The sequence below is a fragment of the Protomyctophum parallelum genome (assembly GCF_964188405.1).
Source record: "Protomyctophum parallelum genome assembly, chromosome: 21".
Classification (NCBI taxonomy): domain Eukaryota; kingdom Metazoa; phylum Chordata; class Actinopteri; order Myctophiformes; family Myctophidae; genus Protomyctophum; species Protomyctophum parallelum.
This window is the reverse complement of record NC_139713.1, coordinates 1,979,669-2,051,393: the sequence shown is the minus strand read 5'-3', so window position 1 is coordinate 2,051,393 and position 71,725 is coordinate 1,979,669. Positions and strand designations below refer to the sequence as shown.

Sequence of the window (71,725 nt, the reverse complement as noted above, 5' to 3'; positions counted from 1 at the left end):
TGAATCTATCATGTGTAAATGTACAGTTATATATTACAGTGTATTATATGTACAGTTATATATTAATGTAAATGTACAGTTATATATGAATCTATCATGTGTAAATGTACAGTTATATATGAATCTATCATGTGTAAATGTACAGTTATATATGAATCTATCATGTGTAAATGTACAGTTATATATAACTGTGTATTATATGTACAGTTATATATTAATGTAAATGTACAGATATATTACAGTGTATTATATGTACAGTTATATATTAATGTAAATGTACAGTTATATATTAATGTAAATGTACAGATATATTACAGTGTATTATATGTACAGTTATATATTAATGTAAATGTACAGTTATATATATTAATCTATGGTGTGTAAATGTACAGTTATATATGAATCTATCATGTGTAAATGTACAGTTATATATTACAGTGTATTATATGTACAGTTATATATTACAGTGTATTATATGTACAGTTATATATTAATGTAAATGTACAGTTATATATGAATCTATCATGTGTAAATGTACAGTTATATATAACTGTACATTTACACATGATAGATTAATATATATATATATATATATATATATATATATATATATATATATATATATATATATATATGAATCTATCATGTGTAAATGTACAGTTATATATTACAGTGTATTATATGTACAGTTATATATTAATGTAAATGTACAGTTATATATTACAGTGTATTATATGTACAGTGGCCATACAATGTTTGGAGACGACGTTCAAGATCAGTTCCAGTGACTGTCATCTGGCCGTGCCTCAGCCGCTCACTGAGATATTCCACAATAACCTATTACAAGTAAGTACTGCTTTATTACAAGTAAGTACTGCTTTATTACAAGTAAGTACTGCTTTGTTACAAGTAAGTACTGCTTTATTACAAGTAAGTACTGCTTTATTACAAGTAAGTACTGCTTTATTACAAGTAAGTACTGCTTTACTACAAGTAAGTACTGCATAATGTGTCCTCAAATGTTTTATTAAGTACAAAAACGACACCATAATGCATTACACTTGTTTACAATAGGGCCCACCATTTTCAATTAATCAAAAACTATGTATATGTACATGTATATTTAATGTATATTTAATGTAAACTCCACAGAATGACATCCTAACCGTCCCAGAGAGCTCCCCGTCGCCAGAAGACATCGAACGAGCAGAGCAACTGAAGAACGAAGGTACGAATAATTAATGTTCACAAAGGAAACATTGACAGTATTTGTTTGTTGGTCATAGTCTTAGTCATCATAATAGCTTAGTCTTCATTTAGTCTTAGTCATCATAATAGCTTAGTCTTCATTTAGTCTTAGTCATCATAATAGCTTAGTCTTAATTTAGTCTTAGTCATCATAATAGCTTAGTCTTAATTTAGTCTTAGTCATCATAATAGCTTAGTCTTCATTTAGTCTTAGTCATCATAATAGCTTAGTCTTCATTTAGTCTTAGTCATCATAATAGCTTAGTCTTCATTTAGTCTTAGTCATCATAATAGCTTAGTCTTCATTTAGTCTTAGTCATCATAATAGCTTAGTCTTCATTTAGTCTTAGTCATCATAATAACTTAGTCTTCATTTAGTCTTAGTCATCATAATAGCTTAGTCTTCATTTAGTCTTAGTCATCATAATAACTTAGTCTTCATTTAGTCTTAGTCATCATAATAGCTTAGTCTTCATTTAGTCTCCATTGGACTGAAGCTAATAGAAGTCTATGTAGGAGAGCCTCCATTGGACTTAAGCCAATAGAAGTCTATGTAGGAGAGCCTCCATTGGACTGAAGCCAATAGAAGTCTATGTAGGAGAGCCTCCATTGGACTGAAGCCAATAGAAGTCTATGTAGGAGAGCCTCCATTGGACTGAAGCCAATAGAAGTCTATGTAGGAGAGCCTCCATTGGACTGAAGCCAATAGAAGTCTATGTAGGAGAGCCTCCATTGGACTGAAGCCAATATAAGTCTATGTAGGAGAGCCTCCATTGGACTGAAGCCAATAGAAGTCTATGTAGGAGAGCCTCCATTGGACTGAAGCCAATAGAAGTCTATGTAGGAGAGCCTCCATTGGACTGAAGCCAATAGAAGTCTATGTAGGAGAGCCTCCATTGGACTGAAGCCAATATAAGTCTATGTAGGAGAGCCTCCATTGGACTTAAGCCAATAGAAGTCTATGTAGGAGAGCCTCCATTGGACTGAAGCCAATAGAAGTCTATGTAGGAGAGCCTCCATTGGACTGAAGCCAATAGAAGTCTATGTAGGAGAGCCTCCATTGGACTGAAGCCAATAGAAGTCTATGTAGGAGAGCCTCCATTGGACTGAAGCCAATAGAAGTCTATGTAGGAGAGCCTCCATTGGACTGAAGCCAATAGAAGTCTATGTAGGAGAGCCTCCATTGGACTGAAGCCAATAGAAGTCTATGTAGGAGAGCCTCCATTGGACTGAAGCCAATAGAAGTCTATGTAGGAGAGCCTCCATTGGACTGAAGCCAATAGAAGTCTATGTAGGAGAGCCTCCATTGGACTGAAGCCAATAGAAGTCTATGTAGGAGAGCCTCCATTGGACTTAAGCCAATAGAAGTCTATGTAGGAGAGCCTCCATTGGACTGAAGCCAATAGAAGTCTATGTAGGAGAGCCTCCATTGGACTGAAGCCAATAGAAGTCTATGTAGGAGAGCCTCCATTGGACTGAAGCCAATAGAAGTCTATGTAGGAGAGCCTCCATTGGACTTAAGCCAATAGAAGTCTATGTAGGAGAGCCTCCATTGGACTGAAGCCAATAGAAGTCTATGTAGGAGAGCCTCCATTGGACTGAAGCCAATAGAAGTCTATGTAGGAGAGCCTCCATTGGACTTAAGCCAATAGAAGTCTATGTAGGAGAGCCTCCATTGGACTGAAGCCAATAGAAGTCTATGTAGGAGAGCCTCCATTGGACTGAAGCCAATAGAAGTCTATGTAGGAGAGCCTCCATTGGACTGAAGCCAATAGAAGTCTATGTAGGAGAGCCTCCATTGGACTGAAGCCAATAGAAGTCTATGTAGGAGAGCCTCCATTGGACTGAAGCCAATAGAAGTCTATGTAGGAGAGCCTCCATTGGACTTAAGCCAATAGAAGTCTATGTAGGAGAGCCTCCATTGGACTGAAGCCAATAGAAGTCTATGTAGGAGAGCCTCCATTGGACTGAAGCCAATAGAAGTCTATGTAGGAGAGCCTCCATTGGACTGAAGCCAATAGAAGTCTATGTAGGAGAGCCTCCATTGGACTGAAGCCAATAGAAGTCTATGTAGGAGAGCCTCCATTGGACTGAAGCCAATAGAAGTCTATGTAGGAGAGCCTCCATTGGACTGAAGCCAATAGAAGTCTATGTAGGAGAGCCTCCATTGGACTGAAGCCAATAGAAGTCTATGTAGGAGAGCCTCCATTGGACTGAAGCCAATAGAAGTCTATGTAGGAGAGCCTCCATTGGACTGAAGCCAATAGAAGTATATGTAGGAGAGCCTCCATTGGACTTAAGCCAATAGAAGTCTATGTAGGAGAGCCTCCATTGGACTGAAGCCAATAGAAGTCTATGTAGGAGAGCCTCCATTGGACTGAAGCCAATAGAAGTCTATGTAGGAGAGCCTCCATTGGACTGAAGCCAATAGAAGTCTATGTAGGAGAGCCTCCATTGGACTGAAGCCAATAGAAGTCTATGTAGGAGAGCCTCCATTGGACTGAAGCCAATAGAAGTCTATGTAGGAGAGCCTCCATTGGACTGAAGCCAATAGAAGTCTATGTAGGAGAGCCTCCATTGGACTGAAGCCAATAGAAGTCTATGTAGGAGAGCCTCCATTGGACTGAAGCCAATAGAAGTCTATGTAGGAGAGCCTCCATTGGACTGAAGCCAATAGAAGTCTATGTAGGAGAGCCTCCATTGGACTTAAGCCAATAGAAGTCTATGTAGGAGAGCCTCCATTGGACTGAAGCCAATAGAAGTCTATGTAGGAGAGCCTCCATTGGACTGAAGCCAATAGAAGTCTATGTAGGAGAGCCTCCATTGGACTTAAGCCAATAGAAGTCTATGTAGGAGAGCCTCCATTGGACTGAAGCCAATAGAAGTCTATGTAGGAGAGCCTCCATTGGACTGAAGCCAATAGAAGTCTATGTAGGAGAGCCTCCATTGGACTGAAGCCAATAGAAGTCTATGTAGGAGAGCCTCCATTGGACTGAAGCCAATAGAAGTCTATGTAGGAGAGCCTCCATTGGACTGAAGCCTATAGAAGTCTATGTAGGAGAGCCTCCATTGGACTGAAGCCAATAGAAGTCTATGTAGGAGAGCCTCCATTGGACTGAAGCCAATATAAGTCTATGTAGGAGAGCCTCCATTGGACTGAAGCCCTGTGAAGTGACCAATAGAAGTCTATGTAGGAGAGCCTCCATTGGACTGAAGCCCCGTGAAGTGACCAATAGAAGTCTATGTAGGAGAGCCTCCATTGGACTGAAGCCCCGTGAAGTGACCAATAGAAGTCTATGTAGGAGAGCCTCCATTGGACTGAAGCCCCGTGAAGTGACCAATAGAAGTCTATGTAGGAGAGCCTCCATTGGACTGAAGCCCCGTGAAGTGACCAATAGAAGTCTATGTAGGAGAGCCTCCATTGGACTGAAGCCAATAGAAGTCTATGTAGGAGAGCCTCCATTGGACTGAAGCCCCGTGAAGTGACCAATAGAAGTCTATGTAGGAGAGCCTCCATTGGACTGAAGCCCCGTGAAGTGAACGCAGTTTGCGTAACTCTGTCTATATCTAAGGCTCTGGCCGTATCGCCAAAGGCTCTATAATGACACCATGTTTGTGATTGGTTGATTTAAAACAGGAAACAATCACATGAAGGAGGAGAACTACAGCTGCGCTGTGGATTGTTACACCAAAGCCATCGACCTGGACCTCCGAAACGCTGTCTACTACTGTAACAGGTACTGTATAAGAAACGCTACTGACTGAAATACATTTTAGTCGACTAAATCAACTGTAAGATTTAGTCGACTAACATCTTATGATATTTAGTCGACTAAAACTAGACCAACACTTCATGCTGTATTCCCCGAGCCAAGACACTCTGCAGCTCTGACTGCTCCCCAGGCGCCTATACGCCGCTACGACTGATAGTTTGGATTGTAAATGCAGGACAAGGTGCTAAATTTATGAGCATAACGTGTGCATTTTGGTTGTGTTGTGCAACGGCTCATCGATGCCACTGTTTGAAAGTTGACAATGAATTATCTTCACGTAATGTTCTTGCGTGTGTGTGTGTGTGTGTGTGTGTGTGTGTGTGTGTGTGTGTGTGTGTGTGTGTGTGTGTGTGTGTGTGTGTGTGTGTGCGTGCGTGGCCCACATGAACAGAGCTGCAGCACACAGTAAACTGGGAAACTACACAGAAGCGACGGGCGACTGTGAGAGAGCCATCGGCATGGACCCGTCCTACAGCAAGGCCTACGGCAGGATGGGGTGAGTCCTACAGCAAGGCCTACGGCAGGATGGGGTGAGTCCTACAGCAAGGCCTACGGCAGGATGGGGTGAGTCCTACAGCAGGATGGGGTGAGTCCTACAGCAGGATGGGGTGAGTCCTACAGCAGGATGGGGTGAGTCCTACAGCAAGGCCTACGGCAGGATGGGGTGAGTCCTACAGCAGGATGGGGTGAGTCCTACAGCAAGGCCTACGGCAGGATGGGGTGAGTCCTACAGCAAGGCCTACGGCAGGATGGGGTGAGTCCTACAGCAGGATGGGGTGAGTCCTACAGCAAGGCCTACAGCAGGATGGGGTGAGTCCTACAGCAGGATGGGGTGAGTCCTACAGCAAGGCCTACAGCAGGATGGGGTGAGTCCTACAGCAGGATGGGGTGAGTCCTACAGCAAGGCCTACAGCAGGATGGGGTGAGTCCTACAGCAGGATGGGGTGAGTCCTACGGCAGGATGGGGTGAGTCCTACAGCAGGATGGGGTGAGTCCTACAGCAGGATGGGGTGAGTCCTACAGCAGGATTGGGTGAGTCCTACAGCAGGATGGGGTGAGTCCTACAGCAGGATGGGGTGAGTCCTACAGCAGGATGGGGTGAGTCCTACAGCAGGATGGGGTGAGTCCTACAGCAGGGCCTACAGCAGGATGGGGTGAGTCCTACAGCAAGGCCTACGGCAGGATGGGGTGAGTCCTACAGCAGGATGGGGTGAGTCCTACGGCAGGATGGGGTGAGTCCTACAGCAGGATGGGGTGAGTCCTACGGCAGGATGGGGTGAGTCCTACAGCAGGATGGGGTGAGTCCTACAGCAGGATGGGGTGAGTCCTACAGCAGGATGGGGTGAGTCCTACAGCAGGATGGGGTGAGTCCTACAGCAAGGCCTACGGCAGGATGGGGTGAGTCCTACAGCAGGATGGGGTGAGTCCTACAGCAGGATGGGGTGAGTCCTACAGCAGGATGGGGTGAGTCCTACAGCAGGATGGGGTGAGTCCTACAGCAGGGCCTACGGCAGGATGGGGTGAGTCCTACGGCAGGATGGGGTGAGTCCTACAGCAAGGCCTACGGCAGGATGGGGTGAGTCCTACGGCAGGATGGGGTGAGTCCTACAGCAGGATGGGGTGAGTCCTACGGCAGGATGGGGTGAGTCCTACAGCAGGATGGGGTGAGTCCTACAGCAGGATGGGGTGAGTCCTACAGCAGGATGGGGTGAGTCCTACAGCAGGATGGGGTGAGTCCTACGGCAGGATGGGGTGAGTCCTACGGCAGGATGGGGTGAGTCCTACAGCAAGGCCTACGGCAGGATGGGGTGAGTCCTACAGCAGGATGGGGTGAGTCCTACAGCAGGATGGGGTGAGTCCTACGGCAGGATGGGGTGAGTCCTACAGCAGGATGGGGTGAGTCCTACAGCAGGATGGGGTGAGTCCTACAGCAAGGCCTACGGCAGGATGGGGTGAGTCCTACGGCAGGATGGGGTGAGTCCTACAGCAGGATGGGGTGAGTCCTACAGCAGGATGGGGTGAGTCCTACAGCAGGATGGGGTGAGTCCTACGGCAGGATGGGGTGAGTCCTACAGCAGGATGGGGTGAGTCCTACAGCAGGATGGGGTGAGTCCTACAGCAGGATGGGGTGAGTCCTACAGCAGGATTGGGTGAGTCCTACAGCAGGATGGGGTGAGTCCTACAGCAGGATGGGGTGAGTCCTACAGCAGGATGGGGTGAGTCCTACAGCAGGGCCTACAGCAGGATGGGGTGAGTCCTACAGCAGGATGGGGTGAGTCCTACAGCAAGGCCTACGGCAGGATGGGGTGAGTCCTACAGCAAGGCCTACGGCAGGATGGGGTGAGTCCTACAGCAGGATGGGGTGAGTCCTACAGCAGGATGGGGTGAGTCCTACAGCAGGATGGGGTGAGTCCTACAGCAGGATGGGGTGAGTAGCCTACGGGGCAGTGTATACGTTGTTTTCCCTTGACTAAAACTATGACGAGAAAATGTCCGTCGACTACCTTTTTCCACTGACGAAAACTAAATGAAAACTAAGCTATGATGACTAAAACCAAGACTAAATATGGAGCCACAATTTCATCAAACAAATAAAAACTAAAGACTAAAATGTCAGGAAGGGACTATCGTGGACAAGAAAGAGATCCAGTATAAGTCATTTTACACTTGCATGCTGAAAATAGCCGATCTACAAGCTCACAATGTAAGCTTCCTACATATTGACGTTTGTTTGTCCGTCAATGTCCAACATCGCATTGGATCACGCCGTCAGCTAGACTACTAACCCTATTTATTACTAACCATAACTCTAACCTCAGTCTAAGTAAACATAAAGAAAAGTTGTTGCATAGCACCAGGTTCACGTTGTTTTCGCTTCGGCAGCAGTCACTTCACTTGTACGTACAATGTACGTCTCTAAATGTTTTGATGAATTGAACATGGTGGACCCTGTTGTAAACAAGTGTAATGCTGTATTGGGTCGTCCACTCACAGTTGACAGTCTTTGTATTGAGTTTGTGCTTGAAATGTACTGTAAATTCTACAAACTGTTAATAAATATTTCAATCAATCAATGAAACTTCCGCGTTTACTAATGGCCTGTTCGCGGTAGGCAGTGGACATGTCCAAACTGGCTTCATTGCATGGAGCATATTGGTGAACCATTTTGTCTGTCTGTCTGTCTGTCTGTCTGTCTGTCTGTCTGTCTGTCTGCCTGCTCGCTCTACAGACTGGCTCTGACGGCCATGAATAAGTACCCAGAAGCCATCTCCTACTTCCAGAAGGCCCTGGTTCTGGACCCAGAGAACGACACCTATAAATCCAACCTGAAGATCGCAGAGCAGAAACACAGAGAAGCTACTAGTCCAGTGAGAATACTATTAATACTACTGCAGTATATACTACTAATACTATTAATACTACTGCAGTATACTACTGTTTAATACTACTGCTACTACTACTATTACTACTACTATATACTACTAACACTTATATATTCCGGCGAGCCGCCCCGCATCTGAAACGGTTGAGAAATGACAGTGTTACCATGTGGGGGTCCCTCTACTGTACTGTACTGTACTGTACTGTACTGTACTGTACTGTACTGTACTGTACTGTACTGTACTGTACTGTACTGTACTGTACTGTACTGTACTGTACTGTACTGTACTGTACTGTTACACCTGAACTCATCATATATACAGTTAATATGTATGTGTGTGTTAGGCTGCACAACAGTGACACTTGGTTTTGAAAACCAACCAAATGCTATTTCCGTGCTCAGACACAGGCAGCCAGCCAGCCAGCCAGCCAGCCAGGCACACACAAAGCTACTTAAGGAAGTGGTTGTGCACCACTTAAAAATAAATGGCGCATTTATATAGCGCCTTTATCCAAGGCTCTTTACATAGATTGTGCATTACATTCACCCATTCACACACACATTCACACACCGATGACAGAGGATTAGGAAACCATGCAAAGCACAGACCAGCACATCGGGAGCAATCAGGGGTTCAGAGTCTTGCTCAAGGACACTTTCGACACTATAACCCTGTGGGAGCCCACAGGGTTCGAACTGGCAACCTTGCGGTTCCCATCCGGCCACTCTATACCCTCTGAGTCACCGCCGCCATTGTTGTGATCTTATTTCAAGCACAATGTGATCCGTTACCCTGAACAGATTGTTGTGATCTTGTTTCAACATGTTGTTCCGTCTACAGATGGTGGCAGCGGGGCTGGGATTTGATATGGCCAGTTTGATCAACAACCCTGCTTTCATTAGCATGGTGAGTTCACATCCTCATGTACTCATAGAAGGACCCTTCATTAGCATGGTGAGTTCATATCGACACCCGTCTTGAATAGTTTTCATTTAGTTTTAGTCAAATTTCAGCCACCTGGAATGTTTTAGTGTTAGTCTAGTTTTTGGCTTTCTAGTCCTGAAAAGTTGCAATGCGAAAATGTTCTTTATCGTTCTCACGATAATGAAAATCTGAACATTCTTGTAAAAACATATGCCTAATGATGATGTCACTGGAAGACGGTTTCTGAACTGCCCACAGCCCTCCTATGAGACACAGACACAGAGTAGAAAGAATCGTGCCATTTTATCATGATTATTAGTGAGGACCTATTATATGAAGACAGGTTGAAAAGTGGTGAAGTGGTCCTTTAAGAAACCACTGGAGCGGGTCTGACTCTGACAGGGGCCATCGTTCGATTCCAAGCCAGGGAGCCATCCCATTGCTGGGAGCACCCCAGCAATGGGATGGCTTTATATAAAAATAGGTGCATGTGTTTATCTCTCCCCGACGTGTGCATGGCGTCCTCTAAGTGAGACCCAAGAGGGTTTACAGCAACAGGTGCAGACTCCCCTAACCCGTTCTGACCTGAGATCAGATTCATACGAGGTTTCCGCCGGACACACACTGGTCTGATGAACCCATTCTGACCTGAGATCAGATTCTAAAAATGTCAGTCGTTCTTCGATCTTTCAAAAAATAGCAGACCTACAAGCTCGTATCGCGCCACTCGGTGGCGCGATATGAGCTTGTAGATCTGCTATTTTTAAATAGCTAAAGCATAACATGATGCCGACACCAAAATGGGTGCCCGGGTCAGAATGGGATAAGTGAGACGTTGGGGAGGGCATGCCCGCCAGCTCCCCCCCTGGCAAAGAATTATACTTTGGTCAGTCACGACATGTATAGCCACTATTAAACCCATTCTGACCTCAGATCAGATTCATACGAGGTTTCTACTGGACAACACACACTGGTCTGATTAACCAATTCTGACCTGAGATCAGATTCTAAAAAAAGTCGTTCTTCGATTTTTTTCAAAAAATAGCAGACCTACAAGCTCGTAGCGCGCCACTCGGTGGCGCGCTTATGAGCTTGTAGATCTGCTATTTTTCAATAGCTAAAGCATAACGTGATGCTAACACCAAAATGGGTTCCACGTTCAGAATGGGTTAACACACCACGGTCATGTGACAGCTCGGAATTTATATATACGTGCCGAATAATACGATTACTTTAATAATAACACCATGTGCGGTGTGTATTCTCGGCGAATGTTTAATGACCGTGGGAATACATGTATCGTATCGGCGCGTTAACGAGGTGAATGACCTGAGCGCTGTACGACGCTGTCGGGTCTATTTAAAGGTTGCTTCTGTGAACTTATGCTGTTGTAGGCCTACACACTTTATATACTTTTACTATTTTACTTTTTACTTCTAATCCGGTGTAATAATCTCTCAAAGGCAAAACACTGTACCTTTTTACGCCACTGCAATGTTGTTGTTTGTTTGTTTGTTTGAGACGTAGATTTTGTCGTGATTGAACGCAAATGACAGATGACGCTGTGCCGTGTCGATTTAAATGTGTCTTCTGTGAGCGCTTATATACCGTTTACTTTTTACTATATACATTTCTATACTTTGTACTTCTACTTCTACGGTATATACATGTAAAGGCACCAATTAATTAAGTCGTATTTTATACTTAACCTATTTTTAGAATAAAAAATGACTTTCACTCTCGAGTAAAAGGTTTGAAAACACCTTTCAACGCTGAGGAGTCAATGTCGCGTCGGCACATTTACAAGACAAATGACTGAGCGGTGTGTGTGTGTGTGTGTGTGTGTGTGTGTGTGTGTGTGTGTGTGCGTGTGTGCGTGCGCTCTGTGTGTCTATTTCCAGGCAGCCAGTGTGATGCAGAACCAACAGGTCCAACAGCTGTGAGTGTCTCAGGTCACCATGACCTGTTTGATCTATTTTTAAAGTTGTCAAATTAATCTGACTTTGATGTGTGTCGATCCCTCGACTTAAAGGGACATTACACCCATTTAGATCCTTAAAGGGACATTACACCCATTTAGATCCTCCTGGTGCTGGACTTAAAGGGACATTACACCCATTTAGATCCTTAAAGTGACATTACACCCATTTAGATCCTCCTGGTGCTGTGGACTTAAAGGGACATTACACCCATTTAGATCCTCCTGGTGCTGGACTTAAAGGGACATTTCACCCCTGGAATTAACTGCAGTCACTGCAGTGTTAATAGTATTTGTAGTAGATAACTTTGCACCCTATGTCAGAGACATAATGACATCTGTGTGTTTGACTGGATGAATTCCTACAATGCCCATAATGCTTTAGTGCACTTCCCCTAGGAGAGGGTAGCCTCAGTCCCAGGCTGACTTATCTGCGAAAAGAAAAGCCTGGTCACAACGTGAGACAGAGAAGCATAAAGTAAAGCCTGGTCACAACGTGAGACAGAGAAGCATAAAGTAAAGCCTGGTCACAGCGTAAGACAGAGAAGCATAAAGTAAAGCCTGGTCACAACGTAAGACAGAGAAGCATAAAGTAAAGCCTGGTCACAACGTAAGGCAGAGAAGCATAAAGTAAAGCCTGGTCACAACGTAAGGCAGAGAAGCATAAAGTAAAGCCTGGTCACAACGTAAGGCAGAGAAGCATAAAGTAAAGCCTGGTCACAACGTAAGGCAGAGAAGCATAAAGTAAAGCCTGGTCACAACGTAAGGCAGAGAAGCATAAAGTAAAGCCTGGTCACAACGTAAGGCAGAGAAGCATAAAGTAAAGCCTGGTCACAACGTAAGGCAGAGAAGCATAAAGTAAAGCCTGGTCACAACGTAAGGCAGAGAAGCATAAAGTAAAGCCTGGTCACAACGTAAGACAGAGAAGCATAAAGTAAAGCCTGGTCACAACGTAAGACAGAGAAGCATAAAGTAAAGCCTGGTCACAACGTAAGACAGAGAAGCATAAAGTAAAGCCTGGTCACAACGTAAGACAGAGAAGCATAAAGTAAAGCCTGGTCACAACGTAAGGCAGAGAAGCATAAAGTAAAGCCTGGTCACAACGTAAGGCAGAGAAGCATAAAGTAAAGCCTGGTCACAACCTAAGACAGAGAAGCATAAAGTAAAGCCTGGTCACAACGTAAGACAGAGAAGCATAAAGTAAAGCCTGGTCACAACGTAAGACAGAGAAGCATAAAGTAAAGCCTGGTCACAACGTAAGGCAGAGAAGCATAAAGTAAAGCCTGGTCACAACGTAAGGCAGAGAAGCATAAAGTAAAGCCTGGTCACAACGTAAGGCAGAGAAGCATGAAGTAAAGCCTGGTCACAACGTAAGGCAGAGAAGCATAAAGTAAAGCCTGGTCACAACGTAAGGCAGAGAAGCATAAAGTAAAGCCTGGTCACAACGTAAGGCAGAGAAGCATGAAGTAAAGCCTGGTCACAACGTAAGGCAGAGAAGCATAAAGTAAAGCCTGGTCACAACGTAAGGCAGAGAAGCATAAAGTAAAGCCTGGTCACAACGTAAGGCAGAGAAGCATAAAGTAAAGCCTGGTCACAACGTAAGACAGAGAAGCATAAAGTAAAGCCTGGTCACAACGTAAGACAGAGAAGCATAAAGTAAAGCCTGGTCACAACGTAAGACAGAGAAGCATAAAGTAAAGCCTGGTCACAACGTAAGGCAGAGAAGCATAAAGTAAAGCCTGGTCACAACGTAAGACAGAGAAGCATAAAGTAAAGCCTGGTCACAACGTAAGACAGAGAAGCATAAAGTAAAGCCTAGTCACAACGTAAGGCAGAGAAGCATAAAGTAAAGCCTGGTCACAACGTAAGACAGAGAAGCATAAAGTAAAGCCTGGTCACAACGTAAGACAGAGAAGCATAAAGTAAAGCCTGGTCACAACGTAAGACAGAGAAGCATAAAGTAAAGCCTAGTCACAACGTAAGGCAGAGAAGCATAAAGTAAAGCCTGGTCAGCCCTTGAGCTTTGGAGCGTTTTATGTTGTGAAGCACTTTGGTCAACTTCGGTTGTGTTATAATGTGCTATATAAATAAAGGTTGATTTGATTTGATAATCAGAATGTAATCTAAGTACTCTCTCTCTCTCCCTGGTCAGAATGTAATCTAAGTACTCTCTCTGTCTCTCTCCCTGGTCAGAATGTAATCTAAGTACTCTCTCTCTCCCTGGTCAGAATGTAATCTAAGTACTCTCTCTCTCTCTCCCTGGTCAGAATGTAATCTAAGTACTCTCTCTGTCTCTCTCCCTGGTCAGAATGTAATCTAAGTACTCTCTCTCTCCCTGGTCAGAATGTAATCTAAGTACTCTCTCTCTCCCTGGTCAGAATGTAATCTAAGTACTCTCTCTCTCTCTCTCCCTGGTCAGAATGTCTGGCATGATGAGGAACGCGGTGGGGGGTCCGGCAGCGGGGGTGGGGGGCATGTCGGACATCTCCAGTTTGATCGAAGCGTAAGTACAGTCATATTATTACCATAAATAATATGGTATAATTTATATTATACAGAAACTACATGTCGTATTAATATTATACATGTCAGGCAGACCGTCTCATATCCATATTTTAACTGGTTTCTTCTTGTAAATTAAAGCCCTACCGTCACACTACAGCGTCACATAGACGCCACAGTTCAAAGCTTCTAGATCTGCTCATTTTGCAATTTTCTTTATTTGAATACTATATGAGGTTTTCCCCCCGACATGGACCATATTAACCCATTCTGACCTGAGATCAGATTCACACGAGGTTTCCGCTGGACACACACTGGTCTGATGAACCCATTCTGACCTGAGATCAGATTAAAAAAATGTCAGTCGTTCTTCGATTTTTCAAAAAAATAGCAGACCTACAAGCTCATATCGCGCCACTCGGTGGCGCGATATGAGCTTGTAGATCTGCTATTTTTCAATAGCTAAAGCATAACATGATGCTGACACCAAAATGGGTTCCCGTTCAGAATGGGTTAACACCCCCATCGCCCAGGACGAGGTTCACCGTCCCCTCAGTTATAGTAACAACCCAAGTTTTATCAAAAAGACGGAGGTTATTGATATCAAAGCCGATCGCGTCGCTCCACAGCCTGGGAGCGTCTGTCGCTCCACAGCCTGGGAGCGTCTGTCGCTCCACAGCCTGGGAGCGTCTGTCGCTCCACAGTCTGGGAGCGTCTGTCGCTCCACAGCCTGGGAGCGTCTGTCGCTCCACAGCCTGGGAGCGTCTGTCGCTCCACAGCCTGGGAGCGTCTGTCGCTCCACAGCCTGGGAGCGTCTGTCGCTCCACAGGCTGGGAGCGTCTGTCGCTCCACAGTCTGGGAGCGTCTGTCGCTCCACAGCCTGGGAGCGTCTGTCGCTCCACAGCCTGGGAGCGTCTGTCGCTCCACAGCCTGGGAGCGTCTGTCGCTCCACAGCCTGGGAGCGTCTGTCTGTCGCTCCACAGTCTGGGAGCGTCTGTCGCTCCACAGGCTGGGAGCGTCTGTCGCTCCACAGCCTGGGAGCGTCTGTCGCTCCACAGGCTGGGAGCGTCTGTCGCTCCACAGCCTGGGAGCGTCTGTCGCTCCACAGCCTGGGAGCGTCTGTCGCTCCACAGCCTGGGAGCGTCTGTCGCTCCACAGCCTGGGAGCGTCTGTCGCTCCACAGTCTGGGAGCGACAGACGCTCCACAGCCTGGGAGCGTCTGTCGCTCCACAGCCTGGGAGCGTCTGTCGCTCCACAGCCTGGGAGCGTCTGTCGCTCCACAGCCTGGGAGCGTCTGTCTGTCGCTCCACAGTCTGGGAGCGTCTGTCGCTCCACAGGCTGGGAGCGTCTGTCGCTCCACAGCCTGGGAGCGTCTGTCGCTCCACAGGCTGGGAGCGTCTGTCGCTCCACAGCCTGGGAGCGTCTGTCGCTCCACAGCCTGGGAGCGTCTGTCGCTCCACAGCCTGGGAGCGTCTGTCGCTCCACAGCCTGGGAGCGTCTGTCTGTCACTCCACAGCCTGGGAGCGTCTGTTGCTCCACAGCCTGGGAGCGTCTGTCGCTCCACAGCCTGGGAGCGTCTGTCGCTCCACAGCCTGGGAGCGTCTGTCGCTCCACAGCCTGGGAGCGTCTGTCGCTCCACAGCCTGGGAGCGTCTGTCGCTCCACAGCCTGGGAGCGTCTGTTGCTCCACAGGCTGGGAGCGTCTGTTGCGCAACACTCGATGTTGCGCAACAGTGGGACGTCATCGAAAATGCCCCCCCCCCCCCCCCCCCCCCCCCCCTGTTTAGCCGACGAGACCGAAAATCTTAAAATGTTATTAACTATTGATCTAAATCATTCCGTCCAATTCTAAGAAAATGAACGTCGCTGGTCGCGTTAGATTTAATCTTACCTCCCGTTGTTGTCGATGGGCTCTAGAGTGTTTTGGCTACATCTATGTCATGAACTGGCTCACATCATGACAAAAAGGGAGATGACACACAGGATTAAAACTCATTTTATTCATGACTAAATAAGGCTTAAAAGGTGCAAAAGGTATGAGGTGTGAGTGGTCAGTGACATCAGTAGTGTAAAGTGTGTATGGCTGTGTGAACATGGACTGTATGTGCGAGTGCAGAAAGCAACTGAACTGAAACTACTTCAAACAAACATAACCAAACAGGCAGTGTGACCTGTGCGAGGGAGAGAGGGAGAATGGCCTCAGCCAGCCTGCTTTTATACCCAAGGGGATAATTGGGACCAGGTGTGTCAATCCCCAAGACACACCTCAGCAGGCTGGCCCTCTCCTCCTACACAGGGACCGAGAACCACAATTAGTATCCAACCAAACCAACCCCACAGGATGGGTCATCACAACCTAGCTGCTACATCCACATCCGGGATAACATCCGGTCCGTCTGTAAAAGTCCTCCGCTGCTACAAATCGCTGGGCGCTCTGATTTAATTAATGGATTAAATAACCCCGGGCAATCGGAGTGTTTTAAGTGTAATCACCCAAACCCATGCCTCAACATTGTATGTGCAGTTTTCATGTCTTTTACTTTAACCCATTCTGAACGTGGAACCCATTTTGGTGTTATAGCATCATGTTATGCTTTAGCTATTGAAAAATAGCAGATCTACAAGCTCATAGCGCGCCACCGAGTGGCGCGCTACGAGCTTGTAGGTCTGCTATTTTTTGAAAAATCGAAGAACGACTGACATTTTTTTAGAATCTGATCTCAGGTCAGAATGGGTTATAATCAGACCAGTGTGTGTCCAGTGGAAACCTCGTATGAATCTGATCTCAGGTCAGAATGGGTTAAATCACATTTTTGAAAACTCTCTCTCTGTCTCTCTGTCCCCCCCTAGAGGACAGCAGTTTGACCTCTCCCTGTCTCTCTGTCCCCCCCTAGAGGACAGCAGTTTGACCTCTCCCTGTCTCTCTGTCCCCCCCTAGAGGTCAGCAGTTTGACCTCTCTCTGTCTCTCTGTCCCCCCCTAGTGGTCAGCAGTTTGACCTCTCTCTGTCTCTCTGTCCCCCCCTAGTGGACAGCAGTTTGACCTCTCTGTGTCTCTCTGTCTCCCCCTAGAGGACAGCAGTTTGATCTCTCCCTGTCTCTCTGTCTCCCCCTAGAGGACAGCAGTTTGATCTCTCTGTGTCTCTGTCTCCCCCTAGAGGACAGCAGTTTGATCTCTCTGTGTCTCTCTGTCTCCCCCTAGAGGACAGCAGTTTGATCTCTCTGTGTCTCTCTGTCTCCCCCTAGAGGACAGCAGTGTGATCTCTCTCTGTCTCTCTGTCTCCCCCTAGAGGACAGCAGTTTGATCTCTCTGTCTCTCTGTCTCCCCCTAGAGGACAGCAGTTTGATCTCTCCCTGTCTCTCTGTCTCCCCCTAGAGGACAGCAGTGTGATCTCTGTGTCTCTCTGTCTCCCCCTAGAGGACAGCAGTGTGATCTCTCTGTCTCTCTGTCTCCCCCTAGAGGACAGCAGTTTGATCTCTCTGTGTCTCTCTGTCTCCCCCTAGAGGACAGCAGTTTGATCTCTCTGTGTCTCTCTGTCTCCCCCTAGAGGACAGCAGTGTGATCTCTCTCTGTGTCTCTGTCTCCCCCTAGAGGACAGCAGTTTGATCTCTCTGTCTCTCTGTCTCCCCCTAGAGGACAGCAGTTTGATCTCTCTGTGTCTCTGTCTCCCCCTAGAGGACAGCAGTTTGATCTCTCTGTGTCTCTCTGTCTCCCCCTAGAGGACAGCAGTTTGATCTCTCTGTGTCTCTCTGTCTCCCCCTAGAGGACAGCAGTTTGATCTCTCTGTGTCTCTCTGTCTCCCCCTAGAGGACAGCAGTTTGATCTCTCTGTGTCTCTCTGTCTCCCCCTAGAGGACAGCAGTTTGATCTCTCTGTGTCTCTCTGTCTCCCCCTAGAGGACAGCAGTTTGATCTCTCTGTGTCTCTCTGTCTCCCCCTAGAGGACAGCAGTTTGATCTCTCTGTGTCTCTCTGTCTCCCCCTAGAGGACAGCAGTTTGATCTCTCTGTGTCTCTCTGTCTCCCCCTAGAGGACAGCAGTTTGATCTCTCTGTCTCTCTGTCTCCCCCTAGAGGACAGCAGTTTGATCTCTCTGTGTCTCTGTCTCCCCCTAGAGGACAGCAGTTTGATCTCTCTGTGTCTCTGTCTCCCCCTAGAGGACAGCAGTTTGATCTCCCTGTCTCTCTGTCTCCCCCTAGAGGACAGCAGTTTGATCTCTCTGTGTCTCTGTCTCCCCCTAGAGGACAGCAGTTTGATCTCTCTGTGTCTCTCTGTCTCCCCCTAGAGGACAGCAGTTTGATCTCTCTGTCTCTCTGTCTCCCCCTAGAGGACAGCAGTTTGATCTCTCTGTCTCTCTGTCTCCCCCTAGAGGACAGCAGTGTGATCTCTCTGTGTCTCTCTGTCTCCCCCTAGAGGACAGCAGTTTGATCTCTCTGTGTCTCTCTGTCTCCCCCTAGAGGACAGCAGTTTGATCTCCCTGTGTCTCTGTCTCCCCCTAGAGGACAGCAGTGTGATCTCTCTGTGTCTCTGTCTCCCCCTAGAGGACAGCAGTTTGATCTCTCTGTGTCTCTGTCTCCCCCTAGAGGACAGCAGTTTGATCTCTCTCTGTGTCTCTCTGTCTCCCCCTAGAGGACAGCAGTTTGATCTCTCTGTGTCTCTGTCTCCCCCTAGAGGACAGCAGTTTGATCTCTCTGTGTCTCTGTCTCCCCCTAGAGGACAGCAGTTTGATCTCTCCCTGTCTCTCTGTCTCCCCCTAGAGGACAGCAGTTTGATCTCTCTGTGTCTCTCTGTCTCCCCCTAGAGGACAGCAGTTTGATCTCTCTGTGTCTCTCTGTCTCCCCCTAGAGGACAGCAGTTTGATCTCTCTGTGTCTCTCTGTCTCCCCCTAGAGGACAGCAGTTTGATCTCTCCCTGTCTCTCTGTCTCCCCCTAGAGGACAGCAGTTTGATCTCCCTGTGTCTCTGTCTCCCCCTAGAGGACAGCAGTTTGATCTCTCCCTGTCTCTCTGTCTCCCCCTAGAGGACAGCAGTGTGATCTCCCTGTGTCTCTGTCTCCCCCTAGAGGACAGCAGTTTGATCTCTCTGTGTCTCTCTGTCTCCCCCTAGAGGACAGCAGTGTGATCTCTCTGTCTCTCTGTCTCCCCCTAGAGGACAGCAGTTTGATCTCTCTCTGTCTCTCTGTCTCCCCCTAGAGGACAGCAGTTTGATCTCCCTGTGTCTCTGTCTCCCCCTAGAGGACAGCAGTTTGATCTCTCCCTGTCTCTCTGTCTCCCCCTAGAGGACAGCAGTGTGATCTCCCTGTGTCTCTGTCTCCCCCTAGAGGACAGCAGTGTGATCTCTCTGTCTCTCTGTCTCCCCCTAGAGGACAGCAGTTTGATCTCTCTCTGTCTCTCTGTCTCCCCCTAGAGGACAGCAGTGTGATCTCTCTGTCTCTCTGTCTCCCCCTAGAGGACAGCAGTTTGATCTCTCTGTCTCTCTGTCTCCCCCTAGAGGACAGCAGTGTGATCTCCCTGTCTCTCTGTCTCCCCCTAGAGGACAGCAGTTTGATCTCTCCCTGTCTCTCTGTCTCCCCCTAGAGGACAGCAGTTTGATCTCTCTGTCTCTCTGTCTCCCCCTAGAGGACAGCAGTTTGATCTCTCTGTCTCTCTGTCTCCCCCTAGAGGACAGCAGTGTGATCTCTCTGTGTCTCTCTGTCTCCCCCTAGAGGACAGCAGTTTGATCTCTCTGTGTCTCTGTCTCCCCCTAGAGGACAGCAGTTTGATCTCTCTGTGTCTCTGTCTCCCCCTAGAGGACAGCAGTTTGATCTCTCTGTCTCTCTGTCTCCCCCTAGAGGACAGCAGTTTGATCTCTCTGTCTCTCTGTCTCCCCCTAGAGGACAGCAGTTTGATCTCTCTGTGTCTCTGTCTCCCCCTAGAGGACAGCAGTTTGATCTCTCTGTGTCTCTGTCTCCCCCTAGAGGACAGCAGTTTGATCTCTCTGTGTCTCTGTCTCCCCCTAGAGGACAGCAGTTTGATCTCTCTCTGTGTCTCTCTGTCTCCCCCTAGAGGACAGCAGTTTGATCTCTCTGTGTCTCTGTCTCCCCCTAGAGGACAGCAGTTTGATCTCTCTGTGTCTCTGTCTCCCCCTAGAGGACAGCAGTTTGATCTCTCCCTGTCTCTCTGTCTCCCCCTAGAGGACAGCAGTTTGATCTCTCTGTGTCTCTCTGTCTCCCCCTAGAGGACAGCAGTTTGATCTCTCTGTGTCTCTCTGTCTCCCCCTAGAGGACAGCAGTTTGATCTCTCTGTGTCTCTCTGTCTCCCCCTAGAGGACAGCAGTTTGATCTCTCCCTGTCTCTCTGTCTCCCCCTAGAGGACAGCAGTTTGATCTCCCTGTGTCTCTGTCTCCCCCTAGAGGACAGCAGTTTGATCTCTCCCTGTCTCTCTGTCTCCCCCTAGAGGACAGCAGTGTGATCTCCCTGTGTCTCTGTCTCCCCCTAGAGGACAGCAGTTTGATCTCTCTGTGTCTCTCTGTCTCCCCCTAGAGGACAGCAGTGTGATCTCTCTGTCTCTCTGTCTCCCCCTAGAGGACAGCAGTTTGATCTCTCTCTGTCTCTCTGTCTCCCCCTAGAGGACAGCAGTGTGATCTCTCTGTCTCTCTGTCTCCCCCTAGAGGACAGCAGTTTGATCTCTCCCTGTCTCTCTGTCTCCCCCTAGAGGACAGCAGTTTGATCTCCCTGTGTCTCTGTCTCCCCCTAGAGGACAGCAGTTTGATCTCTCCCTGTCTCTCTGTCTCCCCCTAGAGGACAGCAGTGTGATCTCCCTGTGTCTCTGTCTCCCCCTAGAGGACAGCAGTGTGATCTCTCTGTCTCTCTGTCTCCCCCTAGAGGACAGCAGTTTGATCTCTCTCTGTCTCTCTGTCTCCCCCTAGAGGACAGCAGTGTGATCTCTCTGTCTCTCTGTCTCCCCCTAGAGGACAGCAGTTTGATCTCTCTGTCTCTCTGTCTCCCCCTAGAGGACAGCAGTGTGATCTCCCTGTCTCTCTGTCTCCCCCTAGAGGACAGCAGTTTGATCTCTCCCTGTCTCTCTGTCTCCCCCTAGAGGACAGCAGTTTGATCTCTCTGTCTCTCTGTCTCCCCCTAGAGGACAGCAGTTTGATCTCTCTGTCTCTCTGTCTCCCCCTAGAGGACAGCAGTGTGATCTCTCTGTGTCTCTCTGTCTCCCCCTAGAGGACAGCAGTTTGATCTCTCTGTGTCTCTGTCTCCCCCTAGAGGACAGCAGTTTGATCTCTCTGTGTCTCTGTCTCCCCCTAGAGGACAGCAGTTTGATCTCTCTGTCTCTCTGTCTCCCCCTAGAGGACAGCAGTTTGATCTCTCTGTCTCTCTGTCTCCCCCTAGAGGACAGCAGTTTGCCCAGCAGATCCAGCAGCAGAGCCCAGAGCTCATAGAACAGCTGAGGAACCACATCCGGAGCCGTTCCTTCAGCGGCAGCGCCGAGGACGACCAGCGATCATGATGTCATCGTCCATCCTCCACACCACAGCAGTGATGATGTCATCATCATCCTCCTGACACGACAGCAGTGATGATGTCATCATCATCATCCTCCTGACACGACAGCAGTGATGATGTCACCATCCTCAGTGGTGATGTCATAAGGGGGATCCATGAAGAATGATATCAGTGCAAAATAACGTCCTGTTTTCCCCCTACTACAGTATCACATTTTATATTTTTCTTTTTTTTAACCAAACTAAAGGTTTAACCCATTCTGACCGGGCACCCATTTTGGTGTCGGCATCATGTTATGCTTTAGCTATTGAAAAATAGCAGACCCTACAAGCTCATATCGCGCCACCGAGTGGCGCGATACGAGCTTGTAGGGTCTGCTATTTTTTGAAAAATCGAAGAACGACTGACATTTTTTAGAATCTGATCTCAGGTCAGGATGGGTTCATCAGGACCAGTGTGTGTCCGGCGGAAACCTCGTATGAATCTGATCTCAGGTCAGAATGGGTTAATGCATGTTCCTTTCAGATTGTCTCTCCTTCTGACAAACGAAACAAAAAAAGGACATGTTTTCCGAGCTATTTCGTCCGGGTCAGGACTCGGTTGCAAGATTTTGTTTCGGGATAAGTTCCCGAATTACGCCAGTTTGTATAGTTAATAAATTATGGTCCTCCCTTCCCCCCCCCCCCCCCTCCGACAAAAAAACATCTGAAAGGAGCACATGTATGTATTTGGGGTGGCGGCCATATTTATAATAATGACGACGTGACGATTATACACACAATCTCTGTATACCCATTGGTTGAACTCTGCAGCGTAACGCACAGCTGTGACGAACGCCACATGCCGTGGGTTAGGGTGGGATGATTGAAGGCACTTTAATGCGTGGGAAAAACTAAGTAGGGCTCCATGGTGTCTAATGAAGTACTGTCACCTCATAGACACATACAGTAGACTCCAGGGTGTCTAATGAAGTACTGTCACCTCATAGACACATACAGTAGACTCCAGGGTGTCTAATGAAGTACTGTCACCTCATAGACACATACAGTAGACTCCAGGGTGTCTAATGAAGTACTGTCACCTCATAGACACATACAGTAGACTCCAGGGTGTCTTAATGAAGTACTGTCACCTCATAGACACATACAGTAGACTCCAGGGTGTCTAATGAAGTACTGTCACCTCATAGACACATACAGTAGACTCCAGGGTGTCTAATGAAGTACTGTCACCTCATAGACACATACAGTAGACTCCAGGGTGTCTAATGAAGTACTGTCACCTCATAGACACATACAGTAGACTCCAGGGTGTCTTAATGAAGTACTGTCACCTCATAGACACATACAGTAGACTCCAGGGTGTCTAATGAAGTACTGTCACCTCATAGACACATACAGTAGACTCCAGGGTGTCTAATGAAGTACTGTCACCTCATAGACACATACAGTAGACTCCAGGGTGTCTAATGAAGTACTGTCACCTCATAGACACATACAGTAGACTCCAGGGTGTCTAATGAAGTTCTGTCACCTCATAGACACATACAGTAGACTCCAGGGTGTCTAATGAAGTTCTGTCACCTCATAGACACATACAGTAGACTCCAGGGTGTCTAATGAAGTAGTGTCACCTCATAGACACATACAGTAGACTCCAGGGTGTCTAATGAAGTACTGTCACCTCATAGACACATACAGTAGACTCCAGGGTGTCTAATGAAGTACTGTCACCTCATAGACACATACAGTAGACTCCAGGGTGTCTAATGAAGTACTGTCACCTCATAGACACATACAGTAGACTCCAGGGTGTCTAATGAAGTAGTCACCTCATACACATGAAAAACTGGAAAAATACAAAAATTGTGGCAGTCCATCTTTAAAGAGCAGGAGAGAGATATGGACTCTTGTTACTGAACAGACATTCTAATAGAGTATTAAAATGTGATTAATCGTGCAACCCTGAACTCTATTGAAATGATTATTTTCACAATATAGATATAGAGCTTCAACTTTAACAAAAAATACTTTGTTTTGACCAGAAATATCGCTTACTGTACACGACCTTTAACTATTCTTTATTGCATTATGTAAATATGTTTATTTTTGTTATGTTGTTTTGACAGAGCATTCCATCTTTGAACAGATGGAATAATTCACTGTAATTATTTACAGAATGCCAATTCATATTCCGTTTGCAAAAAACCCCCGAATCACGTTCGTTAATTATTGCACTTTATATAGCAAACAATACGTGGATGCCATACTGCCCTTTTTGCCTAGCGTGTTTTCCATTACTGCCCTTTTTGCCTAGCGTGTTTCCTCGCTCGTGGACTCGTGTGCAACTGACTCGGAGGGTTCATTTTGCATGCTCTGAAATGCAGTGCGTTGTGGAAGAAAAAAAGTACTCGATTGTTTTACTTAAGTAATAAGTACCAATACTGCAATTTAGAAGCACTTACAGCGCGTTACAAGTAAAAGTACGGAATTGAAAATGAGCTTGAGTAAAAGTACACAAGTATCGGCATCAAAATGTACATAAGTACTGAAAGTAAAAGTACTCATTGTGCAGAATGTGCCATTTCACAAGTTCTTTCACATTTTGACTCGAGTAAAGTACAAATACCTCAAAATTGTACTTAAAAGTACACTTTACTTTCCACCACTGCTGAAATGTGACATTTGTAGCCGAGAAACTTTAATGGAAGCAAATCAATATGAATAATGCTAGAGCGGCTTTGTTTTGTCTAAAACATGTCAATAAATGTCTTACAATTCAACCCTTTGTCTTCAATGTGCAAAACATCCATCCGTCCATCTCCAACCGCTTATCCGTAGTCGGGGCGTGGGGGAAACTTTAGAGACTTCCTCCTGGGGGGGATCCCGAGACGTTCCAAGGCCAGTGAGTCGATGTGTTTCCTCCAACTGCGCCTTGGTCTGCCCCGGGGTCTCCTCCCAGTGGGACGTGGTTCTTGGTCTGCCCTGGGGTCTCCTCCCAGTGGGACGTGGTCCTTGGTCTGCCCCGGGGTCTCCTCCCAGTGGGACGTGGTCCTTGGTCTGCCCCGGGGTCTCCTCCCAGTGGGACGTGGTCCTTGGTCTGCCCCGGGGTCTCCTCCCAGTGGGACGTGGTCCTTGGTCTGCCCCGGGGTCTCCTCCCAGTGGGACGTGGTCCTTGGTCTGCCCCGGGGTCTCCTCCCAGTGGGACGTGGTCCTTGGTCTGCCCCGGGGTCTCCTCCCAGTGGGACGTGCCTCGAGGACCTCCCTAGGGAGACGCCCGAGAGGCATCCTAACCAGATGCCTCGAGGACCTCCCTAGGGAGACGCCCGAGAGGCATCCTAACCAGATGCCTCGAGGTCCTCCCTAGGGAGACGCCCGAGAGGCATCCTAACCAGATGCCTCGAGGACCTCCCTAGGGAGACGCCCGAGAGGCGTCCTAACCAGATGCCTCGAGGACCTCCCTAGGGAGACGCCCGAGAGGCATCCTAACCAGATGCCTCGAGGACCTCGAGGCGAAGAAGCAGCGACTCTACTCCCGAGTCTCTCTCGTGTGACTGAACGTCTCACCCTCTCTCTTCCAGTAGTGGAAAAAGTACTCAATTTACGTTTTTTTCCCTTCATATCAAGGTCGATTATTTATTCAGCGTTTGGGCCACACGGACCACCATTTGGTGACATAAAGGGCTCCATTTTCGTCACCACACTAAACCCCTTATCCCTAAACTTCTTCGCCTTTTTTATTTTTTTTATTTTTTACTATTTGGCAAAACATTTTTGAATGAGTCTACAAGCTCACAACGTGTCAATGTAGATTGGCTAGTTGAATTATTCAAAACTGTTTTTCAAAATTGTAAAAAAAGGCAAAGAAGTTTAGGGATAAGGGGTTTAGCGGTGACTGAAATGGAGCCCTTATTAGCCTCTCAGACCCAAAACTAAAATTATATTTCTTTTACCGTTGGTTACGATTTTGTCCACATTTCCAGGCTGTATTGATGTTGGTACCATTAGGAGAGATAGCAGGTTGTATTGATGTCGGTACCATTAGGAGAGATAACAGGTTGTATTGATGTTGGTACCATTAGGAGAGATAACAGGCTGTATTGATGTTGGTACCATTAGGAGAGATAACAGGCTGTATTGATGTTGGTACCATTAGGAGAGATAACAGGCTGTATTGATGTTGCTACCATTAGGAGAGATAACAGGCTGTATTGATGTTGGTACCATTAGGAGAGATAACAGGCTGTATTGATGTTGGTACCATTAGGAGAGATAACAGGCTGTATTGATGTTGGTACCATTAGGAGAGATAACAGGCTGTAATGATGTTGGTACCATTAGGAGAGATAACAGGCTGTAATGATGTTGGTACCATTAGGAGAGATAACAGGTTGTATTGATGTTGGTAACATTAGGAGAGACAAAAGGCAAATGTTGATCAAAATAACAATTCTTCCACATTCTCTAGTTGCGTCTTGTAAATTAAGTAATGCAGGTGATAACTATTTAATTCTTGAGAGCGTAAAATTGAAATTTGGTTTCATTTTACACTCAAGAGTTGAATATCTAATAAGGGTCCATTTGGTTAGCAACTATCAATCATTTAGCGACCTGATTTAGAACACGATACTAAACTAAATAATGGTATTCTCTTGGGATGCCAATTTTGGTCACTACTAAAAATGGATTATTTAAATGTTTGTAAACCAAAAACAAAAACAAGAAATCAAGAGTTATGCTTTTATTCAGCTTTTTCACATTAACAGATTTATATTATACACGCTCATCAAAACAAAGTACAAAGATATGATTCGTACATTTCTGTGTGAATCACAGGAGAGGTTGGGGGTACGGTGCGTGCAGAAATACACAGTTGGTCCATTCAAATGTAAAACGCCTAAAGTTTCATCATGAAAGAAATGGTAGAATGTGCCCCACAAGAAGCGCACAAACATTTATCTTTAAACATAATATGTTAAGTGCAGAATGTCAGCGTTCAAATGATGCGTTGCACATCATTTAAGCCGAAGATATAATTATACTTGCTGTCATTGTTTGTCTGCATTTATGCTTTGGAGATGTGCAGAGCGCAAGAAACCACTTGGGGAAAGCTTCGGAAAGTCATTAAAGGACCTCTTCACCACTTTTCAACCTATCTTCATATAATAGGTCCTCACTAATAATCATGAAAGAATGGTGCAGGTTTTTTTCTACTCTGTCTGTGTCTCATAGGAGGGCTGTGGGCAGTTCAGAAACCGTCTTCCAGTGACATCATCGATGGGGAATACAAGCTAATAAAAACCGCAGGCTTTCTAGTCCTGAAAAGTTGCGGAAATGCGGAAATGGAAGCCGTCGTTCTCACGATAATGAAAATCTAAACATTTTTGTAAAAAAAAGTCGTGTTTAAAAAAAAAATCTGCCTAATGATGATGTCACTGGAAGACGGTTTCTAAACTGCCCACAGCCCTCCTATGAGACACAGACTGAGTAGGAAAAAATCGTGCCATTTTATCATGATTATTAGTGAGGACCTATTCACTGTGGTGAAAAAAAGTGGTGAAGTGGTCCTTTAAACAAAAAGGAAAATGTTTTTTTTTTTGGTGGGTGTTTAAACATAATGTCATTGCGTTAGAATCCATAGCATTTTTTGGCCAAATTGACATTTAACCCAGGGGGGGGGGGGGGGGGGGGTGTCCAGGAGTTAAAACATGGGAGTTGGAACCTGAGACGTTGACCAGCCCCATTTACCCGCTCATGAGGTGGACAGCCGCTGCCTGGGCAGGAATTATCTTTTGGTGAAATAATTCCCGGGGAAATTGATGGCAAGCGAATGTGGTTTAATTTGTGCATAAGTGCAGTATAATGAATGACTACGATGACATCACAGGGACCCTAAAGTTTAGGGGCCTAAACGGTTTACAGTACACAGAATTAAATACATACTACTTTTGTAACGGAATAAATAATAATGTCGGTGGAATTGACTATAGTCTGGTTGCCACACCTAATCCATTTTGGGCGCGGGAACCCCTTTTGGTGTTAGCATTATGTTATGCTTTAGCTATTTAAAAATAGCAGATCTACAAGCTCGTAGCGCGCCACCGAGTGGCGCGCTACGAGCTTGTAGGTCTGCTATTTTTGAAAAATCGAAGAACGACTGACATAGAAACATAGCTTTTTCAGAAAACTGTCGGGATGTAGAAGAACATTTTTATAGAATCTGATCTCAGGTCAGAATGAAAACTGTCAGGATGTAGAAGAACATTTTTAGAAATCTGATCTCAGGTCAGAATGGGTTAACCAATACGGCAAGATGAATGAATCAGCAGTTTTAGGATAAGAACATATTCGGCCTAATCATGTTGTAATGAAGACACCTGGATTTACCCACGGAATTAAAATTAAATAAATGTCCTGGAGGGTGGTCCTACCCGGTGGGTTTTAGGAAAGTGGTTTTTTAACCCTTTCCAAAGCAAGGCCCGTTATTCGTTGGGAATTAGAGCCACGTAACCACCATTTGATGACATTTAAAGCTAACCTGACGCTCACCAGATCCAAGAAGCTTGCTACACAAATTAGTTTCACAGCTTATTGGGATCTGGGATCGCGGAAGCAAATTCGATGACGGGGCTGTTCCTTTTTTTCAAGATACTTGGTAGATGATTGGATGGGACCGTCTGTCTATCACCGTGTGGGCGTGCAAACACAACCAATCATATTGACGTGTCTATATAGCTTCACATCCGGTTTCGCACATATCCCGCCCTTAGCTCACGCTGATTGGTTCGAACCACGGAGCGGTTCGGTGTTAGCTCAACTCCCTGAGAGATCCCAGATGGTTGTGGTGTTGGGGAACATGGTTACCCAATACCGCCCCCATCTGGCAAAGTCAGGTTAATTTAAAGCCTCTCTCTCAGACCCGAAACTATTTTATTTTGCTGTGTTGATGTTGGTACCATTATAGGAGAGACAACAGGCAAACGGGCTGTGTTGATGTTGGTACCATTATAGGAGAGACAACAGGCAAACGGGCTGTGTTGATGTTGGTACCATTATAGGAGAGACAACAGGCAAACGGGCTGTGTTGATGTTGGTACCATTATAGGAGAGACAACAGGCAAACGGGCTGTGTTGATGTTGGTACCATTATAGGAGAGACAACAGGCAAACGTCGATGAATATGACAATTGTTCTACATTCTCAAATTGTGTAGACTTCTTGTAAATTAAGAAACGTAGATGTTTAACAATAATTGTACTCTTTGAAAGCGTAAAATTAAATTAAATGGACCCGTATATGGGTCCATTTCATTTCATTTCACGCTCTCAAAGAGTGAAAGATCTAATAAGGGTCCATTTGGTTACCGACTCTCCATCATGTAGCTGAATGGGCACCACGTGGAACCCGCTCAAGGACCACCGGTGGTCCCCGGACCGCCAACCGGGTTTAGGGGTTTAGGGTGTCGCGTGCGTGCGTTAGCTCTCTCGGCTGCTGAAGGGACACACCACACACACCTGGGCGATGTCGTCGTATTCATACGTTCTCTTCAGGAAGGTGTCTGTGAGTCGGAGTCCAGAGATACTCTGGAAGAGACAGGAGAATATGGTACAGGCTTTAGTTCCAGGAAGAAGAGATACCACAGGCTTTAGTTCCAGGAAGTAGAGATACTACAGGCTTTAGTTCCAGGAAGTAGAGATACTACAGGCTTTAGTTCCAGGAAGTAGAGATACTACAGGCTTTAGTTCCAGGAAGTAGAGATACTACAGGCTTTAGTTCCAGGAAGAAGAGATACCACAGGCTTTAGTTCCAGGAAGTAGAGATACTACAGGCTTTAGTTCCAGGAAGTAGAGATACTACAGGCTTTAGTTCCAGGAAGTAGAGATACTACAGGCTTTAGTTCCAGGAAGTAGAGATACTACAGGCTTTAGTTCCAGGAAGTAGAGATACTACAGGCTTTAATAAACCTTTGTTGTAGAGCTACATGATAAATGGCAACAAGACAACAAAACAACAGGTTTACGAAAGGTAACCCCGGTTCTTTGACTATTCGCTACGAGCTTTGCTATTTTTCAACAGATAAAAGTGTAAAATAATGTTTAACCCATTTTATACGGGAACCCATTTTGGTGTTCGCATTATGATATGCTTTAGCTATTGAAAAATAGCAGATCTACAAGCACTACGAGCTTGTAGGTCTGCTATTTTTTTTTAACTGTCAGGATTTAAGACATTTTTTAGAATCTGATCTCAGGTCAAAATGCGTTAAAGAACCACCATTCTTCTGTGCGTTAGAATCTGATCTCAGGTCAGAATGGGTTAAAGTGGGCTAAAAAGCTATAAGGTGACACAGATATGTTCCTCTAAAAAGGGTTAAAAATGAAGGTTTGTTGTGGAGGATTCTAACCTGCAACCCCTGGACCGACGACAGCAGCTTGAGGGGCAGCGAGAGGAAGGCGCTGGGGCCGAGCTTCCCCAGCTGTCTGCCGGACACCCCGCACCAGTGGATGGACCTGGTGTTACACATCTCCAGAACCAGGTCCATGGTCCGCTCACTGAGAAACACAACGCTATACCGTTAACACAATCTTTACATAAAACGTCCCTAAACGTCATAAGGATTCGAAACGAGAGGTGCCTTGGACGTCTGTGGACGTCATAGCGCACCCTCAAAGATAGGGGGCGAGATAAGAATATTCAGAACTTTTCCTTTTTTTTTTTTTTGGCATTTCGCTTTTCGCTTGCCGTACGCTAACGCTCTGTGCAATTATTAGCTTGTCATTGACTCCCATGTTAGCGCGGCGGAAAGAATGACTCGTATCTCCTAATCCAGGGCGCTCTCCGTGGTGATGAATGGATCGATTATGCTGGCGCTTCATTTCTGCTCCTCATCCGTCTCTCTCTCCTGCAAAACATGAACGCTTTTTGGATCATATTAAAATGATCGGGATGTTAGGTCAACTCTGTAAAGTCAACTTTTTTAGGAAAGTGTTTCCGGTTCATGGCTTTCAGAGTAAAAGCGATCAGACAACTCTGGCACCCCGGAGCTTCTATTTTGAAGCACTTCCGGCACTAAAAGTGTTTTAATGTGTATAGGTCAGAATGGTAAACTGTCAGGATGTAGAAGACATTTTTAGAATCTGATCTCAGGTCAGAATGGTAAACTGTCAGGATGTAGAAGACATTTTTAGAATCTGATCTCGGGTCAGAACGAAAACTGTCAGGATGTAGAAGACATTTTTAGAATCTGATCTCAGGTCAGAATGGTAAACTGTCAGGATGTAGAAGACATTTTTAGAATCTGATCTCGGGTCAGAATGAAAACTGTCAGGATGTAGAAGACATTTTTAGAATCTGATCTCGGGTCAGAATGAAAACTGTCAGGATGTAGATGACATTTTTAGAATCTGATCTCGGGTCAGAATGAAAACTGTCAGGATGTAGAAGAACATTTTTTAGAATCTGATCTCAGGTCAGAATGGAAAACTGTCAGGATGTAGAAGACATTTTTAGAATCTGATCTCAGGTCAGAATGGAAAACTGTCAGGATGTAGAAGACATTTTTAGAATCTGATCTCAGGTCAGAATGAAAACTGTCAGGATGTAGAAGACATTTTTAGAATCTGATCTCGGGTCAGAATGGAAAACTGTCAGGATGTAGAAGACATTTTTAGAATCTGATCTCAGGTCAGAATGGAAAACTGTCAGGATGTAGAAGACATTTTTAGAATCTGATCTCAGGTCAGAATGGAAAACTGTCAGGATGTAGAAGACATTTTTTGAATCTGATCTCGGGTCAGAATGGAAAACTGTCAGGATGTAGAAGAAATTTTTAGAATCTGATCTCGGGTCAGAATGGAAAACTGTCAGGATGTAGAAGAACATTTTTAGAATCTGATCTCGGGTCAGAATGGAAAACTGTCAGGATGTAGAAGAACATTTTTTAGAATCTGATCTCGGGTCAGAATGAAAACTGTCAGGATGTAGAAGACATTTTTAGAATCTGATCTCGGGTCAGAATGAAAACTGTCAGGATGTAGATGACATTTTTAGAATCTGATCTCGGGTCAGAATGAAAACTGTCAGGATGTAGAAGAACATTTTTTAGAATCTGATCTCAGGTCAGAATGGAAAACTGTCAGGATGTAGAAGACATTTTTAGAATCTGATCTCAGGTCAGAATGGAAAACTGTCAGGATGTAGAAGACATTTTTAGAATCTGATCTCAGGTCAGAATGGTAAACTGTCAGGATGTAGAAGACATTTTTAGAATCTGATCTCGGGTCAGAACGAAAACTGTCAGGATGTAGAAGACATTTTTAGAATCTGATCTCAGGTCAGAATGGTAAACTGTCAGGATGTAGAAGACATTTTTAGAATCTGATCTCGGGTCAGAATGAAAACTGTCAGGATGTAGAAGACATTTTTAGAATCTGATCTCGGGTCAGAATGAAAACTGTCAGGATGTAGATGACATTTTTAGAATCTGATCTCGGGTCAGAATGAAAACTGTCAGGATGTAGAAGAACATTTTTTAGAATCTGATCTCAGGTCAGAATGGAAAACTGTCAGGATGTAGAAGACATTTTTAGAATCTGATCTCAGGTCAGAATGGAAAACTGTCAGGATGTAGAAGACATTTTTAGAATCTGATCTCAGGTCAGAATGAAAACTGTCAGGATGTAGAAGACATTTTTAGAATCTGATCTCGGGTCAGAATGGAAAACTGTCAGGATGTAGAAGACATTTTTAGAATCTGATCTCAGGTCAGAATGGAAAACTGTCAGGATGTAGAAGACATTTTTAGAATCTGATCTCAGGTCAGAATGGAAAACTGTCAGGATGTAGAAGACATTTTTTGAATCTGATCTCGGGTCAGAATGGAAAACTGTCAGGATGTAGAAGAAATTTTTAGAATCTGATCTCGGGTCAGAATGGAAAACTGTCAGGATGTAGAAGAACATTTTTAGAATCTGATCTCGGGTCAGAATGGAAAACTGTCAGGATGTAGAAGAACATTTTTTAGAATCTGATCTCGGGTCAGAATGAAAACTGTCAGGATGTAGAAGACATTTTTAGAATCTGATCTCGGGTCAGAATGAAAACTGTCAGGATGTAGATGACATTTTTAGAATCTGATCTCGGGTCAGAATGAAAACTGTCAGGATGTAGAAGAACATTTTTTAGAATCTGATCTCAGGTCAGAATGGAAAACTGTCAGGATGTAGAAGACATTTTTAGAATCTGATCTCAGGTCAGAATGGAAAACTGTCAGGATGTAGAAGACATTTTTAGAATCTGATCTCAGGTCAGAATGAAAACTGTCAGGATGTAGAAGACATTTTTAGAATCTGATCTCGGGTCAGAATGGAAAACTGTCAGGATGTAGAAGACATTTTTAGAATCTGATCTCAGGTCAGAATGGAAAACTGTCAGGATGTAGAAGACATTTTTAGAATCTGATCTCAGGTCAGAATGGAAAACTGTCAGGATGTAGAAGACATTTTTTGAATCTGATCTCGGGTCAGAATGGAAAACTGTCAGGATGTAGAAGAAATTTTTAGAATCTGATCTCGGGTCAGAATGGAAAACTGTCAGGATGTAGAAGAACATTTTTAGAATCTGATCTCGGGTCAGAATGGAAAACTGTCAGGATGTAGAAGAACATTTTTTAGAATCTGATCTCAGGTGAGAATGGAAAACTGTCAGGATGTAGAAGACATTTTTAGAATCTGATCTCAGGTCAGAATGGAAAACTGTCAGGATGTAGAAGACATTTTTAGAATCTGATCTCAGGTCAGAATGGAAAACTGTCAGGATGTAGAAGACCTTTTTAGAATCTGATCTCAGGTCAGAATGGAAAACTGTCAGGATGTAGAAGACATTTTTAGAATCTGATCTCAGGTCAGAATGGAAAACTGTCAGGATGTAGAAGACATTTTTAGAATCTGATCTCAGGTCAGAATGAAAACTGTCAGGATGTAGAAGACATTTTTAGAATCTGATCTCAGGTCAGAATGAAAACTGTCAGGATGTAGAAGAATTTTTTTTAGAATCTGATCTCAGGTCAGAATGGTAAACTGTCAGGATGTAGAAGACATTTTTAGAATCTGATCTCAGGTCAGAATGGAAAACTGTCAGGATGTAGAAGACATTTTTAGAATCTGATCTCAGGTCAGAATGGTAAACTGTCAGGATGTAGAAGACATTTTTAGAATCTGATCTCAGGTCAGAATGGAAAACTGTCAGGATGTAGAAGACATTTTTAGAATCTGATCTCAGGTCAGAATGGTAAACTGTCAGGATGTAGAAGACATTTTTAGAATCTGATCTCAGGTCAGAATGGAAAACTGTCAGGATGTAGAAGACATTTTTAGAATCTGATCTCAGGTCAGAATGGAAAACTGTCAGGATGTAGAAGACATTTTTAGAATCTGATCTCAGGTCAGAATGAAAACTGTCAGGATGTAGAAGACATTTTTAGAATCTGATCTCAGGTCAGAATGAAAACTGTCAGGATGTAGAAGAATTTTTTTAGAATCTGATCTCAGGTCAGAATGGTAAACTGTCAGGATGTAGAAGACATTTTTAGAATCTGATCTCAGGTCAGAATGGTAAACTGTCAGGATGTAGAAGACATTTTTAGAATCTGATCTCAGGTCAGAATGGAAAACTGTCAGGATGTAGAAGACATTTTTAGAATCTGATCTCAGGTCAGAATGGAAAACTGTCAGGATGTAGAAGACATTTTTAGAATCTGATCTCAGGTCAGAATGAAAACTGTCAGGATGTAGAAGACATTTTTAGAATCTGATCTCAGGTCAGAATGAAAACTGTCAGGATGTAGAAGACATTTTTAGAATCTGATCTCAGGTCAGAATGAAAACTGTCAGGATGTAGAAGAACATTTTTTAGAATCTGATCTCAGGTCAGAATGGAAAACTGTCAGGATGTATAGAAGACATTTTTAGAATCTGATCTCAGGTCAGAATGGAAAACTGTCAGGATGTAGAAGACATTTTTAGAATCTGATCTCAGGTCAGAATGGGTTAAAGGACAGACACTGATATCCACAGCGTGTGAAGTGAAGGTTTGACCTGCAGTTGGTGATCTTGCAGGTGATGTCGAAGGGTTCCTCCAGGCTGACGGTGTCTGGGATCATCTCTAACGACAGTCTGATGTCTCCGTAGCCAGGAGCCTGTTAGCAGAGGACCACACACACACACACACACACACACACACACACGAACCCACACACCATGTGTTTTTATTAAACACATTTCTCCTGATTTAGCCCTTTTTTTTTAATGGCATCATGATGCCATTACAAAAAATGCTGTAGTATTTAGATGGTTCTGTTATGACTGCATGTTGTTAGTGTTTAGATGGTTCTGTTATGACTTCTCCTCTGCATGTTGTAGTGTTTAGATGGTTCTGTTATGACTTCTCCTCTGCATGCTGTAGTGTTTAGATGGTTCTGTTATGACTTCTCCTCTGCATGTTGTAGTGTTTAGATGGTTCTGTTATGACTTCTCCTCTGCATGCTGTAGTGTTTAGATGGTTCTGTTATGACTTCTCCTCTGCATGCTGTAGTATTTAGATGGTTCTGTTATGACTTCTCCTCTGCATGTTGTAGTGTTTAGATGGTTCTGTTATGACTTCTCCTCTGCATGTTGTAGTGTTTAGATGGTTCTGTTATGACTTCTCCTCTGCATGTTGTAGTGTTTAGATGGTTCTGTTATGACTTCTCCTCTGCATGTTGTAGTGTTTAGATGGTTCTGTTATGACTTCTCCTCTGCATGCTGTAGTGTTTAGATGGTTCTGTTATGACTTCTCCTCTGCATGCTGTAGTATTTAGATGGTTCTGTTATGACTTCTCCTCTGCATGTTGTAGTGTTTAGATGGTTCTGTTATGACTTCTCCTCTGCATGCTGTAGTGTTTAGATGGTTCTGTTATGACTTCTCCTCTGCATGTTGTAGTGTTTAGATGGTTCTGTTATGACTTCTCCTCTGCATGTTGTAGTGTTTAGATGGTTCTGTTATGACTTCTCCTCTGCATGTTGTAGTGTTTAGATGGTTCTGTTATGACTTCTCCTCTGCATGTTGTAGTGTTTAGATGGTTCTGTTATGACTTCTCCTCTGCATGCTGTAGTATTTAGATGGTTCTGTTATGACTTCTCCTCTGCATGCTGTAGTGTTTAGATGGTTCTGTTATGACTTCTCCTCTGCATGTTGTAGTGTTTAGATGGTTCTGTTATGACTGCATGTTGTAGTGTTTAGATGGTTCTGTTATGACTGCATGCTGTAGTGTTTAGATGGTTCTGTTATGACTGCATGCTGTAGTGTTTAGATGGTTCTGTTATGACTTCTCCTCTGCATGCTGTAGTGTTTAGATGGTTCTGTTATGACTTCTCCTCTGCATGCTGTAGTGTTTAGATGGTTCTGTTATGACTTCTCCTCTGCATGCTGTAGTGTTTAGATGGTTCTGTTATGACTGCATTTTGTAGTGTTTAGATGGTTCTGTTATTTATAATAGTGGGGCGAGATGGAAAAGGGGCAACCGTACCTGATGCTGAAACCTTTACATATTATGGTAATTAAACATTAAAACACATGCGGCTTATAGTCAGGAAATTACGGTACCATTCTCTGCAGCTGGCTGGTTAAATCAGTACCATTCTCTGCAGCTGGCTGGTTAAATCAGTACCATTATCTGCAGCTGGCTGGTTAAATCAGTACCATTCTCTGCAGCTGGCTGGTTAAATCAGTACCATTCTCTGCAGCTGGCTGGTTAAATCAGTACCATTCTCTGCAGCTGGCTGGTTAAATCAGTACCATTCTCTGCAGCTGGCTGGTTAAATCAGTACCATTCTCTGCAGCTGGCTGGTTAAATCAGTACCATTCTCTGCAGCTGGCTGGTCTGCAGCCTTCCTCTCTCCCCCAGGTTGGTCTTCCAGACGATGTCCAGCTTGCCGATGACCGTGACGCCCTTGATGACGCCGGCCTTCTCGGCGAACTCGGGCTTGGGTTTCAGGCAGTAGAGGTACTGGCGGGTGTCCATGGGCTGGAGGTAGGACATCTTACCGAAGGTGGACATGCTGACCGCAGGGAGGACATGGAAGAGTGTGTTGGTTTTGGTTTTAGTCATAGGGCTGTATTTTTATTCTTTATTATCATTTTTATCCCACGATTTTGTAACCCATTTTTCACCCCTGTGTCAATCATCTAATGTGATCCTGGGCTCTACACACCCTCCACCAACCCAGTCCCCATATATGAGGGACAAGGGGAGAGCAACCTAGTCCCCATATATGGGGGACATGGGGAGACCAACCCAGTCCCCATATATGAGGGACAAGGGGAGAGCAACCTAGTCCCCATATATGGGGGACATGGGGAGACCAACCTAGTCCCCGTATATGGGGGACAAGGGGAGAGCAACGGACTTGAACTCATGCTTCCTTCATGCCTGAGTGTCCAAGTTGCTCCTTTACACCTGACAGGGGGGGGGGGTTTCCCTGGTTGGACGCAGCGCGTGGAAGGAACACGTTATTCCAACCAGTTCCTTTCCCCTCCATCAGGCGCCCCGGCTGGCCAGGGGGAGGCAGTTTAGTGACCAGGATTACTGCATGTTTTTTGTGAGGGTACCTACCCTAGGGGACACGGGGAGAACATGTGAGGGTACCTACCCTAGGGGACACGGGGAGAACATGTGAGGGTACCTACCCTATAGGGGACACGGGGAGAACATGTGAGGGTACCTACCCTAGGGGACACGGGGAGAACATGTGAGGGTACCTACCCTAGGGGACACGGGGAGAACATGTGAGGGTACCTACCCTACCCTAAATCTACAGTTGATTTAGTCAAACAAAATTTATTTTGGTGGGCCTTGATGGTGGGTCGTAATTCACTTGCTGAAAATAGCCGATCTACAAGCTCACGACGCGTCGCAGCTTGTATTTTTTTTTGACGAAATTGTCAGTATATTTAGTCTTAGTTTTAGTCACCATAGCTTAGTTTCCATTTAGTTTTCGTCAGTGGAAAAAGGAAGTCGACGAACATTTTTTGTCGAGGAGAACAACACTGATGGAGACGCCGTGAGAGAGACACGTCAGTGACATACTTATAGATTAACCCATTCTGACCGGGCACCCATTTTGGTGTCAGCATCATGTTATGCTTTAGCTATTTAAAAATAGCAGATCTACAAGCTCATATCGCGCCACCGAGTGGCGCGATACGAGCTTGTAGGTCTGCTATTTTTGAAAAATCGAAGAGCGACTGACATTTTCAGAATCTGATCTCAGGTCAGAATGGGTTCATCAGACCAGTGGGTGTCCGGCGGAAACCTCGTTATGAATCTGATCTCAGGTCAGAATGGGTTATAGAAGGACACAGCCTGCCTGACGGTGTGAGCTTTGGTCGACTAAAACTATGAGGAAAAATGTTCGTCGACTTTTACCTTTTTTTCACTGACGAAAAACTCAAGAAAAACCGAAATAAAAACGAAGCTATGATGACTAAGACTAAATAATATATTGATAACAAATAAAACAAATAAAAACTAGACTTTTTTTTTTTAGGAGGAGATCCAGTAGAACTAAAAGACACACCTGCATATAATATATATGAAGTTGTGTCTTTATTATTTTTGGACAAATGTGACCAGATTTGACTGAGAGCCTGCCATCGCACAAACTCCAGCAGAGGAAAAAAGACCTAAAGAAAAAATGTTTGATCCAAAATGAGTTAATAGCACAGGCAGACTCTTCACATACTAGAGCATGTCTGAAATAAGTGTCAGAGCTGAAATCAACAAATAAATGCTTAAATATGTAGCTACTGTAGGTGTAATGTTAGAGTCCACAGAAGACATGTAAATATGAAATAAATGCTTAAACATGTAGCTAGGTGTAATGTTAGAGTCCACAGAAGACATGTAAATATGAAATAAATGCTTAAACATGTAGCTAGGTGTAATGTTAGAGACCACAGAAGACATGTAAATATGAAATAAATGCTTAAACATGTAGCTATTGTAATGTTAGAGTCCACAGAAGTGAACCTTTCAAGCCTGTTTTCGCTGTTTTCTGCAAGACATTACTCTATGAGCCATATCTCCAAAACTGGTGGGTCAAACTGAACAACCAATATGTCAATTTGAAGCTATGATTCCCTGCTTTCATTTTACATTAAAGAATAATAATACTAATAATAATCCAATGGCAGTCCCTCAGTCAAATCTGGTCACAAATATTCAGGATGTATTCCGTGTCGTGCTATAAAAGACAGAAGTAGAAAATACCACTTTTTTTTTCTTAGCTCAATTCTAACGACACAGAAAGGCCTTCAGGTCACGACGGCCGGCCGCTGTACTTACCCTTCCTGTCCAGTAGAGGCCACCGTGTTGAGCTCGGTGACGTTGTACATGATGGAGGGCTCCAACGACACTTTCTCCATGAACATGGGAGAGGTGGTGATGTTCTGGATCTGGGCCTCCAGGAACACCTCATCGGTCTGAAGGATAGACCACAACCAGCACCCGCCGCACAGCCGCAGCACCGTTAGCTAGCTGCTAACCAGCTGTGGCACCGTCAGCTAGCTGCTAACCAGCTGTGGCACCGTTAGCTAGCTGCTAACCGCAGCACCGTTAGCTAGCTGCTAACCAGCTGTGGCACCGTTAGCTAGCTGCTAACCGCAGCATCGTTAGCTAGCTGCTAACCAACCGCAGCACCATTAGCTATCTGCTAACCACAGCATCGTTAGCTAGCTGCTAACCGCAGCACCGTTAGCTAGCTGCTAACCAACCGCAGCACCATTAGCTATCTGCTAACCACAGCATCGTTAGCTAGCTGCTAACTACAGCACTGTTAGCTAGCTCAGTGGTTCCCAAAGTGGGGTCCGGGGACCCCCAGGGGTCCTTGAGGGAGTTCCAGGGGGTCCCCAGCTAAATGATAGTTTGTAAACAAATGGATCCTTATGGGTTCATGACTCTGAAAGTGTACAAATGGATTTGTACACTTTCAGAGTTAAATTAACAATGATTATACGATATAAATTGGGGGTCCCAGAGATAGAAATGCCATTAAATGGGGGTCCGTAGACTAATGCATGTCAAACTGGGGGTCCTTGAAATTAAACGGGTTGAGAATCACTGCTAGAGCCGTACATATCTTCTTATGGGGGTCCCTGAATCACTGCTAGAGCCGTACATATCTTCTTATGGGGGTCCCTGAGTCACTGCTAGAGCCGTACATATCTTCTTATGGGGGTCCCTGAGTCACTGCTAGAGCCGTAAAAGATCTTCTTATGGGGGTCCCTGAATCACTGCTAGAGCCGTAAATATCTTCTCTTATGGGGGTCCCTGAGTCACTGCTAGAGCCGTAAACATCTTCTCTTATGGGGGTCCCTGAATCACTGCTAGAGCCGTAAACATCTTCTCTTATGGGGGTCCCTGAATCACTGCTAGAGCCGTAAATATCTTCTCTTATGGGGGTCCCTGAATCACTGCTAGAGCCGTAAACATCTTCTCTTATGGGGGTCCCTGAATCACTGCTAGAGCCGTAAATATCTTCTCTTATGGGGGTCCCTGAATCACTGCTAGAGCCGTAAACATCTTCTCTTATGGGGGTCCCTGAATCACTGCTATAGCCGTAAACATCTTCTCTTATGAGGGTCCCTGAATCACTGCTAGAGCCGTAAACATCTTCTCTTATGGGGGTCCCTGAATCACTGCTATAGCCGTAAACATCTTCTCTTATGGGGGTCCCTGAATCACTGCTAGAGCTGTAAACATCTTCTCTTATGGGGGTCCCTGAATCACTGCTAGAGCCGTAAACATCTTCTCTTATGGGGGTCCCTGAGTCACTGCTAGAGCTGTAAACATCTTCTCTTATGGGGGTCCCTGAATCACTGCTAGAGCCGTAAATATCTTCTCTTATGGGGGTCCCTGAAACACTGCTAGAGCCGTAAATATCTTCTCTTATGGGGGTCCCTGAATCACTGCTAGAGCCGTAAAGATCTTCTTATGGGGGCCCCTGAGTCACTGCTAGAGCTGTAAACATCTTCTCTTATGGGGGTCCCTGAATCACTGCTAGAGCCGTAAACATCTTCTCTTATGGGGGTCCCTGAATCACTGCTAGAGCCGTAAATATCTTCTCTTATGGGGGTCCCTGAATCACTGCTAGAGCCGTAAAGATCTTCTTATGGGGGTCCCTGGCTAATTTTTTTTACAAATAGGGGGTCCGCGGGCTAATAGGTGTCGATTTGGGGGTCCTTGACATGAAAACGTTTGGGAACCACTGAGCTAGCAGCTAACCGCTAGCAGCTAACCAACAACCTACTGAACCACTGAGCTAGCAACTAACCGCTAGCAGCTAACCACTGAGCTAGCAGCTAACCGCTAGCAGCTAACCAACAACCTACTGAACTACTGAGCTAGCAGCTAACCGCTAGCAGCTAACCAACAACCTACTGAACCACTGAGCTAGCAGCTAGCAGCTAACCACCAACCAACAACCTACAAGGTCAACTGAGTGACACGTTGATTAAAAAAAAAAGGGGAAAAAAGGAGCACTTCACCCAATTTCAACCTATCTTTGTGTAATCGGTTCCTCACTAATTAACCCATTCTGAACGGGAACCCATTTTGGTGTTAGCATCATGTTATGCTTTAGCTATTGAAAAATAGCGGTTGTAGGTCTGCTATTTTTGAAAAATCGAAGAACGACTGACATTTTTTAGAATCTGATCTCAATCTGATTAGAGTTCAGAAACCTGTCTACTCACTCTGTGTCTCAGAGGAGGGCTGTGGACAGTTCAGAAACCTGTCTACTCACTCTGTGTCTCAGAGGGCTGTGGACAGTTCAGAAACCTGTCTACTCTCTCTGTGTCTCAGAGGAGGGCTGTGGACAGTTCAGAAACCTGTCTACTCACTCTGTGTCTCAGAGGAGGGCTGTGGACAGTTCAGAAACCTGTCTACTCACTCTGTGTCTCAGAGGAGGGCTGTGGACAGTTCAGAAACCTGTCTACTCTCTCTGTGTCTCAGAGGAGGGCTGTGGACAGTTCAGAAACCTGTCTACTCACTCTGTGTCTCAGAGGAGGGCTGTGGACAGTTCAGAAACCTGTCTACTCACTCTGTGTCTCAGAGGGCTGTGGACAGTTCAGAAACCTGTCTACTCTCTCTGTGTCTCAGAGGAGGGCTGTGGACAGTTCAGAAACCTGTCTACTCACTCTGTGTCTCAGAGGAGGGCTGTGGACAGTTCAGAAACCTGTCTACTCACTCTGTGTCTCAGAGGAGGGCTGTGGACAGTTCAGAAACCTGTCTACTCACTCTGTGTCTCAGAGGAGGGCTGTGGACAGTTCAGAAACCTGTCTACTCACTCTGTGTCTCAGAGGAGGGCTGTGGACAGTTCAGAAACCTGTCTACTCACTCTGTGTCTCAGAGGAGGGCTGTGGACAGTTCAGAAACCTGTCTACTCACTCTGTGTCTCAGAGAAGGGCTGTGGACAGTTCAGAAACCTGTCTACCAGTGACATCATCGATGGGGAATCCGAGGTATAGGATAGGACATTGTGGAGGGCAGCTCCAGGAATTGGTTGGTGTTGGCTAGACCTCACTCTGGCACTAACTAACTAACTAATTAGTAGATAGGTTGAAAATGGGTGAATTCTTCCTTCAATTATTCCCCATTAGTAGTAAACGGTAACAAGTACGAATTAATTCAAATGCACTCTTCATAACACGTAGAGGAATTAAGAGTGAAAGCGTCACAAGTGAAGCTGAGATTCAGGGGAATTAAAAGGTGGTGTAAGAAGTGACATATATTTTTGTTTAAAGCTTTATATTGTGATAGCACTCATTTCTATAGTTTGTCCAGTAACAGCAGTCTCCCCATCTCTACATCTCAATATCAATTTCATCCAATAAGCAGAGAGAGAGAGAGAGAGAGAGAGACAGAGAGAGAGAGAGAGAGAGAGAGAGAGAGAGAGAGAGAGAGAGAGAGAGAGAGCTCAGTTTAAATAGGACACAAGGATAACAAGCGGACAATATTGGTACTGGAAGTACACTATCAAATTGAAGACGATGAAACTTGTGTATCTTTCTGTTCACAAAAAAGCTGGAGAGACATGGGGGGGGGGGGGGGGGGGGAGACTCACCCCTGTTATTGAACAAAGATAATATAGCAATGATTACCATTTACTATAGAGCTATTTAACACTTAATAGAACCCTTACAAAGCGCTCACACGGCGCTCAGTGACAGAACCTTCAGGGTTACAGTGCCGTTAGTAAAGTAAAGTGCTGACCAGAACCAACATGGTATACAGTAGGGGTTGCACTAACTATTATTATTATTATAATAATATATATATCATACTATAATTCACCGAATGTCTGTCTGTCTGTCAGAAACAAACACTTATCTCCTCATTGCCTGCACCAATCACTCCCACTTTTCACACAGGCATTGACCATATGAATATGGAGGGCGTAACGGAGCCATTTTTTTGATTTGACACATTAATTATTAATAATGCATTTATTAGTGAATTAAAAACGCACCGGGCGCAGTACCCCCAGCGGCCACCGGGGGGGGGGGGGGGGGGCGGGGCTAGTATAAGTAATTTACTTAATTTGGTCTTCCATCACTAATGACCCATATGACACTAACTAGTCACGTTTAACCCATTTTGGGGCGGGAACCCCTTTTGGTGTTTTAAGCATGATGTTATAATTTAGCTATTGAAAAATAGCAGATCTACAAGCTCGTAACAGCTTGTAGATCTGCTATTTTTGAAAAATTGTTAAAAGCATGTGCCTCGAATCTTTGAGTACAGTATATATTCTTTCAGAGCGAACGTTATTAACTCAAATGTTTGCTTCTGGGGGGGGGGGGGGGGTCCCTGGAACAACATATTTTCAGATGGGGGACGGCGGCATATTACATATAATTTTTGGGGTCCTTGACATGAAATATTGAAAACCACTGATACAGAAACCTAAAGGTCATTACACACTGGCAAATTAGCGACGCGATATATTCGTGCGAATAATTCGCATTTAAAAATAAACTATTGAAGTCCATGCAAGCTTCCACATCAGTGGCGAATGTGCGAATGTGCGAAAATGCGACCGTTTTCGCTTTTATTTGTTCGCTCTGGTGTCGTATTTTGCAGAGATTCGCAGGCGAACTGCAACATGCAATATTTCGCATTTTCAGATCGCTTATTCGCATCGCGTCGCTAATTCGCCAGTGTGTAATGACCTTAAGGCTTTTCAGAAAATTGTCATGATTTAGAAGATCTTTTTTTAAATTTCGACGCCAGGCCTAAATGGAAACCGTATGTAGGTCGTCTCCCCCCCCCACCCCCTCTGCCCTCGGACGATTTACATTTCAGCTCCAAAACATGTTTTTGTACCGACGGGTTTGAACGGGAGTTTCTCAGTGCAACCTCTAGTATACAGTAATGAGTAAGAAGCAAAAGATTAGTTCAAAATTAGGTTGAAAATTTGCGTACCTTCATTCATAAATGGAATAATAATAATAGTAATAATAATAATGACGGCAATCCCAACAACAAACAGAAACCAGCCCAAGTTTCCCCAGTGTTTGATCAAGGCAATCAATCCCAGCCCCACTGAAACTCAGCAGCAAGCCCCCCCCTCCGCCACAAAAAAAGGGTAAATTAATTAATGAAACCGTTAATTAGACAGTCAGCCCTGCTGTGTGAAGTGAGTTAGCCAAGAGTGCAGAAGCATCCGAAGAAAGAGCAAAAGATAAACGTGGTGGAAAGTCCATATCGTCGTGTACCAAAGAACCTTTTCTTTTGTTTTACTAAAATGTTTCCATCCATCCATCTTCAACCGCTTATCCGTAGTCGGGTTCGCGGGGGCAACAGCTCCACCAGAGAGCTCCCAGACTTCCCCTCTCCTCCAGAGCAACATCAGTGACTTCCTCCTGGGGGGATCCCGAGACGTTCCAAGGCCCAGTGAGTCGATGAGTTTCCTCCAACTGCGCCTTGGTCTGCCCCGGGGGGGGGTCTCCTCCCAGTGGGACGTGCCTCGAGGACCTCCCTAGGGAGACGACCGAGAGGCATCCTAACCAGATGCCTCGAGGACCTCCCTAGGGAGAAGCCCGAGAGGCATCCTAACCAGATGCCTCGAGGACCTCCCTAGGGAGACGACCGAGAGGCATCCTAACCAGATGCCTCGAGGTCCTCCCTAGGGAGAAGCCCGAGAGGCATCCTAACCAGATGCCTCGAGGACCTCCCTAGGGAGACGCCCGAGAGGCATCCTAACCAGATGCCTCGAGGACCTCCCTAGGGAGACGCCCGAGAGGCATCCTAACCAGATGCCTCGAGGTCCTCCCTAGGGAGAAGCCGAGAGGCATCCTAACCAGATGCCTCGAGGACCTCCCTAGGGAGACGCCCGAGAGGCATCCTAACCAGATGCCTCGAGGACCTCCCTAGGGAGACACCACGAGAGGCATCCTAACCAGATGCCTCGAGGACCTCCCTATAGGGAGACGCCCGAGAGGCATCCTAACCAGATGCCCCGAACCACCTCAGCTGACTCCTATACTATACTATAACCCATTTTTTCATCTAAGGGAGATGAACTTCTCACCCTGTCTCTAAGGGAGATGAACTTCTCACCCTATCTCTAAGGGAGGTGAACTTCTCACCCTATCTCTAAGGGAGGTGAACTTCTCACCCTATCTCTAAGGGAGATGGACTTCTCACCCTATCTCTAAGGGAGATGAACTTCTCACCCTATCTCTAAGGGAGATTAACTTCTCACCCTATCTCTAAGGGAGATGAACTTCTCACCCTGTCTCTAAGGGAGATGAACTTCTCACCCTATCTCTAAGGGAGGTGAACTTCTCACCCTATCTCTAAGGGAGGTGAACTTCTCACCCTATCTCTAAGGGAGATGGACTTCTCACCCTATCTCTAAGGGAGATGAACTTCTCACCCTATCTCTAAGGGAGATTAACTTCTCACCCTATCTCTAAGGGAGATGAACTTCTCACCCTATCTCTAAGGGAGATGAACTTCTCACCCTACCTCTAAGGGAGATGAACTTCTCACCCTACCTCTAAGGGAGATGAACTTCTCACCCTATCTCTCTCTAAGGGAGATGAACGTCTCACCCTATCTCTAAGGGGGATGAACGTCTCACCCTATCTCTAAGGGAGATGGACTTCTCACCCTACCTCTAAGGGAGATGGACTTCTCACCCTATCTCTAAGGGAGATGAACTTCTCACCCTGTCTCTAAGGGAGATGAACTTCTCACCCTGTCTCTCTTTAAGGGAGGTGAACTTCTCACCCTATCTCTCTTTAAGGGAGGTGAACTTCTCGCCCTGTCTCTCTTTAAGGGAGATGAACTTCTCACCCTGTCTCTAAGGGAGGTGAACTTCTCACCCTATCTCTCTTTAAGGGAGATGAACTTCTCACCCCATCTCTCTTTAAGGGAGGTGAACTTCTCACCCTATCTCTCTTTAAGGGAGGTGAACTTCTCACCCTACTGTATATCTAAGGGAGATGAACTTCTCACCCTGTCTCTAAGGGAGATGAACTTCTCACCCTGTCTCTAAGGGAGGTGAACTTCTCACCCTATCTCTAAGGGAGGTGAACTTCTCACCCTATCTCTAAGGGAGATGAACTTCTCACCCTGTCTCTAAGGGAGATGAACTTCTCACCCTGTCTCTAAGGGAGATGAACTTCTCACCCTGTCTCTAAGGGAGATGAACTTCTCACCCTATCTCTAAGGGAGGTGAACTTCTCACCCTGTCTCTAAGGGAGGTGAACTTCTCACCCTATCTCTCTCTAAGGGAGGTGAACTTCTCACCCTGTCTCTAAGGGAGATGAACTTCTCACCCTGTCTCTAAGGGAGATGAACTTCTCACCCTGTCTCTAAGGGAGATGAACTTCTCACCCTGTCTCTAAGGGAGATGAACTTCTCACCCTATCTCTAAGGGAGGTGAACTTCTCACCCTGTCTCTAAGGGAGGTGAACTTCTCACCCTATCTCTCTCTAAGGGAGATGAACTTCTCACCCTATCTCTCTCTAAGGGAGGTGAACTTCTCACCCTATCTCTAAGGGAGGTGAACTTCTCACCCTATCTCTAAGGGAGGTGAACTTCTCACCCTGTCTCTAAGGGAGGTGAACTTCTCACCCTATCTCTAAGGGAGGTGAACTTCTCACCCTATCTCTAAGGGAGGTGAACTTCTCACCCTATCTCTAAGGGAGGTGAACTTCTCACCCTATCTCTCTAAGGGAGATGAACTTCTCACCCTGTCTCTAAGGGAGGTGAACTTCTCACCCTATCTCTCTCTAAGGGAGATGAACTTCTCACCCTATCTCTAAGGGAGGTGAACTTCTCACCCTATCTCTAAGGGAGGTGAACTTCTCACCCTGTCTCTAAGGGAGGTGAACTTCTCACCCTATCTCTAAGGGAGGTGAACTTCTCACCCTGTCTCTAAGGGAGGTGAACTTCCCACCCTGTCTCTAAGGGAGGTGAACTTCTCACCCTGTCTCTAAGGGAGGTGAACTTCTCACCCTGTCTCTAAGGGAGGTGAACTTCTCACCCTATCTCTCTCTAAGGGAGATGAACTTCTCACCCTATCTCTCTCTAAGGGAGGTGAACTTCTCACCCTATCTCTAAGGGAGATTAACTTCTCACCCTATCTCTAAGGGAGGTGAACTTCTCACCCTGTCTATAAGGGAGATTCCAGCCACCCGTCTAGAGGAAAAACTATTCAGGGCCTTATTCTTTCCGAGCCACGCTTCATGACCATATTAGGGCGAAGACCTTATATAATCCTAAACGTATTACAAATGACTTTCCACGCATTTGTCCACGCTATGCTTTTGCTCCTTCTTAGCGGCCCCAGAGAAAAGACATGGAAAGAAATGCAGCTTGCGTTGGAGGTTAATTTGAAGCTAATTAATGTTCAGCGATGAGAACAGAAAAAAAACAAAAAAACAAAAAAAAACATTTACCACTGAACTGAGGTCACTCTAATGGAGAAAATAAAATACAAGACATCATAAAACATGAATGAAGTTACATGCCAATGACAAATGAATGACCGTGAATGAATCATCTGCATTACACACAGTACAAAATGCTATGCAAATGAAAGAAAATTAAAGAAATGTGGGGGGTAAAAAAAAAAAAGATAATGTCTTTGCCTTGGAAAAACCCTGTATGTCCAACTGTGGGGATTGAAAAGATGCTCTCACGGTGATGGGTTTTTTTTCTTCTTAAATGATTGCCCTTAGCCCATTAAGACCTGAGGACGCATATGTGTCACCTTATAGCTTTAAACCATTATTTTAAACCTTTAGCTGTTAAAAAAAGAATAGCAATTCTAAAACGGTTAGTCCCAATACTTGATTCCGATTGGCTGGTTACCGGCACGTGACCGTTGTAAATCTCAGCGATAATTCCACACCTTCAATCACTTCATAATCATTCCCAGCTGATCCCGCAGCTCTGTGTAGCTGTACCGGGGAAGGGGAGCGCTTGATTACCTTACAAACCCATGCCGTGCGGGGCGTCTAAGCACCGCCCGGTTCATAGGACTGTGAATGTGTTTTGTATGTTGCCCCCACCCCTGGACCCCCTCGAAAACGAGATGATGCATCTCAAGGGGATATCCTTTCTCAATAAAAGCTTCATATATATATATATATACGCATGTTTCATGATAAATGTTCTTATGTGATGTATTCCCATGCTTTTTTTTTTGTTCTTGCTTAATGTAAATCGCTCTGGATTAAGAGCGTCTGCTAAATGCCTAAATTGTAAATTGTATGCCAAAGACTGTAAACATGGGACCCAGTGCCTCCCTGCTTGGCACTCAGCATCAATGGGTTGGATTGGGGGGGGGTCAGTCCCTGCTTGGCACTCAGCACCAATGGGTTGGATTGGGGGGGTCAGTCCCTGCTTGGCACTCAGCACCAATGGGTTGGATTGGGGGGGTCAGTCCCTGCTTGGCACTCAGCATCAATGGGTTGGATTGGGGGGGTCAGTCCCTGCTTGGCACTCAGCATCAATGGGTTGGATTGGGGGGTCAGTCCCTGCTTGGCACTCAGCACCAATGGGTTGGATTGGGGGGTCAGTCCCTGCTTGGCACTCAGCACCAATGGGTTGGATTGGGGGGTCAGTCCCTGCTTGGCACTCAGCACCAATGGGTTGGATTGGGGGGTCAGTCCCTGCTTGGCACTCAGCATCAATGGGTTGGATTGGGGGGTCAGTCCCTGCTTGGCACTCAGCATCAATGGGTTGGATTGGGGGGTCAGTCCCTGCTTGGCACTCAGCATCAATGGGTTGGATTGGGGGGTCAGTCCCTGCTTGGCACTCAGCATCAATGGGTTGGATTGGGGGGGTCAGTCCCTGCTTGGCACTCAGCATCGATGGGTTGGATTGGGGGGTCAGTCCCTGCTTGGCACTCAGCATCAATGGGTTGGATTGGGGGGGTCAGTCCCTGCTTGGCACTCAGCATCAATGGGTTGGATTGGGGGGTCAGTCCCTGCTTGGCACTCAGCATCAATGGGTTGGATTGGGGGGTCAGTCCCTGCTTGGCACTCAGCATCGATGGGTTGGATTGGGGGGTCAGTCCCTGCTTGGCACTCAGCATCAATGGGTTGGATTGGGGGGGTCAGTCCCTGCTTGGCACTCAGCATCAATGGGTTGGATTGGGGGGTCAGTCCCTGCTTGGCACTCAGCATCAATGGGTTGGATTGGGGGGGGTCAGTCCCTGCTTGGCACTCAGCACCAATGGGTTGGATTGGGGGGGTCAGTCCCTGCTTGGCACTCAGCACCAATGGGTTGGATTGGAGGTTCAAATCAGCGCGGCGCACGCTGCGGCTCACCGCTCCAAGAGAGACGGGTGAAATGCGGGAGAACACATTTCACTGTAACGGTAACTCATCGGTGTGTGACTAAATCATACGACTTTCAAACAAAACTGTCGTGATTGAGAAGACAAGTCGTACGATCTGGTCTCAGGTCTCAATGGTGTGTGGCGGGGGTGTAGTGGGCGACTTTGACGATGGAGATGGACATACGTGGGTTTTTCCAGACTACTCTCTATATTACTAGCATTTGGAAGAATGTAAACGTGACCAACAACACGAGGCATGTTGTTATTAATGTAATGCAGTGGTTGTCAAAGTGGGGCCCGATGAGCGTAGCAAACTATTTCTACCAATAAAAAAAGGAAATTCAATGATCTTTCGAAGTAAGAAAAGAACCAATGAAAAAAAATCACATCCGTGTGAACCGAGTGGTGCAACTCCCCTCCTCTCTCTCTCTCTCATATTAGCAGGCAACAGTGCAGCACTATCTCTCTCTCAGTTTCTGGTGCCACCTACTGGTACTAATAGTCACAGTCGTGCTCATAGTCACATAGGCGCACGGACACGGACATTGCTGTTCCTTGGAGTGGTTTTGCACCACTCAAAAATGTATGCACCGTATATGTAAGAAATTCTATAAATTAGAAAACAAATCAGATGTCGAAGAAGTATATTGAAAATAGCCGATCTACAAGCTCTCAACGTTGTGAGCTTGTAGATCGGCTATTTTCAATATAGTTTGGCTCCCCGGGGGGGAAAAATGTCAAATTTCTCTTGAAAAAGAAAGTTTGAGAACCACTGCTTTACAGAGAAATTGTGGAATTGATAATAATTAGTATTACCTAAGTTCTTCCCTCAGTGTTTCCAGTCTAGACAACACAGCCCCCCTTAACGTAGACATTATAACAACACATTATAAATAATAATATAAATAACACAGCCCCTTAAAAGCTTACCTCTGCGTTGTAGAACTTGGTCTTCACGTCCAGCGGCTTCAGCACCTGGTTGAGAATAGATTGTAAGCTAAAGGCTAAAGGAGTTGTTGCTTTCTCACCACTTTCCTCCATTCAAGAAAAAGGCAACAAAAAATGAATAGAAAATAAAGAAATAAAAAAAGGTACAAAATGTTACAGTGTCTAGTTTAATGTCCTCTTATTGGCGTCAGGAGATCCTGTCCAAAAGACGAGAAAAATGAAAGTAGTGTAGACCGTTTTAACTGTCTACGATGTTAAGTTCTCTCCACACTGAGTGCAGTCAGTGTGTGTGTGTGTGTGTGTGTGTGTGTCTCTCTCTCTCTCTCTCTCTCTCTCTGGCCGGTCGCACAAAGCCCATAGCTTGTATGCTAATTGGTTTTTCGCTCTATTGTAGACTTGTGACATTTCTCAGACTGCTATCATCAACACATGCTGCTCCAGTCTGAAAGGCTCCGTACTGCTCGCTAAACTTTACCCCGAGCTTTAACACATGCTGCTCCAGTCTGAACGGCTCCGTACTGCTCGCTAAACTTTACCCCGAGCTTTAACACATGCTGCTCCAGTCTGAACGGCTCCGTACTGCTCGCTAAACTTTACCCCGAGCTTTAACACATGCTGCTCCAGTCTGAAAGGCTCCGTACTGCTCGCTAAACTTTACCCCGAGCTTTAACACATGCTGCTCCAGTCTGAAAGGCTCCGTACTGCTCGCTAAACTTTACCCCGAGCTTTAACACATGCTGCTCCAGTCTGAACGGCTCCGTACTGCTCGCTAAACTTTACCCCGAGCTTTAACACATGCTGCTCCAGTCTGAACGGCTCCGTACTGCTCGCTAAACTTTACCCCGAGCTTTAACACATGCTGCTCCAGTCTGAACGGCTCCGTACTGCTCGCTAAACTTTACCCCGAGCTTTAACACATGCTGCTCCAGTCTGAAAGGCTCCGTACTGCTCGCTAAACTTTACCCCGAGCTTTAACACATGCTGCTCCAGTCTGAAAGGCTCCGTACTGCTCGCTAAACTTTACCCCGAGCTTTAACACATGCTGCTCCAGTCTGAACGGCTCCGTACTGCTCGCTAAACTTTACCCCGAGCTTTAACACATGCTGCTCCAGTCTGAAAGGCTCCGTACTGCTCGCTAAACTTTACCCCGAGCTTTAACACATGCTGCTCCAGTCTGAAAGGCTCCGTACTGCTCGCTAAACTTTACCCCGAGCTTTAACACATGCTGCTCCAGTCTGAAAGGCTCCGTACTGCTCGCTAAACTTTACCCCGAGCTTTAACACATGCTGCTCCAGTCTGAAAGGCTCCGTACTGCTCGCTAAACTTTACCCCGAGCTTTAACACATGCTGCTCCAGTCTGAAAGGCTCCGTACTGCTCGCTAAACTTTACCCCGAGCTTTAACACATGCTGCTCCAGTCTGAAAGGCTCCGTACTGCTCGCTAAACTTTACCCCGAGCTTTAACACATGCTGCTCCAGTCTGAAAGGCTCCGTACTGCTCGCTAAACTTTACCCCGAGCTTTAACACATGCTGCTCCAGTCTGAACGGCTCCGTACTGCTCGCTAAACTTTACCCCGAGCTTTAACACATGCTGCTCCAGTCTGAACGGCTCCGTACTGCTCGCTAAACTTTACCCCGAGCTTTAACACATGCTGCTCCAGTCTGAACGGCTCCGTACTGCTCGCTAAACTTTACCCCGAGCTTTAACACATGCTGCTCCAGTCTGAAAGGCTCCGTACTGCTCGCTAAACTTTACCCCGAGCTTTAACACATGCTGCTCCAGTCTGAAAGGCTCCGTACTGCTCGCTAAACTTTACCCCGAGCTTTAACACATGCTGCTCCAGTCTGAAAGGCTCCGTACTGCTCGCTAAACTTTACCCCGAGCTTTAACACATGCTGCTCCAGTCTGAAAGGCTCCGTACTGCTCGCTAAACTTTACCCCGAGCTTTAACACATGCTGCTCCAGTCTGAAAGGCTCCGTACTGCTCGCTAAACTTTACCCCGAGCTTTAACACATGCTGCTCCAGTCTGAACGGCTCCGTACTGCTCGCTAAACTTTACCCCGAGCTTTAACACATGCTGCTCCAGTCTGAAAGGCTCCGTACTGCTCGCTAAACTTTACCCCGAGCTTTAACACATGCTGCTCCAGTCTGAACGGCTCCGTACTGCTCGCTAAACTTTACCCCGAGCTTTAACACATGCTGCTCCAGTCTGAACGGCTCCGTACTGCTCGCTAAACTTTACCCCGAGCTTTAACACATGCTGCTCCAGTCTGAAAGGCTCCGTACTGCTCGCTAAACTTTACCCCGAGCTTTAACACATGCTGCTCCAGTCTGAACGGCTCCGTACTGCTCGCTAAACTTTACCCCGAGCTTTAACACATGCTGCTCCAGTCTGAAAGGCTCCGTACTGCTCGCTAAACTTTACCCCGAGCTTTAACACATGCTGCTCCAGTCTGAAAGGCTCCGTACTGCTCGCTAAACTTTACCCCGAGCTTTAACACATGCTGCTCCAGTCTGAAAGGCTCCGTACTGCTCGCTAAACTTTACCCCGAGCTTTAACACATGCTGCTCCAGTCTGAAAGGCTCCGTACTGCTCGCTAAACTTTACCCCGAGCTTTAACACATGCTGCTCCAGTCTGAAAGGCTCCGTACTGCTCGCTAAACTTTACCCCGAGCTTTAACACATGCTGCTCCAGTCTGAACGGCTCCGTACTGCTCGCTAAACTTTACCCCGAGCTTTAACACATGCTGCTCCAGTCTGAAAGGCTCCGTACTGCTCGCTAAACTTTACCCCGAGCTTTAACACATGCTGCTCCAGTCTGAAAGGCTCCGTACTGCTCGCTAAACTTTACCCCGAGCTTTAACACATGCTGCTCCAGTCTGAAAGGCTCCGTACTGCTCGCTAAACTTTACCCCGAGCTTTAACACATGCTGCTCCAGTCTGAAAGGCTCCGTACTGCTCGCTAAACTTTACCCCGAGCTTTAACACATGCTGCTCCAGTCTGAAAGGCTCCGTACTGCTCGCTAAACTTTACCCCGAGCTTTAACACATGCTGCTCCAGTCTGAACGGCTCCGTACTGCTCGCTAAACTTTACCCCGAGCTTTAACACATGCTGCTCCAGTCTGAAAGGCTCCGTACTGCTCGCTAAACTTTACCCCGAGCTTTAACACATGCTGCTCCAGTCTGAACGGCTCCGTACTGCTCGCTAAACTTTACCCCGAGCTTTAACACATGCTGCTCCAGTCTGAACGGCTCCGTACTGCTCGCTAAACTTTACCCCGAGCTTTAACACATGCTGCTCCAGTCTGAAAGGCTCCGTACTGCTCGCTAAACTTTACCCCGAGCTTTAACACATGCTGCTCCAGTCTGAACGGCTCCGTACTGCTCGCTAAACTTTACCCCGAGCTTTAACACATGCTGCTCCAGTCTGAAAGGCTCCGTACTGCTCGCTAAACTTTACCCCGAGCTTTAACACATGCTGCTCCAGTCTGAAAGGCTCCGTACTGCTCGCTAAACTTTACCCCGAGCTTTAACACATGCTGCTCCAGTCTGAAAGGCTCCGTACTGCTCGCTAAACTTTACCCCGAGCTTTAACACATGCTGCTCCAGTCTGAAAGGCTCCGTACTGCTCGCTAAACTTTACCCCGAGCTTTAACACATGCTGCTCCAGTCTGAAAGGCTCCGTACTGCTCGCTAAACTTTACCCCGAGCTTTAACACATGCTGCTCCAGTCTGAACGGCTCCGTACTGCTCGCTAAACTTTACCCCGAGCTTTAACACATGCTGCTCCAGTCTGAACGGCTCCGTACTGCTCGCTAAACTTTACCCCGAGCTTTAACACATGCTGCTCCAGTCTGAACGGCTCCGTACTGCTCGCTAAACTTTACCCCGAGCTTTAACACATGCTGCTCCAGTCTGAACGGCTCCGTACTGCTCGCTAAACTTTACCCCGAGCTTTAACACATGCTGCTCCAGTCTGAAAGGCTCCGTACTGCTCGCTAAACTTTACCCCGAGCAAGTCTGTCCTTCCTTGGGACTCAAACCTGTTCAACTTTAACCTCTCTCTCTCTCTCTCTCTCTCTCTCTCTCTCTAGGCAGAGACCACTGCTCTCTCTCTCTCTCTCTCTCTCTCTCTCTCTAGGCAGAGACCACTGCTCTCGCTCTCTCTCTCTCTCTCTCTCTCTCTCTCTCTCTCTAGGCAGAGACCACTGCTCGCTCGCGCAGCGCTCTCTCTCTCTCTCTCTCTCTCTCTCTCTCTCTCTCTCTCTCTCTCTCTCTCTCTCTCTCTCTCTCTCTCTCTCTCTCTCTCTCTCTCTCTCTCTCTCTCTCTAGGCAGAGAGACCACTGCTCTCTCTCTCTCTCTCTCTCTCTAGGCAGAGAGACCACTGCTCTCTCTCTCTCTCTCTCTCTCTCTCTCTCTCTCTAGGCAGAGAGACCACTTCTCTCTCTCTCTCTCCCTCTCTCTCTCTAGGCAGAGACCACTGCTATTTTGGACATTTTGGAGTTGTAGTAGCCATGGGGTAATCTAGGTGGTGGATATTGCTTTTTTGTCTTAACCCATTTCGGCCTGACGTCGTAAAAATGTCTTCAGTTTTCTGAAAAACCTTATGTTTCTGTATCAGTGGTGCTCAATATTTCATGCCAAGGACCCCCATCTGAAAATATGTTGTTCCAGGGACCCCTCCCCAGAAGGGGAGCAAAGTTTTGAGTTAAAATGTTCGCTAAAATGTTCCCCTTTTGGTGTTAGCATTATGTTATGCTTTAGCTATTGAAAAATAACAGATCAAACGAGCTTGTAGGTCTGCTATTTTTGAAAAATCGAAGAACGACTGACATAGAAACATAGCTTTTTCAGAAAACTGTCAGGATGTAGAAGACATTTTTTGACAGGAGAACTGTCAATCTGACAGGAGAACGTCGTTCAAGCAGTAGGGTTGGGTGACGATACGAATACATCGTCAATCGCGAATATACGAATCCAATCGCCGAATATTTTTATTAGGCGATTTCTCGGGACGATTTAGCCCAGATAACCTGTAAAGTGTGAATCAGCAAAGTAGTAACAGCGGCCGGGTGGAAATCCCCTGGAGCCGAGGGAGCCTGTAGCCTACATGTTGTTTAAGCTCCGGAGTCCAGACCCATGCAGTTTAATAATATACAGTCACAACAGAATGCACACTGCTGTCTCGTGTCTCATCACAATCCCAATGCGCCACCCGTGAGTGGCGGGGGGGGGGAAATAAAAATAACTGTCTAGTGTTAGTGTATAGGCACGGGAATCATTCATTAGCTTAGCGCTTAGCTTAGCGTGTAGCCAATACTGGTGCAACCCACTGATTGAACTTCATCTCCGCCTGTAATCCAAGTTATTTTTATTGACAACGTGAACTAACCCCGACACCAGCGCTGCAAAAATAGACAGATCTACAAGCTCTCAACGCGTAGCGAACGGCACTGCAAAAACAGGCAGGACGATGCCTTGAGAGCCTGTGTGGATCAGCCCGGCCGCAGCAGCTTGTGGGCTCCGCTGGTCCGCTCCGAGCCTCCGACGACCGGTGCGGGGAGGGAAGGGAGCAAGTTACCCTGGCTGCGCAGCTGTCTGTAGAAACAGACTGATCTACAAGCTCTCAACGCCTAGCGAACGGAGCTGCGAAAACAGGCAGGACGCGGCGCCTTGAGAGCTTGTAGATCTGGCTTTTTTGCGACCTGCAGTGAGCTGTTCTCACTTTACATTTATGACACGAATACATCGTCAATCGGCGAATATTGGTCAGACGATTGGCGGTTGAAAAAAATTGGCATATCGCCCAACCTTATCAAGCAGTCAATCTGACAGGAGAACGTCGTTCAAGCAGTGACAACAAAGATAAGACAGTTTATCAACTCACCTGGAATTTGAAGAACTTTCTGAAATAGAGTTTCTCCCCGTACTGGGTGGTGTAGCTGACCGCACACACCAGGCTGACGAGAGGAGAGAGAGAGAACGGAGTTTATATTTTAACCCATTCTGACCTGAGATCAGATTCATACGAGGTTTCCACTGGACACACACACTGGTCTGATTAACCCATTCTGACCTGAGATCAGATTCATACGAGGTTTCCACTGGACACACACACTGGTCTGATTAACACTCTGTGTGTGTATGTCAGTGGTTTTCATCCATCATTAATTCGGCATTTGCGGCCACGGACCACCATTTGTGACCAAATTTAACTGAGAGACTGCCATTGGATTTTTATTTTTTTCCACAGTTTTTTCCATGTCAGTTTTGGAGATATGGCTTATAGAGTATAATGTCTTGGAGAAAATTACATTTAGCCTCTCGGACCCATTTGAGCCACAGAACCACCATCTGATGACATTTAGCCTCTCGGACCCATTTGAGCCACAGAACCACCATCTGATGACATTTAGCCTCTCAGACCCAAAAACGAATGAATATGTTGTTGTCGTATGACATCATAAAGACACACATGACGACATCGTTATGACATCATAAAGACACACATGACGACATCGTTATGACATCATAAAGACACACATGACGACATCGTTATGACATCATAAAGACACACATGACGACATCGTTATGACATCATAAAGACTCACATGACGACATCGTTATGACATCATAAAGACACACATGACGACGTCGTTATGACATCATAAAGACTCACATGACGACGTCGTTATGACATCATAAAGACACACATGACGACATCGTTATGACATCATAAAGACTCACATGACGACGTCGTTATGACATCATAAAGACTCACATGACGACATCGTTATGACATCATAAAGACACACATGACGACATCGTTATGACATCATAAAGACACACATGACGACATCGTTATGACATCATAAAGACTCACATGACGACGTCGTTATGACATCATAAAGACTCACATGACGACATCGTTATGACATCATAAAGACCCACATGACGACATCGTTATGACATCATAAAGACCCACACAACGACGTCGTTATGACGTCATAAAGACTCACATGTGCGTGCCGATCTCCTTGACTTCGTGGTGGATGACGTCATCGATGCAGCTCTCTGGCTTCAGCTCGGTGACGGTGGCGTTGGACGCCGAGAGGTTGAGTCTCTGGGAGCTGGTCTGGAGGTCGGCCTGCAGCGCACGCACACACACACACACATGAACACGCACACGCACACACGCACACACACACACACACGCACACGCACACACACACACACACACACACATGAACACGCACACGCACACATGAACACGCACACATGAACACGCACACGCACACATGAACACGCACACACACACACACACACATGAACACGCACACATGAACACGCACACATGAACACGCACACATGAACACGCACACGCACACATGAACACGCACACGCACACACACACACACACACACACATGAACACTCACACGCACACACACACACACACACGAACACTCACACGCACACACACACACACACATGAACACGCACACATGAACACGCACACGCACACATGAACACTCACACGCACACACACACACACACACATGAACACTCACACGCACACACACACACGCACACACACACACATGAACACTCACACGCACAACCTATTTGTTTAGGTTTTAAAGTTGATGGTCTTTGCCCGTGAAGCTTTCATCATTCCATCATCTCAGAATATTTGGACGACTGAGACATTTTCTAAATATTTATTTAAAACCCATTCTGACCTGAGATCAGATTCTAAAAAAAAAAAGTCTTCTACATCCAGGCCAGTTTTCTGAAAAAGCTGTGTTTCTCTATGTCAGTCGTTCTTCGATTTTTCAAAAAATAGCAGACATACAAGCTCGTGGCGCGCTATGAGCTTGTAGATCTGCTATTTTTCCAATAGCTAAAGCATAGCATAATGCTAACGCCAGAATGGGATAAGCACATGGATGCTATCACTCTGGCTTCAATTTACAATTTACAATTGTAAATTTACAAGAGCAGACGCTCTTGATCCAGAGCGACTTACATTTAAGCAAAAACTAAAGCATGTCATACATCACATATATATAAAAAGTACTTATCATGAATCATGTATAAACTAAGAACGTAACAGTTCAGAGTATCTATGTGTCAACTATACATACTATACTATATTATATATTATACAATATACATGTGTACTATAAAGTGCTATGACTACATGAAATGCAATTCTAGTGCCGTCTACGTAACGAGCTATAAGTCTGTCTAAAATACTATCTGAGTCTACATAGAGTGCTATCTAAGGGGCGAGGCTAGGGCAAGTGCTACGGGCCATGGTGGAGTCTGAAGAGGTGGGTTTAGGGCTAGGGTAAGTGCTACGGGCCATGGTGGAGTCTGAAGAGGTGGGTTTTCAGACTACGGCGGGAGATTGGGAGTGATGCTGCGGTTCTGACTGTGATGGGAAGAGCATTCCATGCCATTGTCGGTGGGAGAGCCAACGTAATGTCTTAAAATATATATATTTTTTTTAAAGATATTTTTTTTGCGGCTTACGCCTTTATTGATTTTTTAAGGGATAGAAAGTAGGCTGACAGGAAACGGGAGAGAGATGGGGGGATGACATGCGGTAAAGGCCGTGTCGGGTCCGGGAGTCGAACCCGCGGCACACCGCGACTGGATCACCAGTCCGGTGCCCAGACCGTTACGCTACGGCCTGGGCTAAAATATATTTTTTATCCCACGATTTTTGTAACCCATTTTTCACCCCTGTGTCAATCACCTAATGTGATCCTGGGCTCTACACACCCTCCACCAACCTAGTCCCCATATATGGGGGACAAGGGGAGACCAGCCTAGTCCCCATATATGGGGGACAAGGGGAGAGCAATGGACTTGAACTCATGCTTCCTTCATGCCTGAGTGTCCAAGTTGCTCCTTTTACACCTGACAGGGGGGAGTTTCCCTGGTTGGACGTAGCGCGTGGAAGGAACACGTTATTCCAACCAGTTCCTTTCCCCTCCATCAGCCGCCCCGGCTGGCCAGGGGGAGGCAGTTTAGAGACCAGGATTACTGCATGCTTTTTGTGAGGGTACCTACCCTAGGGGACACGGGGAGAACATGTGAGGGTACCTACCTACCCTAGGGGAAACGGGGAGAACATGTGAGGGTACCTACCCTAGGGGACACGGGGAGAACATGTGAGGGTACCTACCCTAGGGGACACGGGGAGAACATGTGAGGGTATACCTACCATAGGGGACACAGGGAGAACATGTGAGGGTACCTACCCTATAGGGGACACGGGGAGAACATGTGAGGGTATCTACCCTAGGGAACACGGGGAGAACATGTGAGGGTACCTACACTAGGGGACACGGGGGGAACATGTGAGGGTACCTACACAAGGGGACACGGGGAGAACATGTGAGGGTACCTACCTACCCTAGGGGACACGGGGAGAACATGTGAGGGTACCTACACTAGGGGACACGGGGAGAACATGTGAGGGTACCTACCCTAGGGGACACGGGGAGAACATGTGAGGGTACCTACCCTAGGGGACACGGGGAGAACATGTGAGGGTACCTACCCTAGGGGACACGGGGAGAACATGTGAGGGTATACCTACCATAGGGGACACAGGGAGAACATGTGAGGGTACCTACACTAGGGGACACGGGGAGAACATGTGAGGGTACCTACCCTAGGGGACACGGGGAGAACATGTGAGGGTACCTACCCTAGGGGACACGGGGAGAACATGTGAGGGTACCTACCCTAGGGGACACGGGGAGAACATGTGAGGGTACCTACCCTAGGGGACACGGGGAGAACATGTGAGGGTACCTACCCTAGGGGACACGGGGAGAACATGCAAACTCCACACAGAAAGGCCCTTTGGCCAACCCCGCCTTCGGGTATGGGCACTGATGACGCGGAGGGAGAGCCAACGTAATGTCGAGGAGAATATGTACCTTCACCAGAATGTCCTTCACAATCTGGACGCTGTCGTTGTGAACACTGATGTAACTGGAGAAGGTCTCGCCAAGGAAGATATTCCTGTTGAAAACACACGTTATTTGAGATTATTGTGATATCATAAAAACAATTGACAAACAAAATGTGTTCAGTGGCTGATCCATGCATCGATTGGCCGACGTAACGATGTATTTGCATCAATCCCTTTTATAATCAAATAAATTGCTTAGTTTAATTTGCGTTTGTACCCCTATACGGAACACCAACACTGAAACTCATCAGATTCACGGTTCAAGGTTGTCACTGTTTGTCTCCCTTGGGAGAAATGTGTCTTGGAGACAGAGTCACAGACAGAGTCACAGACAGAGTCACATACAGAGTCACAGACAGAGTCACAGACAGAGTCACAGACAGAGTCACAGCTGCATACAGATAACAGACACGTTCACAGACAGAGTCACAGACAGAGTCACAGACAGAGTCACAGCTGCATACAGATAACAGACACGTTCACATACGAAAAGGAAAAAAACACCATGAAAACACCCACATACACAAAACAGAGATATTGCACACATTCCCTTGATAAAGTGCAACTAGTCAAAAAAGTGCTTTTGGCAATCCCTGAATCTCTGAGTCAGTAAAGTGCATTCGGCAATCTCTGATTGAGCATTTTGATTGACAGGGGAACAAAAGAGTGTTTAAATCTATTATACACAGATTAATTTACATAATAATATAAACTGTATGCCAGCGGTTAAGCTTAATGTTAACTCTTTTGAACAGGAAGATACGTTTTTAACCAACGTTCTGAGGTAAAGTTAGCATCTCTCCCAGCATTAGTTTAATATGACTACCCAAAGTTCTGAGGTAAAGTTAGCATCTCTCCCAGCATTAGTTTAATATTACTACCCAAAGTTCTGAGGTAAAGTTAGCATCTCTCCCAGCATCAGTTTAATATTACTACCCAAAGTTCTGAGGTAAAGTTAGCATCTCTCCCTGCATTAGTTTAATATTACTACCCAAAGTTCTGAGGTAAAGTTAATTAGCATCTCTCCCAGCATTAGTTTAATATTACTACCCAAAGTTCTGAGGTAAAGTTAGCATCTCTCCCAGCATCAGTTTAATATTACTACCCAAAGTTCTGAGGTAAAGTTAGCATCTCTCCCTGCATTAGTTTAATATTACTACCCAAAGTTCTGAGGTAAAGTTAGCATCTCTCCCAGCATTAGTTTAATATTACTACCCAAAGTTCTGAGGTAAAGTTAGCATCTCTCCCTGCATTAGTTTAATATTACTACCCAAAGTTCTGAGGTAAAGTTAGCATCTCTCCCTGCATTAGTTTAATATTACTACCCAAAGTTCTGAGGTAAAGTTAGCATCTCTCCCAGCATTAGTTTAATATTACTACCCAAAGTTCTGAGGTAAAGTTAGCATCTCTCCCAGCATTAGCGATTCGGCTCCTTTAATAGTGGACGGGTCCTCCTTCATCAGTCGATCAAACACATCCCCTGTGAACACACAGAACACATCACAGATCAAACACATCCCCTGTGAACACACAGAACACATCACAGATCAAACACATCCCCTGTGAACACACAGAACACATCACAGATCAAACACATCCACTGTGAACACACAGAACACATCACAGATCAAACACATCCCCTGTGCCCAGGCCGTAGCGTAACGGTCTGGGCACCGGACTGGTGATCCAGTCGCGGTGTGCCGCGGGTTCGACTCCCGGACCCGACACGGCCTTTACCGCATATCATCCCCCCATCTCTCTCCCGTTTCCTGTCAGCCTACTTTCTATCCCTTAAAAAAAATCAATAAAGGCGTAAGCCGCAAAAAAATATATCTTTAAAAAAAAAACACATCCCCTGTGAACACACAGAACACATCACAGATCAAACACATCCCCTGTGAACACACAGAACACATCACAGATCAAACACATCCCCTGTGAACACACAGAACACATCACAGATCAAACACATCCCCTGTGAACACACAGAACACATCACAGATCAAACACATCCCCTGTGAACACACAGAACACATCACAGATCAAACACATCCCCTGTGAACACACAGATCAAACACATCCCCTGTGAACACACAGAACTGTTAGGAAGGGACTAGTGGACAAGAGATCCAGTATAAGTCATTTTACACTTGGTTGCATGCTGAAAATAGCAGATCTACAAGCTCACAACGCGTCACGCTATTTCAGCAAGTTTAAAAACAGTCATTAGGACGGCATCAAGGCCCGCCAAAATACATTTTAGTCGACTAAATCACCTGTAGATTCAGTCGACTAAAATCTTATGACATTTAGTCGACTAAAACTAGACTAACAATAAAACAACCGGGTGACTAAAATGTGACTGAAACTAAATGAAAACTATTCAAAAGACAAAGACTAAAACTAAAATAGAAATTTGATGCCAAAAACAACACTGTAGTCGACTAGTAAAAGTGGCTGTCCCTCTACTGTACTGTACTGTACTGTCACTGTACTGTACTGTACTGGCAAAGTGTGTGTGTGTTAGGTTGCGCACATGTGGTGAAAAACAACCGTGCTGTTTTCGTGCTCAGACCCACACACACACACACACACACACATAGCTCCGTAAGAGAGTGCTTGCACCACTCAAAAAACGGACTAGAAGTGAATCTCTATACCTTCTACGATTATAATCGCTAAGGTACTTAACCCATTCTGACCTGAGATCAGATTCTATAAATGTCTTCTACATCCTGACAGTTTTCATTCTGACCTGAGATCAGATTCTATAAATGTCTTCTACATCCTGACAGTTTTCCATTCTGACCTGAGATCAGATTCTATAAATGTCTTCTACATCCTGACAGTTTTCATTCTGACCTGAGATCAGATTCTATAAATGTCTTCTACATCCTGACAGTTTTCCATTCTGACCTGAGATCAGATTCTATAAATGTCTTCTACATCCTGACAGTTTTCATTCTGACCTGAGATCAGATTCTATAAATGTTCTTCTACATCCTGACAGTTTTCTGAAAAAGCTATGTTTCTATGTCAGTCGTTCTTCGATTTTTCAAAAATAGCAGATCTACAAGCTCGTAGCGCGCCACTCGGTGGCGCGCTATGAGCTTGTAGATCTGCTATTTTTCAATAGCTAAAGCATAACATGATGCTAACACCAAAATGGGTGCCCGTTCAGAATGGGTTAAAAGGTGCCAACTACGTACTGTACGTGTTTGTAGACAACCGTACATGAAAAACGGCGAGCGTCAAAATGGAATGAGTTCAAACGAACACCGTGAAGTTCCCTGCGATCTAAATTTGGGAGCTGGATGGTCTAACTCTAACACAATCAGAAAGGTCACATGACGACGGCTAATCTAATGGAGCTTAATCTGTGGGCCTCCTTTCCGCTCAACCAAAACATAATGCAGATAATATAATAATGAGAAATACCTGCTTATAGTACAGCTCTGCTCTGGACTGTTTGTCTATTAACCCATTCTGACCTGAGATCAGATTCATACGAGGTTTCCACTGGACACACACCGTGTCTGATGAACCCATTCTGACCCGAGATCAGATTCATACGATTACGGTCGCGAGGCCATGGGGTCCGGAACCCGGCCCACATTCGCTCGAGACGTGAACGTGCACGTTTTCACATGCAGTGGAAGCGGCCGGGGAGATTTCACAGCGGTAGATTCGTTACTCAATACATTTAGTGAGCGGATAAAATAACATAAAACAAAATAAAAATATTAAATAGAATTAATAAATGATAAAAGCTCCATTCGAATGGCAATTTTAGCTTTCGAATATATATATATTTTTTAATATTCGAATTTCTTTCATATTATGAAATTCGTTCTGACAGCCCTAGTGTGTGTGTGTGTGTGTGTGTGTGTGTGTGTGTGTGTGTGTGTGTGTGTGTGTGTGCTACAGCTGCGCCCTCTGGTGGCGGGCGGGTGGTGTCACAGCGGGACAGACAGACAGACATGATCTGCAGGGTCTCATAGTTAGTGCTCAGTGCGTTCGCAATAAGTATACGTCATTTTACTCTTGGTTGCATGCTGAAAATAGCCGATCTACAAGCTCGACGGCGCGCTGCGACGTGTTGTGAGCTTGTTGTAGATCTGCTATTTTCAGAAAGTGTATAAAAGCAGTCGTTGCGCCAGCACCGTCAAGCGGTGTTGTTTTTGACAGCACATTTTGATTTTAGTTTTAGTCATTAGTCTTTTGAAACGTTTTCATTTAGTTTTAGTCACATTTTAGTCACCTGGGATGTCATAGTGTTAGTCTAGTTTTAGTCGACTAAATGTCACGCAATTTTAGTCGACTAAATCTAGTTGATTTAGTCGACTAAAATGTATTTTGTCGGGCCTTGATGCCGTCGAAATGACAGATTTTACACTTGCTGAAAATAGCAGATCTACAAGCTCACAACGCGTCGCGCTGTGGGCTTGTAGATCGACTATTTTCAGCATGCAACCAAGTGTAAATTCACTTATACTGGATCTCTTGTCCACTAGTCCATTTTAGTCTAGTTTTTATTTCTTGTCAGTATATTTAGTCTTAGTTTTAGTCACCATAGCTTAGTTTTCATTTAGTTTCTATTTAGTTTTTGTCCGTGAAAAAAGTCGACGGACATTTTTCGTCTTAGTTTTAGTCGACGAAAACAACACTGCCGTCAAGGCACCGCCGCCAAAATACATTTTAGTCGACTAAATCAACAGCAGGCTGGACTAATCACGTGTCCATATTCTTACCTGGCAGGTCTCGGTCTTCACATGTAACTGGCATGTTGGTGAACAGAGTGGGTTTGGTCAACCGCATCACTGGAAAACACACACACACACACGCAAACGCACACGCATGCACACGCACACACACACACACACACACACACAGATATTATTAAGCCATTTTGACCCGATTCTAAAAATGTCTTCTACATCCTGACAGTTTTCTGAAAAAGCTATGTTTCTATATGTCAGTCGTTCTTCGATTTTTCAGAAAATAGCAGATCTACAAGCTCATAGCGCGCCACCGAGTGGCGCGCTAGGAGCTTGAAGATCTGCTATTTTTCAGTAGCTAAAGCATAACACATAACAAACAATGTTGATTCAGACGATATAGAGCATCACCAAAACTCAGTTTTATTTTTTCATAAAAATGTTAGATTCCTGTTGATTTTACTATTTGAAGATCTGGATCCGGATCCATGGATCCAGTCCGGGTTTTCTTCCCAATAAAATGGACAAATCAACAGGAAGATAACATTTTTATGAAAAAATAAAACCACATGAGTTTTGGTGATGCTCTATATTGTCTGAATCAACATTGTTTGTGTTTGTTTACGTACTAAAATAGTGACTTTGAGAGCTGTTTTAGCTACAATGTAAGTCAATGAGGAGCATATTTTGAATTATCAATTTCTAATCACTGGAGCAGTTATTTTTTATTTCTTGTCCACATTTGGAGTTGCATCATGGCAAAGTAACTACACAACCCAAACCTCAAAAAAAGTGGTCTTACCCTTTAAAGCAAAAAAAAATCCCAAGACTGAAAATGATTTTTTGCAAATCTGCACTGATCTCATAAAATGACCCCTATGAAATCCTCAGGACTGAAATCAGTCACCAGGACTGAGAACTTTAAGCCCGGCCCGCGTGCCAAGTGGTCGTTCTCATTATTTATTTCTCAATCTCACCGCCGAGTAACCTCGCGTCCTGGTTGGTTGGTTGGAGGACGGTCGAGACGGGCAGTGTCAGTAGACCAATCACAGGCAGGCGGGGCGTCTGACCTGAGATCAGATTCATGCGAGGTTTCCACTGGGACACGCACTGTGTCTGATGAACCCATTCTGACCTGAGATCAGACTCTAAAAAAAAATTCAGTCTCTCTTCGATTTTTCAAAAATAGCAGACCTACAAGCTCGTAGCGCGCCACTCGGTGGCGCGATATGAGCTTGTAGATCTGCTATTGTTCAATAGCTAAAGCATGACATGATGCTATAACACCAAAATGGGTTCCCGTTCAGAATGGGTTAATACCGTGTCTATGCTCGGACACAAACAGAATCCACGCGTTTACAACAGGGTCCACCTTGTTCAGTTCATCAAAACATTTAGTAGACGTACAAATACACACTTCAACACCAAATGGTTCCATTTGTACACTTTCAGAGTTGAATTAACATTGATTTTACAATAAAACATTGTGGGTCCCAGAGATAGAAATGCCATTAAATGGGGGTCCGTAGACTAATGCATAATCTGAATTAATCTGAATCCCCCCCCCCCCCCCCTTTTCCCCCTCACAGTATATGTTTATTTTCCCTTTTTTTTTATGAATTCCTGTTCTGTTCTTTGGCTTTATAGAAGTGTCTATTAAATGTTTTGATGAATTGAACAAGGTGGACCCTCTTGTAAAGAAGTGTAATGCTTTATTGGGTCGTCCACTACAGTTAACGGTCTTTGTATTGAGTTTGTGCTTGAAATGTACTGTCATTCTGCAAACTGTTAATACATACTTCAATCAATCAATCAATCAATCAAAAAAGCATGTCAAACTGGCGGTCCATAAAATTAAAACGGGTTGAGAGTCAGTGCTATAGAGCGGTAAAAGTCTTCTCTTATGAGGGTCCCTGGAATAACTCTTCACAGCCCCCCAAGTGGGGCTAATTAGTGTCAATGTGGCCGAACGGTTTGCGGAGCGGTCTTGATATCGGAAGGTCGCTATAGTTCGTATCCCCGGACCGGCACGTTAAAATTACCACCGCTGAAGTGCCCTTTGAGCAAGGCATTGAACCCCTACCATGAAATGTTCTATGAGCAGGGCCTGGCTGTAAACAAGTTCTTCAGCTTAGTCCAGTTACCCTGGGTAAACATAGTACCTTTCCTTTCCTTAGTCCAGTTACCCTGGGTAAACATAGTACCTTTCCTTTCCTTAGTCCAGTTACCCTGGGTAAACATAGTACCTTTCGTTTCCTTAGTCCAGTTACTCTGGGTAAACATAGTACCTTTCCTTTCCTTAGTCCAGTTACCCTGGGTAAACATAGTACCTTTCCTTTCCTTAGTCCAGTTACCCTGCAGGGTAAACATAGTACCTTTCCTTTCCTTAGTCCAGTTACCCTGGGTAAACATAGTACCTTTCCTTTCCTTAGTCCAGTTACCCTGGGTAAACATAGTACCTTTCCTTTCCTTAGTCCAGTTACCCTGGGTAAACATAGTACCTTTCCTTTCCTTTAGTCCAGTTACCCTGGGTAAACATAGTACCTTTCCTTTCCTTAGTCCAGTTACCCTGGGTAAACATAGTACCTTTCCTTTCCTTAGTCCAGTTACCCTGGGTAAACATAGTACCTTTCCTTTCCTTAGTCCAGTTACCCTGGGTAAACATAGTACCTTTCCTTTCCTTAGTCCAGTTACCCTGGGTAAACAAAGTACCTTTCCTTTCCTTAGTCCAGTTACCCTGGGTAAACATAGTACCTTTCCTTTCCTTAGTCCAGTTACCCTGGGTAAACATAGTACCTTTCCTTTCCTTAGTCCAGTTACCCTGGGTAAACATAGTACCTTTCCTTTCCTTAGTCCAGTTACCCTGGGTAAACATAGTACCTTTCCTTTCCTTAGTCCAGTTACCCTGGGTAAACAAAGTACCTTTCCTTTCCTTAGTCCAGTTACCCTGGGTAAACATAGTACCTTTCCTTTCCTTAGTCCAGTTACCCTGCAGGGTAAACATAGTACCTTTCCTTTCCTTAGTCCAGTTACCCTGGGTAAACATAGTACCTTTCCTTTCCTTAGTCCAGTTACCCTGGGTAAACATAGTACCTTTCCTTTCCTTAGTCCAGTTACCCTGGGTAAACATAGTACCTTTCCTTTCCTTAGTCCAGTATCCAGTTACCCTGTCGACGAAATTGTCAGTATACTATATTTAGTCTTAGTTTTAGTCATCATAGATTCGTTTTTATTTAGTTTTTAGTCAGTGAAAAAAGGTAGTCGACGGACATTTTTCGTCTTAGTTTTAGTCGACGAAAACACCGATACTCTGCTGTCATCAACTCTCTCATCTCTCTCTCTCTCTCTCTCTCTGGGATTAATTTAAATAAACATTAAAGTCAACGTAAATAAAAACACCAACACATACCTTTCAGCGCCAGCAGGTGTTCCTGTTTGGTCTGGTTTACGTCCATTGTTGTTGACAGTTTTATCAAAGCTCATTGAGCTGCCCAACTCTAATGTTGTTGTTGGTGGTGGTTTGGTGGTTAGCCTGTAGCTAATGCTAGCTTGACCCGGATGTAAACAAACAGCTTCTTCTTCTTCTTCTTCTTCTTCCGAGGTTAATGCTGGTTGGTTGGTTGGTTGCCTGCTGCACCCCCTAAAGCAGTGGTTCCAAAACCTTTTCATGTCAACAGTGTTGTTTTTGGCAGCAAATTTCTATTTTAGTTTTAGTCATTAGTCTCCTGAATAGTTTTCACTTAGTCTTAGTCACATTTTACTAGTCACCTGGAATGTATTAGTGTTAGTCTAGTTTTAGTCGACTAAATGTCATAAGATTTTAGTCGACTAAATCTACAGGCGATTTAGTTGACTAAAATGTATTTTTGCGGGCCTTGATGCCGTCGTAATGACTTATTTTACACTTGCTGAAAATAGCCGATCTACAAGCTCACAACAAAATTGTGTGCTTGTAGGTCTGCTATTTTCAGCATGCAACCAAGTGTAAAATGACTTATAGTGGATCTCTTGTCCACTAGTCCCTTCCTAACATTTTAGTCTAGTTTTTATTTGTTGACGAAATTGTCAGTATATTTAGTCTTAGTTTTAGTCGTAAACATAGCATAGTTTTAATTTAGTTTCCATTTAGTTTCCTTCAGTGGAAAAGGTAGTCGACGAACATTTTTCGTCTTAGTTTTAGTCGATGAAAACAACACTGCATGTCAAGGACCCCCATTTGAAAATATATGCCATGAGGGACCCCCGTGAGAGAAGATGTTTGACGGCTTCAACAGTGACTTTCAATCCTTTTAATTTCAAGGACCCCCAGTTTGACATGCACTATAGTCTATATACGGACCCACATTTGAGGGCATTTCTATCCCCAATTTATATTGTAATATCAATGTTAATGTAACTCTGAAAGTGTACACTAATCGGTCCATTTGGTTCCATTTGTAGGCTACACTCTCTGATCGAGTTATACAGACCCTTATGGGTCTGTAAAACTCGATTTGGTTCCAATTATAATAGTTTGGAACTTCCAAACTATATCATTTAGCTGGGGACCCCCTGGAACTCCATCAAGGACCCCTATATTCATTTGGGAAGCACTGGAGTAAACAATAAGGTTTAGAGATAGAGTTCTATATTGTCTATGTAAGCCATGACGTCAGCGTCAGCCGCCCTTCCAGAGCTTCCGGACACGTGTACAGTTACGTTAATAATTCTACTCGAGTTGGAAGCATTAAAGACCATTTCACCCTCATTGGCTTCCTTTCTTTTCCCTTTTTGCTTCCTATATGATGAATTCCTGTTCTGTTCTTTAACTATATAGAAGTGGCTATTTGTATGTCTCTAAATGTTTTGATGAATTGAACAATGTGGACCCTCTTGTAAACAATTAAGTGTAATGCTTAATTGGGTCGTCCACTCATTAACAGTCTTTGTATTGAGTTTGTGCTTGAAATGTACTGTAATTCTACAAACTGTTAATAAATATTTCAATCAATCAATCAAACCAGAGCTAGACTACACCATGATATATTATTAGGAGTACAATAACTTTGCATTGTGAATAAAAAGGTATAGCCACAGTGGGTGCCTCGGGGTGGGAGGCCGCTATAACCGGGCCAAGTGCTCTATAGCTGGGCCAGGCCGGGCCAGGCCCGCCCGGCCTGCGCTCCGCTCCCCATAGCATTATGGAAATCAATCAAGGAGATGAGCGTGAGGACACAACGCTGTCGGTCTGTTGTCTCTTGACAAGCCATGAAAGGCCGCCTGGGGAATACAGAGATACAGAGAGGAGGGGGAGGAGGAGGAGGGGGAGGGGGAGGAGGAGAGAGGAGGAGGAGGAGGAGAGGAGAGGAGAGGAGAGGAGAGGAGAGGAGAGGAGAGGAGAGGAGAGGAGAGGAGAGGAGAGGAGGAGAGGAGAGGAGAGGAGAGGAGAGGAGAGGAGAGGAGAGGAGGAGGATGGGAGGAGGGGGAGGAGGAGGAGGAGGAGGAGAGGAGGAGGAGAGGAGAGAGAGGAGAGGAGAGGAGAGGAGAGGAGAGGAGAGGAGAGGAGAGGAGAGGAGAGGAGAGGAGAGGAGAGGAGAGGAGAGGAGAGGAGGAGGAGTGGGAGGGGAGGGGAGGGGAGGGGAGGGGAGGGGAGGGGAGGGGAGAGGAGAGGAGAGGAGAGGAGAGGAGAGGAGAGGAGAGGAGAGGAGAGGAGAGGAGAGGAGAGGAGAGGAGAGGAGAGGAGAGGAGAGGAGAGGAGAGGAGGGGGAGGGGGAGGAGGGGGAGGAGGGGAGGAGGAGGGGGGAGGAGGAGGAGGGGGGGAGGAGGAGGAGGAGGAGGGGGATGGGAGGAGGAGAGGAGAGGAGAGGAGAGGAGAGGAGAGGAGAGGAGAGGAGGAGGAGAGAGAGGAGAGGAGAGGAGAGGAGAGGAGAGGAGAGGAGAGGAGAGGAGAGGAGAGAGAGGAGAGGAGAGGAGAGGAGAGGAGAGGAGGAGGATGGGAGGAGGGGGGAGGAGGAGGAGGAGGAGGAGGAGGAGAGGAGAGAGGAGAGGAGAGGAGAGGAGAGAGAGGAGAGGAGAGGAGAGGAGAGGAGAGGAGAGGAGAGGAGAGGAGAGGAGAGGAGAGGAGAGGAGAGGAGAGGAGGAGGAGGGGAGGGGAGGGGAGGGGAGGGGAGAGGAGAGGAGAGGAGAGGAGAGGAGAGGAGAGGAGAGGAGAGGAGAGGAGAGGAGAGGAGAGGAGAGGAGAGGAGAGGAGAGGAGAGGAGAGGAGAGGAGAGGAGAGGAGAGGAGGGGGGAGGGGGAGGAGGGGGAGGGAGGGAGGAGGAGGGGGGAGGAGGAGGAGGGGGGGAGGAGGAGGAGGAGGAGGGGGATGGGAGGAGGAGAGGAGAGGAGAGGAGAGGAGAGGAGAGGAGAGGAGAGGAGAGGAGAGGAGAGGAGAGGAGAGGAGAGGAGAGGAGAGGAGAGGAGAGGAGAGGAGAGGAGAGGAGAGGAGAGGGAGGAGGGGGGGAGGAGAGGAGGGGGGGAGGAGGAGGGGGGGAGGAGAGGAAGAGGAGGAGGAGGATGAGGAGGAGAGGAAGAGGAGGAGAGGAAGGGGTGGGGGAGGGGGAGGAGGAGGAGGGGGGGAAGAGGGAAGAGGAGGAGGAGGAGAAGGAGGAGGGGGAGGAGGGGAAGAGGAAGAGGAGGAGGAGGAGGAGGAGGAGGAGTGACTCTGAGTCACAGTCCCCATAAGGGTCCATTTGGTTCCAAACTATCATTTAGCTGGGGGACCCCTGGAACTCCCTCAAGGACCCTGGGGGTCCCCGGACCCCACTTTGGGAAGGGAACCCCTGGCCTATAGGGGCCTAACTTAGTACTCATTGTAAGCCATCTGACTCAACCCATTTAGACCTGCAGGACGATTCTACA

The 71,725-nt window shown here is 45.8% G+C and overlaps 2 protein-coding genes across 3 annotated transcripts in view; one reads left to right on the top strand and one right to left on the bottom strand.

The window, feature by feature from the left end:
* The window catches only part of sgtb (small glutamine rich tetratricopeptide repeat co-chaperone beta), a 29,967-nt gene extending 8,292 nt beyond the window's left edge, over positions 1-21,675 (top strand). Inside the window, exons 3-11 of the mRNA XM_083794166.1 lie at positions 743-846; positions 1,153-1,228; positions 4,886-4,985; positions 5,413-5,517; positions 8,251-8,389; positions 9,245-9,310; positions 11,230-11,267; positions 13,726-13,809; positions 21,174-21,675. Of these exons, the coding sequence (XP_083650292.1) occupies positions 743-846; positions 1,153-1,228; positions 4,886-4,985; positions 5,413-5,517; positions 8,251-8,389; positions 9,245-9,310; positions 11,230-11,267; positions 13,726-13,809; positions 21,174-21,291 (830 nt within the window). The 3' untranslated portion in view covers positions 21,292-21,675. The remainder of the gene's footprint in view (positions 1-742; positions 847-1,152; positions 1,229-4,885; positions 4,986-5,412; positions 5,518-8,250; positions 8,390-9,244; positions 9,311-11,229; positions 11,268-13,725; positions 13,810-21,173) is intronic.
* A 5,494-nt stretch (positions 21,676-27,169) lies between these two features.
* Positions 27,170-68,396, bottom strand: trappc13 (trafficking protein particle complex subunit 13). Of its 2 annotated transcripts, XM_083793605.1 has the most exons (13): positions 68,256-68,396; positions 64,880-64,948; positions 61,509-61,608; positions 60,094-60,178; positions 57,155-57,282; positions 56,023-56,095; positions 50,113-50,157; positions 47,294-47,311; positions 38,667-38,803; positions 36,183-36,381; positions 34,381-34,481; positions 29,691-29,838; positions 27,170-28,869 (listed from the first exon to the last, which is right to left on the bottom strand). In XM_083793605.1, the coding sequence occupies exons 1-13, from the start codon at positions 68,299-68,301 to the stop codon at positions 28,762-28,764; spliced, it is 1,257 nt and encodes a 418-aa protein (XP_083649731.1). In that variant the 5' UTR covers positions 68,302-68,396; the 3' UTR covers positions 27,170-28,761. The 2 variants fall into 2 exon arrangements, with proteins under 2 accessions (XP_083649731.1, XP_083649732.1); XM_083793606.1 differs by lacking the exons at positions 61,509-61,608; positions 64,880-64,948; positions 68,256-68,396 and adding an exon at positions 60,955-60,983.
* Positions 68,397-71,725: the final 3,329 nt, after the last annotated feature.

Excerpts from the sequence above, each read along its gene's own strand:
- trappc13 (XM_083793605.1), bottom strand. The coding sequence starts at position 68,301 with ATGGACGTAAACCAGACCAAACAGGAACACCTGCTGGCGCTGAAAG. Across the intron at positions 60,179-61,508 it reads ACTTTACCTCAGAACTTTGG|GAATATCTTCCTTGGCGAGA; the intron begins GTAGTAATATTA and ends TGTTTTCAACAG. Across the intron at positions 34,482-36,182 it reads CCAGCCAGCTGCAGAGAATG|GCTCCTGGCTACGGAGACAT; the intron begins GTACTGATTTAA and ends CTCTGCTAACAG.